This window comes from Saccopteryx bilineata, chromosome 4 (assembly GCF_036850765.1).
Source record: "Saccopteryx bilineata isolate mSacBil1 chromosome 4, mSacBil1_pri_phased_curated, whole genome shotgun sequence".
NCBI classification, from domain to species: Eukaryota; Metazoa; Chordata; class Mammalia; order Chiroptera; family Emballonuridae; genus Saccopteryx; species Saccopteryx bilineata.
In genome coordinates, this window is record NC_089493.1 from 94242568 (window position 1) to 94314656 (window position 72089).

Consider the following 72089-nt stretch of genomic DNA (forward strand, 5'->3'; position numbering starts at 1 on the left):
CATTCTCATGTATTACAATCCATTCATTTCCTACTACTCATGTTCATGGTTGCGGGTGGCTGGAGCCAACCACAGCTGTCCTCTGGGACAACACCAAATTTTTATTGGATAATGCATAATGTACATGAGTTGTTGTATGGCTCTCATGGAATTACATTTTAAAATATGTGGCGTTCATGGCTCTCTCAGCCAAAAAGGTTCCTGACTCTTGCCTTATCATATGTGTTGGCAAATAGTTCTCCCATTGTGTGGGTTGTCTTTTTATTTTGTTAATGGTGTCTTTTGCTGTACAAAAGCTTTTTAGTTTAATATAGTCCCATTTGTTTATTTTGTCCTTTATTTCACTTGCCTGTGGAGATACATCAGCAAAAATTTTGTTATATCAGAGAATTTACTGCCTGTGTTTTCTTCCAAGATATTTATGGTTTCATGACTTACATTTTAGCCTTTTATCTATTTTGAGTTTATTTTTGTGAATGGTGTAAGTTGTTGGTCTAGTTTCATTTTTTTGCATGTACCTGTCCAATTTTCCCAACACCATTTATTAAAGAGACTGTCTTTACTCCACTGTATGCTCTTACCTCCTTTGTCAAATATCAATTGACCATAAAGGCATGGGTTTATTTCTGGGTTCTCTGTTCTGTTCCATTGATCTGTATGCTTGTTCTTATGCCAGTATCAGGCTGTTTTGATTACAATGGCCTTGTAGTATAACTTGATATCAGAAAGTGTGATACGTCCCACTTTGTTCTTCATTTTTAAAATTGCTGAGGATATTCATGTTATTTTTGGTTTTATATAAATTTTTGGAATATTTGTTCTATATCTTTGAAGTATGCCATTGGTATTTTAATAGGAATTGCATTAAATTTATAGATTGCTTTGGGTAGTATAGACATTTTAATGATGTTTATTATTCTTATTCATAAACATGGTATATGCTTCCACTTGTTTGTATGTCCCTTGATTTCTTTTTTCAAAATCTTATAATTTTCTGAGTACAAGTCTTTTACCTCCTTGGTTAAATTTATTCCTTGGCACTTTATTTTCTTAATCTCTCTGACAGTTTATTGTAGGTGTATGAAAATGCCACTGGTTTCTCAATATTATTTTTATATTTGGCCACCTTGCCGAATTCATTTATCAGGGCTAGTAGTTTTCTGAGACTTTAGGGTTTTCTATGTACAGTATTATGTTATAAGCAAATAATGACAGTTTTACTTATTTTCTAGTTTAAATGCCTTTTTTCTTCTTGTCTGACTGCTGTAGCTAGGACTTCCAGAACTATGTCGAGTAAGAGTGGTGAAAGGGGGGCACTCATGCCTTGTTACTGATATTAAAGGGATTGCTTTTAATTTTTGCCCATTGAATATGTTGGCTGTGGGTTTGTCATAGATAGTATTTATTATGTTGAGGTATGTTCCCTGTATTCCCACTTTGCTGAGAGTTTTGATCATAAATGGGTGCTGGATTTTATCAAATGCTTTTTTTGCATCTATTGATATAATCATGTGATTTTTTTATCCTTCCTTTTATGTAATGAATCATATTTACTGATTTGTGAATATTGTTCCAGCCTTATCTCACTGGAATAAATCCCACTTGACCATGATGTATGATCATTTTGATGTATCACTAAATTTGGTTTGCTAATATTTTGTTGAGAATTTTAGCATCTATATTTATCAGGGATATGGGTCTATAGTTTTCTTCTTTTGTAGTGTTTTTACCTTATTTTGGAATGAGGACAATGCTTGCCTCATAAAAGGAGCTTGGAATTCTTCCATCCTCTTGAAGTTTTTGAAATAGCTTGAGAAGGATAGGTGTTAGTTCTTTGAATGTTTGGTAAAATTGACCTGTGAAGCCATCCAGTCTAGGCCTTTTGTTTGCTGGAAGTTTTTTGATAACTCTTTCAATTTCATTTGCTGTAATCAGACTGTTTAGGTTCTGATTTTTCCAGATTGAGTTTTGGAAGATTGTATATTTCTAGAAATTTATCCATTTTTCCTAGGTTGTCCAATATTTTTTGGCATATAGATCTTCATAGTATTATCTTATAATCCCTAGTACTTCTATGGTGTCAGCTGTTACTTTTCCACTTTCATTTCTAATTTATTACAGTCCTCTTTTATTTTTATGAATTTGGTTAAAGAATCATCAAACCTTTTCAGAGAACCAGCTTTTGGTTTTATTGATCTTTTGTATTATTATTTTAGTCTCTAGGTCATTTATTTCTGCTCTGATCTTTATTATTTCCTTTCTTCTACTTTCTCTGAGCTTTATTTGTTGTTCTTTTTCTCATTATTTTAGGTGCAGGGTTGTTTATTTGAGCTTTTTCTTGCTTCTTAATGTATAGCTGTAATGGTATGAACTTCCCCCTTAAGACTGCTTTTGCTGTGTCCCTTAGATTTTGAGTTGTTATATGTTCATTTTCATGAACATTTGATTTCTTCCTTGATTGCATTGTTAACCCATTCATTATTTGATAACATGCTGTTTAGCCTGAGACTGTTTGAACATTTTGCTATTGTAGTTGATTTCTAGTTTCATGCCATTGTGATCACAGAAGATGTTTGATATGATTTTAATCTTCTTAAATTCATTGAGACTTTGTGTTATAACAGGTGGTCTATCCTAGAGAATGTATGATGAGCACTTGAAAAGAATGTATATTCTGCTGCTTTGGGGGTAAAAGGTTTTGAACATATCCATTAAATCCAGTTGATCTAGTGCAGGGGTAGCTAAACTTTTTATACCTATCACCCACTTTTGTATCTCTGTTAGTAGTAAAATTTTCTAACTTCCCACCAGTTCCATAGTAATGGTGATTTATAAAGTAGGGAAGTAACTTTATAAAATTTATAAAGCAGAGTTACAGCAAGTTAAAGCATATAATAATAATTACTTACCAAGTACTTTATGTTGGATTTTCCCTGAGTTTGGCAGAATAAATCTTTATAAACAACTTACTATAGTTAAATATATCTTTTTATTTATACTTTGGTTGCCTGCTACTGCCCACCATGAAAGTTGGAACTCCCACTAGTGGGCGGTAGGGACCAGGTTGACTACTACTGATCTAGTGTGTCATTTAAGGCCACTGTTTCTGTTATTATTCTGCCTGGAGAATCTATCAATTGATGTATGTGAGGTATTAAAATCTCTCACTATTATAGTATTGCTGCCGATCTTGCCCTTTATGTCCATCAAAATCTGTTTTATATATTTAGGTGCTCCTATACTAGGTGCATAAATATTTATAATACAGTGCATCCGTAAAGTCATGGTGCACTTTTGACCGGTCACAGGAAAGCAACAAAAATTATAGAAATGTCAAATCTGCACCAAATGAAAGGAAAATTCTCCCAGTTTCATACCTATTCAGTGCAGTTCGATGTGGGCTCACGCACAGATATTTTAGGGCTCCTTAGGTAGCTATCCTGTATAGCCTCCACAGACTCATCACTGACTGATGGCCTACCAGAATAGGTTTCTCCACCAAACTGCCGGTTTCCTTCAACTGCTTATCCCACCGAGTAATGTTATTCCTCTGTGGTGGCACTTCTTTATAAATGTGCCAATATTCACGTTGCACTTTGGTCATGGATTCGAAATTAGCGAGCCACAGAACACACTAAACTTTCCTCTGTACCATCCACATCTTGACTGGCATGGCCGTGGGCTGCTCCGCTGTAAACATGGTGTTATGTCATCATCTGTGCATGCACACATGCTGCCACATCATTCTACAGAAACTGGGAGGGTTTTCCTTTTATTTGGTGCAGATTTCATATTTCTATCGTCTTTTGTTGCTTTCCTGTGACCGGTCAAAAGTGCACCATGACTTTAGGGACACACTGTAGTTATATCCTCCTGTTGGATTGCTCCCGTTATCATTATGTAGTGACTTTCTTGATCCCTTACTATAGCCTTTCTTTTAAAGGCTATTTTGTCAGATATAAGTATTGCTACCCCAGCTTTTTCTCATTTCCATTTGCATGATATACTTTTTTCCATCCCTTCACTTTCAGTCTATGTGTATCTTTTATTCTGAAGTGGGTCTTTTGTAGAGAGCATATGTATGGTCCTGTGTTCTTATCCATGCAGCTACCCTATGTCTTTTGATTGGAGCATTTAATTCATTTACATTTAAGGTTATTACTGATATGTACTTATTCATTGCCATTTCATTCTTTAAATCTACAATCCTCTTTCAATTTTTTTGGGGGGGGACAGAGACAGAGAGAGACAGAGAGAGGGACAGATAGGAACACAGACAGGAAGGGAGAGAGGTGAGAAGCATCAATTCTTTGTTGCAGCACCTTAGTTATTCATTGATTGCTTTCTCAAATGTGCCTGATTGGAGGGCTACAGTCAACCGAGTGACCCCTTGTTCAAGCCAGTGACCTTTGGCTCAAGCTGGTGAGCCTTGCTCAAACCATATGAGCCCATGCTCAAGCTGGCAACCTTGGGGTTTCAAACCTGGGTTCTTTGTGTCTCAGTCCGATGCTTTATCCACTGCACCACCACCTGGTCAGGCTCAATTTTTTTTCTTTTCTTTTTTTTTACAGTGGGCCCCTTAACATTTCTTGCAGTACTTGTTTGGTTGTAATGAATTTCTTGAGTCTTTTTGTCTGGAAATATTTTTAGTTTTCCTTCAAGTTTAAATGATAGTCTTGCTGGATAAAGTAGTCTTGGTTGTTAGGTTCTTGTCTTGCTTCACTTTGAATATTTTTTGCCAATCCCTTCTGGCCTTATTTCTGTTGAGAAGTTAGATATCATTCTTATGGGGGCTCCTCTGTAGGTAATTAACTGCTTTCCTCTTGCAGCTTTTAGTATTCTTTTTTTGTCTCATAACATTGGCACTTTAATTTTGATGTCTTGGTGTAGGCCACCATGGGTTCTTTTTTAATGGGACTCTCTGTGCTTCTTAAACTTGTGTTACTTTTTCCTTCATCAATCTAGGGAAATTTTCAGCTATGATTTTTTTTTCAAACAGGTTCTCTATCCCTTGTTTGCTCTCTTCTCCTTCAGGAACCTCTTTGATATAAATGTTGTTTCTCTTCATGTTGTCAGAGGTCTCTTAGAGTTTCTTCAGTCTTTTTGAGCCTTTTTTTGTTTTGTTGCTTTGCTTCTGTGCTTTTGTTTATCTTGTCCTCAAGTTGCTGCTTTGATCCTCTTCTTCATCCAGCCTGCTTTAAGTGTATTTTTGTCCTTGCAGCTTAGATGTGTTTCTTAAAGGCAGCATACAGTTTGGTTTTGCTTTTTGATCCAATATGCTACTTTGTGCCCCTTTATTGCTTAGTTCAGTCCATTTACATTTAGGGTAATTTTTACATGAGGATTTCCTATAGCCATTTTATGTTTTGTTTTCTGGTAGTTGTCTTGTTTGGTTCTTCTCTTTTATGCTTTTGTCAGTTCTTTTTGTTTGGTGGTGTTCCATACTTCTTTCTTATTTTTTTTTTTAAGCTTTGTGTTTCTCAGTAGTGGCTCTTTCATGGGTGGTTACCATTAGGTTATTAAGAGAAAATTGTTTATATTTGCAAGAGTTCTTTGTCTTATTAGTGCTTATGCACTTCATCTTCCTTTGCTTCTCAGATCTTTATCTTCTCTCCTTTTATGTTCTTGTTGGGACAAATTATCCTTGTTTTCATTGTGACCTTTTACTTGTAGTTTTGATTTGCTTTGTTCTTTGTGTCTGGTCTTATAATCCCCTTGAGTATTTCCTGCAGTAGGGGTTTTGTAGTGATAAATTCCCTCAGCTTCTGTATGTCTGTAAAAGTTTTTATTTCTCCTTCATATTTGAAGGATAAGTTTGATGGATATAGTATTCTTGGCAGATAATTCCTATCTTTCAGTACTTTGAATGTTTGAGTCTACTCTCTTCTGGCTTGTAGAGTTTCTGCTGAGAAGTCTGATGACAATCTAATGGGCTTTCCTTTATAGGTTATGGCCTTCTTTTCACTAGCTGCCTTGAGCATTCTTTCTTTGTCATTGGTTTTTGACAATTTAATTTTGATGTGCCTTGGAGTAGGTCTTTTTGGGTTGCAGTAACTTGCTGTTCTGTTTCTTGGATTCGAGGCTCTTTTTCCATAGGTTTGGAAAATTCTCATCAACTATGTGTTTGAATAGGCTCTTCATTCTTTTCTCCCTCTCTTCTTCTTCTGATATACCTATTATTCTTATATTGCTCTTTCAGATGGAGTCAGACAATTCTTGTATAACTCAGTTTTTTAAATTTATGAGTCGAGGAGTGACGTCACGGAAATGGCGCCGTGAGAAGTGCGTCCGACAGCTCTCCCCTAAATCACAACAAATTTATCAACTAGAAACAGAAAAATTTATCCTCGGAGCATTCCGGAGTTCCACACAAACTGAAAGCAAAAGGACTGTTATCACTTGAATCTGAGAGACAAGGGTGTGGAGGAAGCTACCGCAGCGACGCTCATTCAAGCAGCCAGGGAGTGCGCCTGTGGTGAGTCAGCCCATATACTTGGGAACCGCAAGCCGCCAGCGGCCGACCGCGAGCTGCCACGAGCCCCGGCGAGCTGCCGCGAACCCCCGCGAACGCCCGTGAACCGGCACCGTGAGCGGCCGCTGCACGCGCGCATGCGCGCGCGCGCCCGGTCGGGTTGAGCACCGCTGACGTTCCCAGCGGCCCGCACACTGCAAGTGGGGGTCGCCGGCCACTGGTGCCCGGAGCGCCACATTCGCGCGCGTGCCTTGGGCATTCCACGCGCCCAGGGCGCCCTACTGGCCCGCACACCCAGGGGGCTCCATTATCCTGCGCTTGGTACGGTCCAGCCGCCAGCGGCGGGGCGAGCGGGAGAGGCTTGGGAGATACTCTCCGTGGGCGGGGCACCTCACCCAGCCATTCAAGCTAACAATCAAGCGTTGGGGGAGGGGCGCGCGCAGGCAGCCTAAAACACCTTCAGAAACACAGCTGCGACCCAATCACTGAAATTAGCTTAACCCATAAAATCTGCGCACCCTCGGTTCTAATTGATAAGATCTCTCTCAGTTCAGCGATCCAAGACAAGAGGCGTGATATTTTTTAGTGCCTCTCGCTAAAGGGGCAGGGGCAACTTCTGATTGATAGAGCCTCCATATTCAGGAATAAACGCTAACAAGAAGGACTTGGCAGATAATAAGGTCTATACTACACTAGTCGTAAGCAGAGACTAGTGCCTCTTCTTCCCTGCAAAAACAGGCTACAAAGTGTGGAAAGCCTGGGTTGAGAGGTCCAACTAAATGATAGGCGCTGAACAGTCACCTTGACAACAATTGACTCCCACCCCCGCCTGATTACACTGGAGGCCCTGACTCTCAGAGCCTTTCCCAAAGCCTTGCACTGAGTGGGGATAGAGTGGGGATTTCCCAGCTCTTTGAGCCTCTTACTCCCCAGGCAGAAGCAGTTGCAGCCTTATAGCTGGATCACCAGGCTGCTAATTCAGAAAGGGGGGACTAGGAGAGAGAATCCAGGAAAGCAAACTCTCTCATCGTTGGACCCTGCAAACGCCAACAAGCCTTTACTTCCAGCAAGACTAAAGCCAATTATATGACATTGCCATAGAATCCCATCAACTGCAAATCCCTACCTAAGAGTGACACAGGGGCAGAGCCTGGGGTACAGAGTCACTGACTAGGAAGAGGGAGAGAAAAGAAAAAGGAAGAAGTTAACCTCTCAAAATCAAGAAAAACCCACAGACTTTACAACTTGATCCACTAATTTTTTTTTTGTTGTTGTTGTTGTTTGTTTCTTCTATCTTTTTGCCTTTATTTCCTCCACCTCGGTCCTTCTATTCTCTTCCCATCTTATGCTTCCCCTTTCTTGAACTACACTACCCATGAGTGTTGCATTTTATTTTTCTTCTTCATCCTCACCCTCCTTTAAGGTTATACTCCAAAACACTTAACTCTCACTCTCTCTTCTTTTGTTTTTTTTTTTGTCTTGCTTTATTTTGTTTTTTTCTCCTCCTATTTTATTTCTTCCTTCGTTTTTCTCTTTTTCTTATTTTTTCCTTTCTATTCATTTTATCTTTTCTCATCTTACTTTCCTCCCATATAATCCTCAATCACGAACAAATTAGTTAATTTGGGACTCAAGGCTTTTTTTTTGGCTTTATTTCTCTTTTTTGCTTTTGTTTTTATTTTTTTTTCTCTTGTTTGTTTATTTTTGTGGCATTTTGGGTCCTCCCAACCCAAGGTCTCCATTGTATTTAGTCTTCGCTCCACTTAATACAACAGATTTTTACTTATTATTTTTATTTTTCTTCTTTATTATTCTTTTTTGGTCCTTTTTTCTGATTCCCTCTTATCCCTCTCATTATATCTCATAGATGACCATCACTTACAAGCAAATCATCTTATGCTTGTCTAAGATTTTCTTCCTTTTTTTTTTTTTTTTGCATTTAGTAGGTCCCTACTCCCTTTTTTTGCCCCTTGAACTCTTCACCCCAAATCAGGCCCTCCATCATAGGCACGATATTTCCCTGAGGAGGGGAGAGGAGGGAAAGAGAAGAGAGAAAAAAAAGGGGGGAAATAATAAATTATTACTGTTTTTTTTTGTGGGGTGTTTTACCCTTTTTTTTTTTTCTTTTTACTCTTTATTAATTCTAATTAGTGCTATCAATAAGACTACCCTCAGATGCCGATAAGAAAGAGGAAATCGAATATTATGGATACAAAAGAAAGAGAGGTAACACAAATAGATGTGGAAAAATCTATGGAGAAAAGACTTAACATATTGGAAGCCTTGGAGCTAAATGACAGAGAATTTAAAATAGAAATGTTAAAAATACTCAGAGATATACAAGAAAACACAGAAAGGCAATATAGGGAGATCAGAAAACAACTCAATGAACACAAAGAATATATTACCAAGGAAATTGAAACTATAAAAACAAATCAAACAGAAATGAAAAACTCAATTCACGAGCTGAAAAACGAGGTAACAAGCTTAGCTAACAGAACAGCCCAGATTGAAGATAGGATTAGTGAAATAGAAGACAAACAACTTGAGGCACAACAGAGAGAAGAAGAAAGAGACTCAAAAATAATAAAAAACGAGAAAGCCCTACAGGAATTGTCTGACTCCATCAGAAAGAATAACATAAGAATAATAGGTATATCAGAGGGAGAAGAGAAAGAAAATGGAATGGAGAATATACTCAAACAAATAATAGACGAGAACTTCCCAAGCCTGTGCAAGGAACTAAAGCCTCAAATTCAAGAAGCAAACAGAACACCAAGTTTTCTTAACCCCAACAAACCCACTCCAAGGCACATCATAATAAAGATGACACAAACCAATGACAAAGAAAAAATTCTCAAGGCAGCCAGGGAAAAGAAGAGTACAACATATAAAGGAAGGCCTATTAGATTATCATCAGATTTCTCAGCAGAAACTCTACAAGCTAGAAGAGAGTGGACCCCAATATATAAAGCCCTGAAAGAGAGGAACTTTCAGCCAAGAATACTATACCCATCAAAGCTATCCTTCAAGTATGAAGGAGATATAAAAACATTCACAAATACAGAAAAGATGAGAGAATTTATCAACAGAAAGCCCCCACTCCAGGAAATACTAAGGGGGGTTTTCCAACCAGATTCAAAGAACAAAAGAAAACAACACCACAAGTAACAGCTCCACCAAGAACACAATAAAACCAAACTTAAACTGTGACAACAAAGGAAAAAAAGGGGGGAGAGGATGGAGATTAACAGTAGCAAAGGATGATGAAGTGCAGAAATACTTATAAGATAGGGTACTACAATGAATATGGTAGGTACCCTTTTCATTACTTAATGGTAACCACCCTTAAAAAAAACCACCACAAAAACACTTGACTTAAAAAAGGTAGCAACAGAGGAAAGAAGTATGGAACACAAACAAACAAAAACAAATGATAGAAAAACAAAAGAGAAGAATCAAACTAGATACAAAACTAACAGAAAGCAATTTATAAAATGGCAGTAGGGAACCCACAAGTATCAATAATTACACTAAATGTAAATGGATTAAACTTACCAATAAAAAGACACAGAGTAGCAGAATGGATTAAAAAAGAAAATCCAACTATATGCTGCCTACAAGAAACACATCTAAGCAACAAGGATAAAAACAAATTCAAAGTGAAAGGCTGGAAAACAATACTCCAAGCAAACAACACCCAAAAAAAAGCAGGTGTAGCAATACTCATATCTAATAATGCTGACTACAAGACAGAAAAAGTACTCAGAGACAAAAATGGTCATTTCATAATGATTAAGGGGAAGTTGAATCAAGAAGACATAACAATCCTTAATATATATGCACCAAACCAAGGAACACCAAAATATATAAGACAGCTACTTATTGACCTTAAAACAAAAACTAACAAAAATACAATCATACTTGGAGACCTCAATACACCGCTGACGGCTCTAGATTGGTCATCCAAACAGAGAATCAATAAAGATATAGTGGCCTTAAACGAAATACTAGAACACCTGGATATGATAGACATCTACAGGACACTTCATCCCAAAGCGACAGAGTATACATTTTTCTCTAGTGTACATGGAACATTCTCAAGAATTGACCATATGTTGGGCCACAAAGACAATATCAGCAAATTTAGAAAAATTGAAATTGTACCAAGCATATTTTCTGATCATAAAGCCTTGAAACTAGAATTCAACTGCAAAAAAGAGGGGGGAAAACCCACAAAAATGTGGAAACTAAACAACATACTTCTAAAAAATGATTGGGTCAAAGAAGAAATAAGTGCAGAAATCAAAAGATATATACAGACAAATGAAAATGAAAATACGACATATCAGAATCTCTGGGATGCAGCAAAAGCAGTAATAAGAGGAAAGTTCATATCACTTCAGGCCTATATGAACAAACAAGAGAGAGCCGAAGTAAACCACTTAACTTCACACCTTAAGGAACTAGAAAAAGAAGAACAAAGACAACCCAAAACCAGCCGAAGAAAGGAGATAATAAAAATCAGAGCAGAAATAAATGAAATAGAGAACAGAAAAACTATAGAAAAAATCAATAAAACAAGGAGCTGGTTCTTTGAAAAGATCAACAAAATTGACAAACCCTTGGCAAGACTCACCAAGGAAAAAAGACACAGGACTCAAATAAATAAAATCCAAAATGAAAGAGGAGAGATCACCACAGACATCATAGAAATACAAAGAATTATTGTAGAATACTATGAAAAATTATATGCCACCAAATACAACAATCTAGAAGAAATGGATAAATTCCTAGAACAATACAACCTTCCTAGACTGAGTCATGAAGAAGCAGAAAGCCTAAACAGACCAATCAGCAGGGAGGAAATAGAAAAAACTATTAAAAATCTCCCCAAAAATAAAAGTCCAGGCCCAGACGGTTATACTAGTGAATTCTATCAAACATTCAAAGAAGACTTGGTTCCTATTCTACTCAAAGTCTTCCAAAAAATTGAAGAAGAAGCAATACTTCCAAACACATTTTATGAGGCCAACATAACCCTCATACCAAAACCTGGCAAGGATGGCACAAAGAAAGAAAACTACAGACCAATATCTCTAATGAATACAGATGCTAAAATACTAAACAAAATACTGGCAAACCGAATACAACAACATATTAAAAAAATAATACATCATGATCAAGTGGGATTCATCCCAGAATCTCAAGGATGGTTCAACATACGCAAAACGGTTAATGTAATACACCATATCAACAAAACAAAGAAAAAAACCACATGATCTTATCAATAGATGCAGAAAAGGCTTTTGATAAAATACAACACAATTTTATGTTTAAGACTCTCAACAAAATGGGTATAGAAGGAAAATATCTCAACATGATAAAGGCCATATATGATAAACCATCAGCCAACATCCTATTAAACGGCATAAAACTGAGGACTTTCTACCTTAAATCAGGAACAAGTCAGGGTTGTCCACTCTCTCCACTCTTATTCAACGTGGTGCTAGAAGTTCTGGCCAGAGCAATCAGACAAGACAAAGAAATAAAAGGCATCCATATCGGAAAAGAAGAAGTAAAGCTATCACTTTTTGCTGATGATATGATCCTATACATCGAAAACCCGAAGGACTCCACAAAAAGATTATTAGAAACAATAAACCAATACAGTAAGGTCGCAGGATACAAAATTAACATACAAAAGTCCATAGCCTTTCTATATGCCAACAATGAAATATTAGAAAACGAACTCAAAAAAATAATCCCCTTCACGATTGCAACAAAAAAAATAAAATACCTAGGAATAAACATAACAAAGAACGTAAAGGACCTATATAATGAAAATTACAAAGCATTGTTAAGGGAAATCGAAAAAGATACAATGAGATGGAAAAATATTCCTTGTTCCTGGATAGGAAGAATAAATATAATCAAAATGGCCATATTACCCAAAGCAATATACAAATTTAATGCAATTCCAATCAAAATCCCTATGAGATTTTTTAAAGAAATGGAACAAAAAATCATCAGATTTATATGGAACTATAAAAAACCCCGAATAGCCAAAACAATCCTAAGGAAAAAGAATGAAGCTGGGGGCATTACAATACCTGACTTTAAACTATATTATAGGGCCACGATAATCAAAACAGCATGGTATTGGCAAAAAAATAGACACTCAGACCAATGGAACAGAATAGAAAGCCCAGAAATAAAACCACATATATATGGTCAAATAATCTTTGATAAAGGGGCCAACAACACACAATGGAGAAAAGAAAGCCTCTTCAACAAATGGTGTTGGGAAAACTGGAAAGCCACATGCAAAAGAATGAAACTCGACTACAGCCTGTCCCCGTGTACTAAAATTAATTCAAAATGGATCAAAGACCTAAATATAAGACCTGAAACAATAAAGTACATAGAAGAAGACATAGGTACTAAAATCATGGACCTGGGTTTTAAAGAACATTTTATGAACTTGACTCCAATGGCAAGAGAAGTGAAGGCAAAGATAAATGAATGGGACTACATCAGAATTAAAAGTTTTTGCTCAGCAAGAGAAACTGATATCAAAATAAACAGACAGCCAACTATATGGGAACTGATATTTTCAAACGACAGCTCAGATAAGGGCCTAATATCCAAAATTTACAAAGAACTCATAAAACTCAACAACAAACAAACAAACAATCCAATAAAAAAATGGGAAGAGGACATGAACAGACACTTCTCCCAGGAAGAGATACAAATGGCCAACAGATATATGAAAAGATGCTCAGCTTCATTAGTTATTAGAGAAATGCAAATCAAAACTACAATGAGATACCACCTCACTCCTGTTAGATTAGCTATTATCAACAAGACGGGTAATAGCAAATGTTGGAGAGGCTGTGGAGAAAAAGGAACCCTCATTCACTGTTGGTGGGACTGTAAAGTAGTACAACCATTATGGAGGAAAGTATGGTGGTTCCTCAAAAAACTGCAAATAGAACTACCTTATGACCCAGCAATCCCTCTACTGGGTATATACCCCAAAACCTCAGAAACATTGATACATAAAGACACATGCAGCCCCATGTTCACTGCAGCACTGTTCACAGTGGCCAAGACATGGAAACAACCAAAAAGCCCTTCAATAGAAGACTGGATAAAGAAGATGTGGCACATATACACTATGGAATACTACTCAGCCATAAGAAATGATGACATCAGATCATTTACAGCAAAATGGTGGGATCTTGATAACATTATAAGGAGTGAAATAAGTAAATCAGAAAAAAACAAGAACTACATGATTCCATACATTGGTGGAACATAAAAATGAGACTAAGAGACATGGACAAGAGTGTGGTGGTTACCAAGGGTGGGGGGGGGAGGGAGGACATGGGAGGGAGGGAGGGAGAGAGTTAGGGGGAGGGGGAGGGGCACAGAGAACTAGATGGAGGGTGACGGAGGACAATCTGACTTTGGGCGAGGGGTTTGCAACATAATTTGATGACAAAATAACCTAGACATGTTTTCTTTGAATATATGTACCCTGATTTATTAATGTCATCCCATTACCATTAATAAAAATTTATTAAAAAAAAAATAAATTTATGAGTCTCTCTTCTCTCTATAGAATCTAGTTGCCTGTCTTCAATGTCACGGATTCTTTCCTCTATCTGGCTTGTTCTACAAGCTAAACTTGCTACCTCACTATTTAATTCATGTATTGAGTTCTTCATTTCTGTTTTTAAAGTTTCAATCTCCTTGGTAAGGTATTCATTTTGTTCATTAATTTGTTTTCTGAGCTCATAAATTGCCCATTGGTGCCCTCTTGCATCTTATTATTTTCAAAACTTCAGTTTTGAATTCTCTATAATTTAATTTCAAGGTTCCATGTGATTGAGGTTTTTTTCTGGAGATTTTAAATTTTATTTCTGAACTACATCTCTGTCTTGTATAGCCATGGTATTATATTTCTTCTTCCTTGATGGCATTTGAGAGAGGTATTGTTAAGAACCCTACCAAAAAAACTAAAAATATTAAAAATTAAAAATTTAAAATATACAATTAAAATATAAAAATTAAAAAAAATTATTAAAAGAAGAAAAACCACAGAACTGAAGTTTTTTTTTTGTATTTTTCTGAAGTTGGAAAGGGGAGAGACAGTCAGACAGACTCCTGCATGCGCCCAACCGGGATCCACCCGGCACGCCCACCAGGGGCTACGCTCTGCCCACCAGGGGGCGATGCTCTGCCCCTCCGGGGCATCACTCTGTTGTGACCAGAGCCACTCTAGCGCCTGGGGCAGAGGCCAAGGAGTCATCCCCAGCGCCCGGGCCATCTTTGCTTCAATGGAGCCTCGGCTGCGGGAGGGGAAGAGAGAGACAGAGAGGAAGGAGAGGGGGAGGGGTGGAGAAGCAGATGTGCGCTTCTCCTGTGTGCCCTGGCCGGGAATCAAACCCAGGACTTCTTCACACCAGGCCGACGCTCTATCACTGAGCCAACTGGCCAGGGCCAGAACTGAAGATTGAAAACAAACAAAAACTCAAAAATAAAACACTCAACAGAAAATAAGAATAAAAATATTAAAATAAAAGAAAATGAAATTCAAAATAAAGAGAAAAGAAGGAAAACAGGGACAAAAGTACAAAGGGGAAAAAATTTTGGTTTTGAGAGGTTTCTTCCAGTTGGTGTGGCAGTGTTATAGCTTTTAGCTTTGTGAAGTTCATGAGCTGTCCTCTGCTGAGATGTTGCTGTGGCAATGATGTAGGCAGGGCCAGTCATGTTGGTGGGTGAGGACTGTGTGAGGGCTTTACAGCTTTGGATTTCTGGCTTTACAGCTCTATCAATGGTGATCTCAAGCTTCTGGGTGCTCCTTCCCATGTCTGAACAGACCTGGTTACCTGACGTGGAGCACCTCTGTTCTTTAGGGGAGAGAGTGGCTCTGGAGAGTCAGCTGTGGGGTTTGTCTCTGACACTCTTTGTACTGCAAGGTGATGGAGGTGGGATATGGGAGGCAAGGAGCTGCACTTTAGCTTTTTCTGTCTCTGTCGAGTGCCACCTGCTGTGACCAGCACTCTGGCCTCCTTGGTTTATCTCCCCCTCTACCCCTCTATTTCACTGTTCTTTCCAGCAGAAAGAGACCTAGTCACTCCAAGTTTTCCTCTTGGTACCCCTCAGACAAAATCCAGAGAGCCTGAGCCTCCCTCCTCCTCGTAGTTCAGCAGAATAAAAGAATCCCAGTCATTCCAGGTTTGTCTCCTCTCCTCTCCGAAGCCCACCATGAATGCATTTTATTTTCTACCACCCTTTTCATGCCATCCCACATTTAGTCCTTTTGGTGCATTGATCTTTCAGGCACACCTCAAAGCCCAGCTGAGGTGCCTTCACTACATTATAGTTGTTCAATTTGTTGAAATTTTAAGGGGAGAGATCAGGAGTATCTCTCATGCCACCATTACTCTGACATCTATTATTGTCTTATTTAAGTATTAAATGCATGAAATAATAAACTACCTTTATATATATATATATATATATATATATATATATATCGTTAAAATGGTCATTAGGACAGAGAACTGGTTGGTAAATTATTTGAATCCCACCACTGCCCTCAGACAGTGAGTGGTGCCCTTCAGACCAGGGTTATGGGGTGGATGCTAGGTGTGGGAAAAGTGACTTTTGATCCTGGTGATAATAAAATCCAAGTGCACATGTACAGCTGTCCTGTCTATGTTTAATTCACACTCATTGTCATTATTTCCTTCAGTCCCACAACCCCAGAGCTGCTGTGTGTGGTTGTATAGGTTGGTCCCAGAAGAGGGCACTGAAGGCAGAAACTAGTAGGAGCTGAGTTTAAGTCTATGTTATGCTTGCCAGGCCATGCTCCTGGTGTAGTACAATATTCTCCTGAAGGAAGGATGGGCTTTAACATTTGCATTTACCAAGCCGGGCACCTTGAACAAGATTAGCTAAAGGGAGTTCTTTTCAAAATTCACACCAGAGGGCAGTAGAGGCTGTCAGCATACCTGCATGACTTTCTGTGACTATCACCAAGCAGAGCTTAGAAAATGCATGAGGCAGATGGAGCAGAAACATAGAGATCTTAACTGACTTGCCTAAGGTTGACCAGGTCATGGTAAACCAGAGATCTGGCCTTGGGTCTCTTCAGTTCAGTTTCCTGACCTTGCATCCAAGTTCTTCTCTCTGGGTTGTGGCATTGGCAAACATAGCCTCTGCTTTCCCAAATTTTCTCTAAACACAGGCTCTGTCCTGATCCTGCTCAGATTTGGTTCCTTGGTAATTCCCAGGGGTGGAGTGAGAGAAATGTCAAAATGCTTCAAGGTGAGCATGTTCATCCTCCACAGCCCTGGAGGTCTAGCAAGAGCCCCTCATCTCACCTTTGGTGAACTTTTTCTGTTTCAGTTTCCTTCTTTGATTCTGGGGGTCCACACTACCAGCAAAGCTGCCTTCTTACTTACCAGGTCTTGGCTGTGGAACAGGCACCAAAGGGCATCGAGTAAACTGCCTGTTCCAGGACTCATCAAGACCGACTTCAGCTGTGTGGTGAGGATTCAGTGCTGGCTGCTCCCATGCCAACCACCCTGTGCTTTCCCAGCCCAGCCAAGCCACCCTGAGACCTGCATACTTAACTCCTCACTCTGCAGCCCAGGCCGGCAGCCTCTCACTTCTCTGTAACAGAAGCAAAGTCCCCTCCTCTGTGGGACAGTCAGTAGATCCCGAGCCCCAGCACTGAGCAGTATTGTCTGCCTCAAAGGCACACATTTCTTTTGCTCCTTCACAATCTTATCTAGCAATGACCCTCTGAGTTTTTTTCAGGTAGAAGATAATCTGGTTTTTAAATTCTTTTAAAATCATCTATGAAAGGCAGCAGGAGGAGGTCTCTTTAGAGGCAACAGGACTGACTATTTCCTCATTTGTCTGTCCTTTTGCTCACTCAGTCTGGGTTGCACAGCCCAGGAGATGGGATTTGGAGTGCAGAGAGATCCTATTGTAATCCTGCAGGCACTTGAAAGGTAGGATCTGGGACCTCTGGCTCTGGCCAGGTCAGCAGGGCCAATTGATGGACTTCATTTGTGCATGATCTGAGACATCAGTTCTGTCCTCCTTCCATTCAGGGCATGGAGGCCAGAGGACTGTATGGACTCGTATTCTTCCTGTTCTCTCCAAACCCAGATACCTCACTGGGAGAACACTGTGGTGGCCACTTCTCCCCATGGCTGATGCCCACTGCCAGGACTGGGGGTTGCTCTGGGTGTAGATGCCACATCTTACCATGGGAAGCAGATGGTGATGGGATAAGAGAATAGAAGTTGAGCCCTTGGAAGGTATCACATGCACCAGGTGCTGGTTGACAGAATTCTAAGATGGAGCTAGTATGGGCATGACAGGCATGGCAGAGTTGCTGCTGAGCAGTTATTGAGTTGAAATCTATCTTACCTCTCTCTCTCTCTCTCTCTCTCTGTTTTGGCAATAAACTTATTTTGAAAGTCCTAATTTTGGCTTGTGAAAAAGGCAAAATGAGTAGGCACTTTGCCTACAAAGGCCATCCCCACATCAGTGGTCTATTTTTTCACCACTGTCCAATCCTCAGGAGAGCCTTCCTCCACATTTGTCACTTGAGCATCCTGAGATGCTGGAAAAGAGAAAGCTTTTACCTGGGAGTTAGGGAGGTAGCCATTAAATGTCAAGCCCAATAGCCCAGGAGCAGGGCCCATCTTTCCAAAGGCCTTGGCTCTACAAGGAGATTCATTAATTTGTTCCTCCCCACTGGGAGCCATGGAAATAATCCTGGATTTGGAATGAACGATCTGCAAAGTGCCTCTTCTGCCACTGCCCTTGCCATTCTGGGCCCCAATGTCCTCCGCTATTAAATAGGAGTTAAGATTCATAATCCCTACACCCCCTGCTGTGGCTTCTGTGTGATTCACTCAGTGTTTTCTCACCATCTGGCTTCCAGGTCACAATGGTCTTGGTGGTTCCAGCTCCCTTTAGCATGCACCATTCTGAGACCATCAAAATGTGATGGTCTCTCTCTTAACTAGGCTCCTATTAAGGAGCAAAGAAAGCTAGGGGAATCAAGAGCCCTTTAGGGATGGTGGCTCACACCCAGCTTCACCCCACATGGGGTGAGCCCTTCCAGTCCAGTCATGGTTACATTCTAGTCCTTGTCTACCTGCTCCTCTGAGCACACACCACCAGCTTCTCAGCTTCACGAATGCCACGCCTTGACCCTTTCCTCACACCTCCCACTCCCGGTCTTGGCTGGCCCTGTCCCCCAGGTCCCTCACTGGTTTTCTCCAATGGCTTTTTAACTGCCACTACTCTTTCCCCACAGCTTCGCTGCTGTTCTAAGCAATGACCTTGCTGCATACTTCACAGAGAGAATGATGGCAATAAGATGGTATTCGTCAGCTTTCAACATTCAGATACAGAACTCACTCGTGTTTGCTTCTATTCTTACCTGAAAGCTCACTCATCAGGGAGAGATGTGTACCTTCCCTCCCCAGGGGCACCCTTCCGTGTCTACAAGGGATTTATCTTCTCCTACCCTTCAGGGCACTTCAGTTCCGTGAACCATCTTTTCTCTTATCTGTAACTTCAACCTTTTCAGAGCCCTTTAAGCACAAACACAAAACCATCTAACAAACAGAATTCAAGCTCTTATATAATACCCTTGCACCACCATATTTTTTTGCTCCTTTCTGTAATAATCCCTCTCTCCTGTGTCTTCTTCAGGTTTGTTCATGATCAATGCACTTGCTGAGGTTTCATCTTTTTGTCTTTTGGGAGTTTAGTGATTTAACATGCAGATCCCTGCTATTCTCCACATACTCAGATACTCAGTAAGGTCTTCAAGGATTCTTTCTCACTCACAGAGGTAAGCCTCTAAGCCTATGGCTATATGATTGGATCCTTTTTTTTTCTGACTCAGAAGCCATCCTGGGCTTCACTGCCTGCCCAGTGGCTTAGTCTGTCCTTTTGGTCCTGCACCAAAAAATTTTTTTCTAGGTCTCTGGTGAGTGGGGGAGGGAGCATCTGCCATGAATCTTCTTTCAGGTTCTGCAAACAAGTTAGTGCCCTCTGCCGTCCAGATGAGCTTCCAGGACAGTCATGACCCTTCTCAAAGCAGTTTAAAGTGCACTATCCCCTTGAACAGCTCACAGAGGAGCTGAGGGTCTCACTACCTGACATTTTGGGGCCTTGGTGGTCTATCCCAGGGCTCCAACCAGGCAAAGAAGCCTTTCCCTTTCCCTTTGTTAGTATGTTCAGGCTCCTGAAGGACAATCTGGGAGGGGAAGGGTAGGCATACAAAACTGATGGAGCAAGAGAAGGAAACACACTGCATTACTTGAAGAAGGCAGGGAAATATGGCAGGAATGAAGCCAAATACCTAGGAGTTGGGACAGGTTTGTGGGGGAGGAAAGAGATCAGAGGGAAAGTGGGGAGAGAAAGAAAGTTGACATAGGTTATGTATACAAAAGAAAATATGCTTATGTGGAACTTGAAGAGTGTTTGGGGCCCAGAGGTTGACCAAATTTGAAAATTTGACCAGGAGCATTCTGAGAGTAGAAATGAGACCCATATCCCTTCTAGATGGACTTAAAAATTCAGGTTACTGAGGGAAACTTGACCAAGGCCCAATAAAGTTTCTAGCATATAATATAGCAGTGTATGTCCATGATATTCTGGCAGGGAAAGATTTCTTTAACAGGATGCAAGAGTATCAGCCACAGAGAGAAGATGAACACATTTGACCACATTAAAATTAAAAACTTTCTTAAATCAAAAGACACTATTAATAGGATAGAAAAATCAGCCACAGAATAAGAAAAAATACCACAAATGAACAAAGAAAATTGACAAGAGACTCCAAGTGACAATAACACAGAATTTCCAAACAAACCATAAACATATAAAAACGTTCTCAGTCACATCAGTAATCAGGGAAATTTAATTAAAAAACACAATAGATACAGCAGAAAGTTAGAGAAAGCCTGGCAATATCAGCAGTGAAGATGTGGAGTAACAGGACAGCAAACACATTTCTGAGGAGGTTTAAACCAGTGCTGCCACTATGGAAACAGTGCGGGTGGTCTGCTCTAGTTGACCATTCCTTATGAAACAGCAATTCCACTTCTAGATACATAGACAACAGAAATGTGTGTAATGGTGTCATTTCATCTGTAGTAGACCTATGCTGAAACAACCCAGTGCCCATCACAGCAGAATGTATACATTAATGGTGTTTTAGTCATAAGATGGATCTCTACACATATGGAAAGGGAAAATGAACATGGACTGTTCCTGAGCAAAGAATGAACGCACAGTAACATGGACTGTATATAATCAGACATAATATTGAGTGAAGTTAGTCACAAAATGGTACATATTTTGTGATTCCATTTATGTAAAGCTAATAAAAAGATTCAAAATCAAACAACAGTGTTTAGGGACACTCTGAGTGGTTAGATGGTAGAAATACAAAGAGGAGCAAACAGTGATTGTATCAATAATAATGGTCAGAATATTGAGGGGGTAGAGAAGAGAAGGAATGCATGGTGTTTGGAGGAGAATAAAGATTTGGGGCTGCTGGCAATGTCTATTTCCTTGGCTGAGTAGTGGTTTGTTGAGTATTTATCTTGAGATAATCATTGTGCTTTTGTTTTGGGCTCTCATTTGTATACGTGCTCTACTTCACAATTTAAAAGTTAAAAAATTTAGCCTGACTTGTGGTGGTGCAGTGGATAGAGCACCAAGCTGGAACACTGAGGTCGCTGGTTCAAAACCCTGGGCTTGCCTGGTCAAGGCACATACAACATGCAACCAGTGAACAGCAGAGTAAAGCAACTACTTCTCATCCTCCCACCCTCTGTAAAGTCAATAAAGTCTTAAGAAAAAAGTTAAAAACTTTATCTTCATAGCAAAAAAGATATAGATGTTGGGAGTGGACCTGCTTGCAAAATTCTGGTAGTTGTAGTGTGTGATCGTGTGTGTGCGTGTGTTTACGTGTGTGTGTGTGTGTGGGGGGGATTGGTGGGACAAAGAGATGACATTTTATTCCCTGGTGTTGCAGTTGGAGCCATGTTTCTCTCCATTTTCCTTATGGGGATTTTTAGCATCCAATTTGGCAGCTGAAATCTGTCTCTGAAAGAGAATTCAATGACCTAATTATTTATTTATGGAAAATCATCAAGTCTGATCAAGTTAGGAGTATTCATCCAGGACTCAGGTTCTTTAGATGTGGCATTATAATCAGTAAGTGCTACTCCAAAGAGTCTGTAGAAAAAACAAAAGCTGTTATTCCACAGTCCAGGAAGAGCAGTGTGTGGACATGAATGCTTGTTGTGCTATATGATGGCCACCAATGTGATTCAGTTGGTGCAAATCAGATCTCAGATCCAGTGCACTGAGACAATAGACTTCGGAATCAAAACTCTAAAGTGAAGACAGTGAACCACTCTTAAAAGTTGCACGGTCTAGCATTCTTGGAAGTAGGAACTATCTTTCATGTTTGTCCTTCATGATGAATTATAAAAACTAGATATGGCAAGAGAATGAATTGAATGAGTATAATACTTAACATACATCATTAGGAACCATTGAAAAAAAGAAATTCCTTTGTGTCTCTATTTCAGTCATAGCATGTTTACTGTGTTTAGGGGAGACTTCGTAAGAGAAGACTGTGATCAATTGTTTCTACATTTTAACTAATGGCTCAGAATACTTCTTATATTTCAGTTTGGGAGACAGTGATAAATAATAATTGTGAGTCCATGGGGGACAGATTAGCTCAAGCAAGTTTATAGGCTATCACATTTATGAGCTATTTTATAAATCCTTAAGATGTACTTATGAATTATTTTAATAAGAAATATACTAATTGTATCTAAGCAGTATATACAATTTTGTATGTTCAATGTCTAACAGTCTGTTTTATAAATGTTGAAGTCTGTTACTGTAAATGTTGAAGAACAGGTTAGAAATAGGGTGTGGCATGGGGTGGCTGCACCAGAGCTGATGTTGCTCCCCGGACTTCTGCTCATCTTGTCCCTTTGTCCTCAATCTCCCTCAGACCATCCTTTCCTACCAGAAAGAGGCATGCATATGCCTCAAAAGCTGACATATTGTTAAAATATTGTAATTGATCGGTAGATACTAAGTTACCACCTCTGTCACTGTACGTTTTTATTCCTACTGAGCTGTTGTTTCTATTCACCAGTCATATATACGCTTCTGCTTATATATCTCCAGATAACTGGTAACTTCATACCGTCCAATAAATATCTATCCCTTCATTCACCCTGCTATCTGTTTAGATAAGGACCTATCCCTCCTAAACCCATCTGCCTCAAACAGTCACCTCCTCCCCACGTAAAAGGGGTTGTGGAGAGTGGATGGTGAGAGCCCACCTGAGTGTGAGCGCTAGAGCTGTCCTACCTACCTGGTTTACACCTCCCCTGCCAGCACGTGTTTGACACTGAGGATGACAAGTGCCCATCAGAAGAGCCCAGAACAAGGATCCCCTGGCTGGATGGCTAGGGGAAAGAAGTGAGGGTGTATGTGAAAGGAAAAGGAGTAAGGAGAACTGTCTTCAAACTTCAATTCTCTTCCTCAATAGCTTTCCCTCTGGGTTCCAGGTTCTTATCAGAAGCTCCCTCTGCTTCCTTCTCTTCCGTTGTTGACTATTTCTGGTGGCAAATAGTCACATCCCCAACAGCAGCCAAGCAACCAACAGGAGTCACCATCCTTCCCTCCCATAATAGCCCTGGTCTTCCTCTCCTGACCTGAGGCTCCCACCAGATGAGCACTAAAGACGTTGTGGTTTGGGGGTGGGGGTATCTGGGTTTTAAGGCTTCCTCTTATCCATCTTGCTAAGAGTGAGGCCATAGTTTTCATTATGACTTTGGGTCAGAGGCAAAAGGCTAGCTCAATTTTTGCCAAATCAGCCAAAATGCATAGCTAGTTTGAAAGCCTCAAATTTTAAGAAGGCATTTTTGTCATCTTTACTAGTATGACTTTAACAATTGCAGTTGAATCTTATATGTAATTAAATTAATGTAGATAAAGACTTAAAAATGTTTTAGGTGGTGTAACATTTTTAAATTCTTTTATTAGGAATACATTAAGAAAATGTTTTTATGTCAGATGCTTGGTTAAATATAAGGCTGCTTATCACAAACTTAATACACCATTCAAGGCTGAAATTGGATATTTAAAAACAATCGCATTTTCTTTTTTAAATTTCTTTTATTTTTTTTTATTTTTTTTTTACAGAGAGAGAGTCAGAGAGAGGGATAGATAGGAACAGACAGACAGGAATGGAGAGAAATGAGAAGCATCAATCATCAGTTTTTCATTGCAACACTTTAGTTTTTCATTGATTGCTTTCTCATATGTGCCTTGACTGTGGGGCTACAGCAGACCGAGTAGCCTCTTGCTCAAGCCAGCGACCTTGAGTCCAAGATGGTGAGCTTTGCTCAAACCAGATGAGCCCACGCTCAAGCTGGCAACCTTGAGATCTCGAACCTGGGTCCTTGGCATCCCAGTCCAATGGTCAATCCACTGCGCCACTGCCTGGTCAGGCAACAATCACATTTTCTTAAACAAAATAGAAACATGTGATTAAAAACTATTTTTCCATTGATTTGAGAGAAGGGTAGATGGAGAAAGAATGAAAGAGAGAGAGAGAAGCATTAACCTGTTGTTTCATCTAACTGTGCACTCATTGCTTCTCAAATGTGCCCTGACTGGGGATCAAACCTCCACTGTCTGGTTGATGTTTTATCTACTGAGCCATTTGTCAAGGGAAGAAACATAGGATTTGAAAATTGTGCTTATCTGTGGGGAAAATGGAACAACAACTGAAAGTGGAGCTTTTCTGGAAAGTCTGGGTCATATAGTTGTGTATTCCTTAGAGGGTCCATGAGCCACTGTCAGAAACCCAAACTGTTTAAGAATTGAGCTTTTCTACTTTGCTCTGTGCTTGGCAACCCTGAGTACCTCTGCTGCTCTGGGCTAAGGTGCAACTGAGGATGGTTTGGCTTCAGAGGCAAAAGGAAGTGTTCCCTACCAGCAACTAGAAATGCAAATCTGAGTTATTATGTTATATATTGTTTATCATTTTTAATTGGTAGTGTTTTTTAATCAAACATTTTTAAATGCCAAGAGTAAAACAATTCTTCAACATATGTAGTTGTTGCTGTACTCATTAGGCTTGGATTATTATTAATTCACTGATTCATTCACCAGTTTCTATTTTGAAACAAATAAGTGCCAAGACTGCCATAGGGTTTTGGGAAGTGTGACACAGACTGGTCCCTGATGTCAGGCTGCCCACAACCTAGTAGGTAAAGAGACATATTGACATGTCATAGTGTGAGAAATGCTATAACAGGAATGAGCTGGGTCTGTGGCCATATGGATGATAAGCACACAGGAGGAGTATTGCCTCCTAATCCAGGTGGAACAAGAGCTGGAAGCAAAAATGTGTAGGAGTTAAGCCAACAAAACATGGAAAAAATGGCTTTCTGGACAAAGGAGGCAGCATGTGTGAAATAACTGCATTTAGGAAAGTTGGTTTGGTGCTTTTAGGACTTAGAGACTGAGAAGGAAGAATAGGAGGAAATGAGGATAGAGACATGAGCAGGAGCCAGGGCAAGAAATTCCTCAGTGTCAAGCCAAAGATGTTAAACCCAGTCTTAAGGACAATGGAGAGCCAATGGAAGGAGTTTTTCTTAATCTGTGGCTCCAAGCTTAATGTAAGCTGAGATTGAGTTCATAGCCACACTCAGGTCTGAGGCATGATCTACTCTCCCTTACAGTTAAAAGTCCAGCCTCTACATTTCAAGGCTCTTCATTCATTCAACATTCAATATCTGCTCTGTGCTTAGTGTCACAGTGTGTAATTTTGATATAAGACTGAATAAGAAAAGTTAATTGATTAATGTAGTATTCTGCTATGACAGATAAACTCCAAAATTGTAGTCACTCAATGGGAGAACAAATTTGCCAATATGTCTGGTAAGTGGTTAATAACAGAAATTTATAAAGAACTTCTCAAACTCAATACCAGGAAGGTAAACAATCAAATCAAAAAATGGGGAAAGGAGCTAAATAGACACTTCTCCAAACAGGACATACAGATGACTATTAGGCATCTGAAAAAAATGTTCAATGTCACTAATCATTAGAAAAATGCAAGTTAAAACCACAATGAGATATTACCTCACACCAGTCAGAATGGCGTTCATTAACAAATCAACACACAATAAGTGCTGGAGAGGGTGTGGAGAAAAGGGAACCCTCCTGCACTGCTGGTGGGGATGCAGACTTGTGCAGCCACCGTGGAAAACAGTATGGTGTGTCCTCAAAAAATTAAAACTGGAACTGCCTTTTGACCCAGCTATCTCACTTTTAGGAATGTAGGCTAAGAATCCCAAAACACCAATTTAAAAGAAGATATGCACCCCCATGTTTATTGCAGCATTGTTTACAATAGCCAAGATCTGGAAACAGCCCAAGTGTCCATCAGTGGGTGAGTGAATAAAAAAGCTGTGGTACTGCCTGACCTGTGGTGGCGCAGTGGATAAAGCGTCGACCTGGAAATGCTGAGGTCACCGGTTCAAAACCCTGGGCTGGCCTGACCTGTGGTGGCGCAGTGGATAAAGCATCGACCTGGAAATGCTGAGGTCGCTGGTTCAAAACCCTGGGCTTGCCTGGTCAAGGCACATATGGGAGTTGATGCTTCCAGCTCCTCCCCCCTTCTCTCTACCTCTCTCTCTCCTCTCTAAAAAATGAATAAATAATAAAAAATTTAAAAAAAAAAGAAAAAAAAAAGCTGTGGTACATATACAAAATGAAATACTATGTGGCCACAAAAAACAAAATCTTACCTTTTGCAATGGCATGGATGGACCTGGAGATTATTATGCTAAGTGAAATAAGCCAGGCAGAGAAAGACAAATACCATATGATCTCCCTTATAAGTGGAATCTAATGAACATGGTGAACTGAGGAACAGAATAGAGACAGAAGCAGAATCACAGGGAGTAGGACAGAGGTCTGAGGGAAGGGGGATGAGAAGATGGGATCAGAGAAGGTGAAGGGATTAGTGTAATTATATATACATAACACACAGAAACAGATAACATGACAGCAAATAGCAGAGGGAGAGGGGAGAGAATCAGGGCAAGGGGGACAAAAGGGGTGTAATAAGGGGCATGTTAGGGGGTTAGGGTGTTGTATTGGGTGGGACATTTAAATCCATGTTAACACAATTTAAAAATTAAAACAATAAATAAACTAAACTAAAACAAAACAAGAGTGATCCCAAGTAAACAATCTAACATCACACCTTAAAGACTTAGAAAAAGAACAAAGGCAACCCAAAGTCAGAAGAAAGAAAATAGTAAAAATTAGAGCAGAACCAAATGAAATAAAAAACAAATTTATAGAAAAAATTAATACAACAAAGAGCTAGTTCTTTAAAAAGATAAATAAAATCGACAAACCCTTGGCCAAAGTCATTAAGGAAAAAAAGAGAAATGACCCATAAAAAACAAAATCAGAATAAAAGAGGAGAAATTACCACAGACATCATGATATACAAAGGATCACACTAGAATACTATGAAAGATTATATGCCACCAAATTCAACAATTGAGAAGAAATGGCTAAGTTCCTAGAACTATACAATCTTTTTGGACTGAGTCTCAAAGTGGAAAACCTAAATAGACCTATAAGCAGGGAGGAAATAGTTCTATCAAAAACCTCCCCCAAAATAAAAGGCCAGGACCAAATGGCTCCAGTAGTGAATTCTACCAAACAGTCAAAGATAATTTGGTATCTGTCCTTCTCAAAGTCTTCCAAAAAATAGAAGCAACAGTACTTTTTCTTTTTTTTATAATTTTATTTTTTTAATGGGGTGACATCAATAAATCAGGATACACATATTCAAAGATAACAAGTCCAGGTTATCTTGTCGTTCAATTATGTTGCATACCCAACACCCAAAGTCAGATTGTCCTCCGTCACCCTCTATCTTGTTCTCTCTGTGCCCCTCCCCCTCCCCCTTTCCCTCCCTCATTCCCCCCTCCCCCTCGTAACCACCACACTCTTATCAATGTCTCTTAGTTTCACTATTATGTCCCACCTACGTATGGAATAATACAGTTCCTGGTTTTTTCTGATTTACTTATTTCGCTTTGTATCATGTTATCAAGATCCCACCATTTTGCTGTAAATGTTCCGATGTCATCATTTCTTATGGCTGAGTAGTATTCCATAGTGTATATGTGCCACATCTTCTTTATCCAGTCATCTATTGATGGGCTTTTTGGTTGTTTCCATGTCCTGGCCACTGTGAACAATGCTGCAATAAACATGGGGCTGCATGTGTCTTTACGTATCAATGTTTCTGAGTTTTGGGGATATATACCCAGTAGAGGAATTGCTTGGTCATAAGGTAGTTCTATTTTCAGTTTTTTGAGGAACCACCATACTTTCTTCCATAATGGTTGTACTACTTTACATTCCCACCAACAGTGTATGAGGGTTCCTTTTTCTCCACAGCCTCTCCAACATTTGCTATTACCTGACTTGCTAATAACAGCTAATTGAACAGGTGTGAGGTGGTATCTCATTGCCGTTTTCATTTGCATTTCTCTAATAGCTAAAGAAGATGAGCATCTTTTCATATATCTGTTGGCCATTTGTATTTCTTCCTGGGAGAAGTGTCTATTCATATCCTCTTCCCATTTTTTTATTGGATTGTTTGTTTGTTTGTTGTTGAGTTTTATGAGTTCTTTGTATATTTTGGATATTAAGCCCTTATCTGAGCTGTTGTTTGAAAATATCATTTCCCATTTAGTTGGCTTTCTGTTTATTTTGTTATCAGTTTCTCTTGCTGAGCAAAAACTTCTTAGTCTGATGTAGTCCCATTCATTAATTTTTGCCTTCACTTCTCTTGCCATTGGAGTCAAATTCATAAAATGCTCTTTAAAATCCAGGTCCATGAGTTGAGTACCTATGTCTTCTTCTATGTACTTAATTGTTTCAGGTCTTATGTTTAGATCTTTGATCCATTTTGAGATAATTTTTGTACAGGGGGAGAGACTGTAGTCCAGTTTCATTCTTTTGCATGTGGCTTTCCAGTTTTCCCAGCACCATTTATTGAAGAGGCTTTCTTTTCTCCATTGTGTGTTGTTGGCCCCTTTATCAAAAATTATTTGACTATATATATGTGGTTTTATTTCTGGACTTTCTATTCTGTTCCATTGGTCTGAGTGTCTATTTTTCTGCCAATACCATGCTGTTTTGATTGTCGTGGCCCTATAATAGAGTTTGAAGTCAGGTATTGTTATGCCCCCAGCTTCATTCTTTTTCTTTAGGATTGCTTTGGCTATTCGGGGTTTTTTATAGTTCCATATAAATCTGATGATTTTTTGCTCTATTTCTTTAAAAAACGTCATTGGAAGTTTGATGGGAATTGCATTAAATTTGTATATTGCTTTGGGTAATATAGCCATCTTGATTATATTTATTCTTCCTAGCCAAGAACAAGGTATATTCTTCCATCTCATTATATCTTTTTCAATTTCCCTTAACAATGGTTTATAGTTTTCATTATATAAGTCCTTTACATTCTTTGTTATGTTTATTCCTAAGTATTTTATTTTTTTTGTTGCAATCGTGAAGGGGATTATTCTTTTGAGTTCCTTCTCAGTTGTTTCATTGTTGGCATATAGAAAGGCTATTGACTTCTGTATGTTAATTTTGTATCCTGCGACCTTACTGTATTGGCTTATTGTTTCTAGTAGTCTTTTTGTGGATTCTTTGGGGTTTTCGATGTATAGGATCATATCATCTGCAAAAAGTGATACCTTTACTTCTTCTTTTCCGATATGGATGCCTTTTATTTCTTTGTCTTGTCTGATTGCTCTGGCTAGAACCTCTAGTACCACATTAAATAAGAGTGGAGAGAGTGGACAACCCTGTCTTGTTCCTGATTTAAGGGGGAAAGCCTTCAGTTTAGTGCCATTTAATATGATGTTAGCTGATGGTTTATCATATATGGCCTTTATCATGTTGAGATATTTTCCTTCTATACCCATTTTGTTGAGAGTCTTAAACATAAAATTGTGTTGTATTTTATCGAAAGCCTTTTCTGCGTCTATTGATAAGATCATGTGGTTTTTGTTCTTTGTTTTGTTGATATGGTGTATTACATTAACCGTTTTACGTATGTTGAACCATCCTTGAGATTCTGGGATGAATCCCACTTGATCATGATGTATTATTTTTTTAATATGTTGTTGTATTCGATTTGCTAGTATTTTGTTTAGTATTTTAGCATCTGTATTCATTAGAGATATTGGTCTGTAGTTTTCTTTTTTTGTGCCATCCTTGCCTGGTTTTGGTATGAGGGTTATGTTGGCCTCATAAAATGTGTTTGGAAGTATTGCTTCTTCTTCAATTTTTTGGAAGACTTTGAGTAGAATAGGAACGAAGTCTTCTTTGAATGTTTGATAAAATTCGCTGGTATAGCCGTCAGGGCCTGGACTTTTATTTTTGGGGAGGTTTTTAATGGTTTTTTCTATTTCTTCTCTACTGATATGTCTGTTTAGGCTTTCTGCTTCTTCTTGACTCAGTCTAGGAAGATTGTATTTTTCTAGGAATTTATCCATTTCTTCTAGGTTGTTGAATTTAGTGGCATAAAGTTTTTCATAGTATTCTACAATAATTCTTTGTATATCTACGGTGTCCGTGGTGATTTCTCCTCTTTCATTTTGGATTTTGTTTATGTGAGTTCTTTCTCTTTTTTCCTTTGTAAGTCTTGCCAAGGGTTTGTCAATTTTGTTGATCTTTTCAAAGAACCAGCTCCTTGTTCTATTAATTTTTTCTATAGTTTTTCTGTTCTCTAATTCATTTATTTCTGCTCTGATTTTTATTATCTCCTTTCTTCGGCTGGTTTTGGGTTGTCTTTGTTCTTCTTTTTCTAGTTCCTTAAGGTGAGAAGTTAAGTGGTTCACTTGGGCTCTCTCTTGTTTGTTCATATATGCCTGAAGCGATATGAACTTCCCTCTTATCACTGCTTTTGCTGCATCCCATAGATTCTGATATGTCGTATTGTCATTTTCATTAGTCTGTATATATCTTTTGATCTCTGCACTTATTTCTTCTTTGACACATTCATTTTTTAAAAGTATGTTGTTTAGTTTCCACATTTTTGTGGGATTTTTTTCCTCTTTTTTGCAGTTGAATTCTAGTTTCAAGGCTTTATGATCAGAAAATATGCTTGGTACAACTTCAATTTTTCTGAATTTGCTGATGTTGTTTTTGTGGCCCAACATATGGTCAATTCTTGAGAATGATCCATGTACACTGGAGAAAAATGTATACTCAGTCACTTTGGGATGAAATGTCCTGTAGATGTCTATCATATCCAGGTGCTCTAGTGTTTTGTTTAAGGCCACTATGTCTTTGTTGATTCTCTGTTTGGATGACCAATCTAGAGCCATCAGCGGTGTATTGAGGTCTCCAAGTATGATTGTATTTTTGTCAGTTTTTGTTTTAAGATCAATAAGTAGCTGTCTTATATATTTTGGTGCTCCTTGGTTTGGTGCATATATATTAAGAATTGTTATGTCTTCTTGATTCAGTGTCCCCTTAGCCATTATGAAATGGCCATTTTTGTCTCTGAGTACTTTTCCTGTCTTGTAGTCAGCATTATCCAATATGAGTATTGCTACACCTGCTTTTTTTTTGGATGTTATTTGCTTGGAGTATTGTTTTCTAGCCTTTCACTTTGAATTTGTTTTTATCCTTGTTACTTAGATGAGTTTCCTGTAGGCAGCATACAGTTGGATTTTCTTTTTTAATCCATTCTGCTACTCTGTGCCTTTTTATTGGTGAGTTTAATCCATTTACATTTAGTGTAATTATTGATACTTGTGAGTTCCCTATTGCCATTTTATATCTTGCTTTCTGTTAGTTTTGTGTCTTGTTTGATCCTTCTCTTTCGTTTTTCTATCTTTTGTTTTTATTTGGTTGTATTCCATACATCTTTCCTCTGTTGCTATCTTTTTTATCTCATGTGCTTCTGTGGTGGTTTTTTCAATGGTGGTTACCTTTGAGTAATGAAAAGGGTCCCTACCCTGTTCATTGTAGCGAACGATTTTGTGAGTACTTTTGCACTCCATTGTCCTTTGCTACTGTTAATCTCCATCTTCTCCCCCTCTTTCTTTTTGTTGTTGTCACAGTTTAAATTTGGTTTTATTGTGTTCTTCTTGGAGCTTTTACTTGTGGCTCTGTTTTTTTTTTGTTCTTTGTATCTGATTGGAGAACCCCCTTTAGTAATTCCTGGAGTGGGGGTTTTCTGATGATAAATTCCCTCATCTTTTCTGTATCTGTGAATGTTTTTATTTCTCCTTCATATTTGAAGGATAGCTTGGATGGGTATAGTATTCGTGGCTGAAAGTTCCTCTCTTTCAGGGCTTTAAATATTGGGGTCCACTCTCTTCTAGCTTGTAGAGTTTCTGCTGAGAAATCTGATGATAATCTAATGGGCCTTCCTTTATATGTTGTATTCTTCTTTTCCCTGGCTGCCTTGAGAATTTTTTCTTTGCTGTTTGTTTGTGTCAATTTCATTATGATATGCCTTGGAGTAGGTTTGTTGGGGTTAAGAAAACTTGGAGTTCTGTTTGCTTCTTGAACTTGAGGCTTTAGTTCTTTCCACAGGCTTGGGAAGTTCTCATCTATTATTTGTTTGAGTATGTTCTCCATTCCATTTTCTCTCTCTTCTCCCTCTGATATACCTATTATTCTTATGTTATTCTTTTTGATGGAGTCAGATAATTCTTGTAGGGCTATCTCATTTTTTTTAATTTTTGAGTCTCTTTCTTCTTCTCTCTGTTGTGCCTCAAGTTGCTTGTCTTCTATTTCACTAATCCTCTCTTCTATCTGACCTGTTCTATTAGCTAAGCTTATTATTTCGTTTTTCAGCTCGTGAATTGAGTTTTTCATCTCTGTTTGATTTGTTTTTATAGTTTAAATTTCCTTGGACATATATTCTTTGTGTTCATTGAGTTGTTTTCTGAGCTCCCTAAATTGCCTTTCTGTGTTTTCTTGTATATCTCGGAGGATTTTTAGTATTTCTATCTTGAATTCTCTGTCATTTAGCTCCAAGGTTTCCAATATATTAAATTTTTTCTCCATAGATTTTTCCTCATCTAGCTGTGTTACCTCTCTTTCTTTTGTATCCATGATATTTGATTTTCTCTTCCTTAATGGCATCTGAGGGTGGTTTTGTTGATAGTATTAATGAGATTTAATAAAGAATAAAAAGTTAAAAAAAAGAACAATAAAAAAAATCGAAAAGAGTTGTTTTTTTTTTTTTAAAAAAATTAATAATGAAATAAAGAAAAATAAAATAAAAATTAAAAAAAAGGAAATTATTCCCCCCCCTCCTTTTTTCCTCTCCTCTCCTCTCCCCTCTTTTTTGAGAAAATCTTGTGGTGGACTGTGAATTATAACAAACAATGTCTGTGATGGAGGGCCTGAATTGGGGAAAAGTAATAAAGGGGCAAAAAAGAAAAAAAAAAGAAAAAAAAAAAAAGGAAAGAAAAAAGAAAAAAAAAGAGCGTATGGACCCACAAAAAGCAAATAAGGAAAAAATTTGGGTCAAGAATGAAATGATTTGCTTTTAGGTGTTGGTTGTCTAAGAGTTATGATGAGAGGAATAAGAGGAAAACGGAAAAATGGGGGAACAAATTAAAAAATTACTATTGTATTTAGTGGAACAAGAACTAGATAATATGGAGAGCCAGGGATGAGAGCACTGCTAGTGAGTTAAAAAGGTGAAGTAAAAACCCCCCAAAATGCCACAAACATAGGTTTGAGTCCCAGATAAGATAATTTGTTTGTTATTGAGGTTTGAATGAGAGGAGATGTAAAGGAGAAAGGAAGAAACTAATATAGAGGGAGAAAAGAAAGAGAGAGAAAAAAAGAGGTAACCACTAAAAGAAGAAAAAAGAAAGGAGAGAGAGAGAGAGAGTTAAGGGTTTTGGAGTGCAACCCTCATAGAGAGAAAGGAAGAGAAGAGAAAAGATAATGGGAGATGTAACACTTATGGGTAGTGTAGTTCAAGGAGAGGAGAGAGTAAGACCGGTAGAGAGTTAATCGGCCAAATTGGAGGAGGAAAAAAAAGTATCAAGAATGAAGATAAGAGAAACAAACGAACAAATATAATAAAATGGGATAGGTTATAAAGTCTGCAGATTATTCTTGATTTTGAGAGGTTATCTTCTTGCTTTTTCTTTATCTCCCTCTTCCTGGTCGGTGACTCTGTACCCCAGGTTCTGCCCCTTTGGCACGCTCAGGTAGAGGTTTGCAGTTGATAAGTCTCTATGGCAATGTCATGTATTGTGCTTTAGTCTCGTTGGCAGTCGAAGCTCAATAGCATTTATAGGCTCCGACAGTGAGAGAGTCCGTGTTCTTGGAGCCTTTCTCCTAGTCTTTCCTTCCTTAATTAGTAGCCTGATAATCCAGCTATGGGGTTGCTGCTGCCTCTGCCTGGATAGTAAGAGGCTCAAAGAGCTGGAAACTCCCCACTCTATTTCCACTCAGCACAGGGCTCTGGGTAAGGCTCAGTCAGTCAGAGCTGCTAGCATAATCAGGCGGGCTTTCTGCCCACTCAAAGACCTCTGGCTCTGCCACTCTGTCCGGTAACACAAGTGGGCGCCCACTTCCGGGGCGCTTGGAGGAAACTCTCACTCACTGTCTGCGACCAGGATATCCGGCCAGCAGTCTCACGCTCTGAGTGAAAGCCACAACCGCAGGGAAAAGTTGTAGCGTTGGAATTGAGTCTCACTCCGTCCCCGTGCGTGGCTTTTGCAAGGCGCTGGGGCGGCTCGAGATTCCGCTTTGGCCCACACAAAGGCCCCTGACTCTGCCCCTCTGTGCGATAACACGGGCGCGCACTGCCGAGGCACTCGGAGGAATCACTCACTCCTATCTGCGCGCGCAAACCAGGATATGAGGCCGGCCGCGGTTCCCTCTGAGTGAAACACCCTCCAGCACGGAAAATCTCCACCGTTGGAATTGAGTCTCGCTCCGTCCCCGTGCGCGGCTTTTGCAAGGCGCTGGGGCGGCTCGAGATTCCGCTTTGGCCCACACAAAGGCCCCTGACTCTGCCCCTCTGTGCGATAACACGGGCGCGCACTGCCGAGGCACTCGGAGGAATTGCTCACTCCTTATCTGCGTGCACAAACCAGGATATGAGGCCGGCCGCGGTTCCCTCTGAGTGAAACACCCTCCAGCACGGAAAATCTCCACCGTTGGAATTAGTTCTCACTCCCTCTTGTGCGTAGCTTTCCCAGGAAGAAATTCTCGCCCACTAACTGCGCACCGACCAGGAGTCCGGGTAAAATGGCCGCTCTGCTTTTCTTTCTTTGTTTGGGTTTGGCGCAAGTGTTAGCTTGTATTGCCCGGGTTGCCACAGGATCAGATTTTCCTCGGCTTGGATCTCTGTGCCACAGCCTGGTTCGGCCATTTGTGCTGCAGCGGCCTGGATCTATTCACCCCCTTTGCCCGCCTCAGTTTCTATATTCACAGTTACCAGAGAAAGCCGCCCTGTTTAGGTTAGTGAGGAAGGAGGAGCATTTCTTACTCCCTATTTCCTTCGGGGTTTGGTTATATATTTAGCCAATTTTTCACTCAATCATACCTTTGGGTGTATTGCGAAGCATCTGGAAGCTCCAAGTATAGGTTTTTCTGTTTCTGGTTGAAGATCTTGTTGAGTTTTGGGGGAGATTTATCGGTATTGCTTCCTACCCCGCCATTACTCTCGCAACAGTACTTTTTAACACATTTTTATAAGCCAACATAATTCTGATATCAAAACTTGGCAAGGCCAATACAAAAAAAGGAAACTACCGACCAATATCTTTAGTAAATACAGATGCAAAAATCCTAAACAAAAGACTAGCAAATCGAATACAATATATTAAAGAATTAATACACCACAATCAAGTGGAATTCATTCTAGGAGCACAGGGATGGATCAACATACACAAATCAATCAATGTAATACCACATCAACAAAACAAAGGGCAAAAATCATGATCCTATCAATAGAGGCAGAAAAGGCATTCAATGAGATACAACATTCATTTATGTTTTAAACACTCAATAAAGTAGGTATAGAAGGAAAGTATCACAACTAAGTAGTAAAGGTATCACTTTCAACAGATGACATAATCCTGTACCTAGAAAACCCCAGAGTCCACTAAAAAACTATTAGAAACAATAAACAAGTGGCAGGATACAAAATCAATATGCAAAAGTCTACAGCTTTCTTATATGCCAACAATGAAACTTCAGAAAATTCAAAAAACAATTCCTTTTACAATTATAACAACAAAAAATAAAACATATAAGAATAAATGTAAAATATGTGAAGGACCTATACACTGAAAACTACAAAGCATTTATGAGAAATACTAAAAAAGACACAATGAAATGAAAAAATCTTCCATGCTCATGGATTGGAAGAATCAACCTAATTAGAATGGCTATATTCCCCAAAGCAATATATAAACTTAATGCAATTCCCATCAAAATTTCCATTGTTATTTTTTAAAGAAATAGAACAAAAAATCACCAGATTTATATTGAGTTATAAAAGACCCCAAATAGCCAAAACAATCTTGAGGAGAAAAAAACCCCAAAACACCTGAGGTATCACAGTCCCTGACTTCAAATTAGACAACAGAGCCATGGAAATCAAAACAGCATGGTATTAATAGAAAAACAGATACACAGACCAATGGAACAGGATTCAGAATCCAGAAATAAAACCACATATATATAGACAAATAATCTTTGACAAAGGTGCCAAAAACACACAATGGAGAAAAGAAAACCTCTTCAATAAATGGTGCTGGGAAAATTGGAAAGCCACATACAAAATAATGATATGACTACAATTTGTTCCCTTACATAAATATTCAAAATGAACCTAAGACCTAAATATGAGATCTGACCCAATAAATTACATAGAAGAAAACATAGTCACTAAACTTATGGACCTTGGCTGCAAGGAAAATTTTATGAATTGGACCCCAAAGGCAAGATAAGCAAAGGCAACAATAAATGAATGGGACTATATCAAACTAAAAAGCATCTACATAGCAAAAGAACTGATGACACAAAGGCAGCCAACCAAATGGGAGATATTTATAAACAACAGCTTTGATAAGACATTAATATCCAAAACATAGAACAAACTCACAAAGCTCAAAATAAACAAACAAACAATCCAATTAAAAAATGGGGAGACAACCTCAACAGACACTTCTCCCAATTAGATACACAGATGGACAACAGATATATGAAAAGATGCTCATCTTTGCTAGCTATTAGAGAAATGCAAATCAAAACTACGAGATACCACCTCACACCTGTTATCAACAAGACAGGTAATAAGTGTTGGAGAGGCTGTGGAGAAGAAGGAATTCTCGTTCACTGCTGGTGGGAATGTAAACCGGTACAGCCATTATGGAAGGAAGTATGGTGGTTCCTTAGGAAATTAAGAATAGAACTACCATATGACCCAGCAATCTTTCTACTGGGTATCCACTCAAAGAACTCAAAAACACTGGAACACAAAGATACGTACATTCCCATGTTCATCATAGCATTATTTACAATGGCCAAGACATGGAAACAGCCAAAGTGTCTATTGATAGAGGACTGGATAAAGAAGATGTGGAACATATATACAATGGAGTACTACTCAGTCATAAGAAGTGGTGATATAGCACCATTTACAACATGGATGGACCTTGAGAACATTATACTAAGTGAAATAAGTTAATCAGAAATAGATAAGAACTATATGATTTTACACATAAGTGGGACATAAAACAGACCCATGGACATAGATATTAGTGAAGTGGTTACCAGGGGTGGGGGACTGGGTGGAGGGAGGTAAAGAGGGACAAATATATACTCCAAATAGATGGGATAAAACTGAGACTCATGTACACAGATAAAAGTGGTTACTAGGGGGAGGGGAGTGTAAGGAGGAGAGTAAAGAGTGACAAATACATGGTGACAGAAAATGCTTTATCGGTGATAACCACAGAACACAATCAACAATTCCAATGCTACAGAGATGTTCAACCTGAAACCTATGTACTTATTGATCAATGTCACCCCATTAAATTTCTGAATAAAAAAACTATAATGCTATAATTTAGAGCTATCCTGTTTTATTAAATAGAAGCCTAAAATGTTATGTATTTGCAAAGAAAAGATAACTTCCCTAATATTTTAGTAACTATTTATAATTACATGTGGCACTGACCCCAGTGTATCATTACCTTCTTCAAGATTTAGAGATACAGGCAGACTTCTGAGAGCCAGATAAAGCGGAAAGCACAGAGGGATGGGCTGGATAACAACCACCAGGTAGCAAGGTCAGGCTATGCTCAGGGTCGTGGCAAAAATCACGTGATGGCAAGAGTTTATATATGGAAAAAGCTAAAGATAAAACTGGGAAGACAGGTTGGATTCAAATTGTGGAAGTCTTCAAATGAGAAGTCTGGAGAAATTGCATTTTATTCAGTAAGTGATGAGGAGATATGAGTGTTAGAGCAGGGTGGTGATATAATGGAGACAGATCTCAAATCCTGGAAATAAAATTTGAGACATCAGGAAGACAAGAGCAACTAATAGTAGGAAAATCATGTTATAAAGTAATTGCCTATCATTAAATGTGTTATAAACAGGGTGCTTTAAAAATATATGCCTATTTTCCACATCCTCGCCAACACTTATTCTGTGTTGTTTTGTTGATGAGCGCCATTCTGACAGGTGTGAGGTGATATCTCATTGTGGTTTTAATTTGCATTTCTCTAATAATTAGTGATGTTGAGCATTTTTTCATCTGCCTATTGGCCATCTGTATGTCCTCTTTGGAGAAGTGTCTATTCATTTCTTTTGCCCATGAAAAAGAAGGAAAGCTTACCTTTTGTGACAACCTGGATGGACATGGAAACTATTATGTTAAGTGAAATAAACCAGGCAGAAAAAAATTATATGACCTCACTCATTTGAGGAATTCAATGAACAATGTGAACTGAGGAATAGAACTGAGACAGAGGAAAGATCAAAGGGACCAGAGGAAAAGAGAACAGATGGAAAGGGGATGATAGAATGGGATAAACCTGAAGGGAAGGGGGGGAGGGCACTAGGGGGAGGGGGCAAGGGAGATGTTGAGGGGAATACCGGGGGGGGGAGATGCATTTGGGGCAACACTAGAATCTATGTAAACACAATAAATTAAAATCAATAAAAAAAATATATATATGCCTACTGTCCTAAAGACCCTGGTTGATCATACGTGATGATGTGGCAGTGTCTGCTAAATCTCCATGTAAAATACTTGGGGGAACTGTATTAATCAGTCCCAGTTCTTTCTAATCCCACTACCTCACAAATAGTCTTAATGTACATTTATTAAAAAATATTTAACAAAAAACCCTGAAGTTTTCTAACTGACAAAGATACATTAATTTCATTGATGTTATTGTCTATAGCTGCTTTTATACTATCACGATAAAGTTGAATAGTTGCAACAGAGACTATGTGGCCAATAAAACCTAAAATTTTTACTATCTAACCCTTTAAAAAATTGGTTGCTGCCCTGGCCGGGTGGTTCAGTAGGTAGAACATTATCCCTGTGCACCAAGGTCATGTGTTTGATCTCTGGTTGAGGTATGTATGAGAAACAATCAAGGAGTGTAAAACTAAACAGAGCAACTAAGTGGAACAATGAATTGATCCTTTCCCCACCCCACTTTTCAAATCAATGAAAAATTAAAGAGTTGCAGACCCCTGTGCTAGACTGACTACTTGGTGCTCCTGGTAGGGGCCTTTATTATTACTCTCTGAACAATCACTCCAGAAATGTCTCATAGTTTCTTGCTAGTTTCCTCCTGTCCCCCTAGGTCACCACTGCCTTTTTCATTTCTCTATTTCCAGGGCAGCAGCTGAAATTGCACTGTTCCAGAGAAGACCTGCCATTGTGTCAGCTAGCATTGGCCAATGGACACTGCAGCTTCCAGGATTATTTTGGTTATTTGTGAACATAAATCAAAATGTGCAAGGTGTGTCTCAGTGGAGTAGTGAAACTTAGGGTATTTTGACAGAATTAGAAAATAGGTTGTCTATGCTTATTTCCAGGTAACTTCTTCCACTGCCCATTTTGCACTGCTCCAGAAGAACCTTATTACATAAAAATATAATAGCAAAGTCTTTGATGAAAGTTTTAAAGATAAATTGGATGGGAAATGGTAATAATTATGTCCCCACCCTTCTCATCTAATTTTAAAAAAGACAAAGAAATACGTAGTTGACTTGTGATTTGTCATTTATAGCTAATAAATGTCCCAATAAAATCAGTGTTTTATTATGCTGCCCTGGAAGCTACAGCTGTTTTCTCCCTCTGAAAATTGAAGAAGCCAAGAGCTCTAATCAAGCCTGAGCTGGCAGTGCACAATCATTGATAAACTCTTAATCTGTCAGAACTTTGTGCTAAAAATGTCATCTTTATTTTTTATTTATTTATTTATTTTCATTTTTCCAAAGCTGGAAATGGGGAGGCAGTCAGACAGACTACCACATGCGCCCAACCGGGATCCACCCGGCATGCCCACCAGGGGGCGATGCTTTGCCCCTCTGGGGCGTTGCTCTGTTGCATCCAGAGCCATTCTAGTGCCTGAGGCAGAGGCCACAGAGCCATCCCCAGTGCCCGGGCCATCTTTGCTCCAATGGAGCCTCGCTGCGGGAGGGGAAGAGAGAGACAGAGAGGAAGGAGAGGGGGAGGGGTGGAGAAGCAAATGGGCGCCTCTCCTGTGTGCCCTGGCCGGAAATGGAATCCGGGAATCCTGCACGCCAGGCCGACGCTCTACCACTGAGCCAACCGGCCAGGGACTTTATTTTTTTTTTGTATGGTCATAAAAGACATATATGGAATGAGAATTTTTTCAATAATGTCAGAAAACTAGTAAAAAAAAATTTTTTTTGACAGAGAGTCAGAGAGAGGGGCAGATAGGGACAGATAGACAGGAAAGGACAGATGAGAAGCATCAACTCTTCATTGTAGCATCTTAGTTGTTTGTTGACTGCTTGTTCATTGATTGCTTTCTCATATGTGCCTTGACGGGGGGGGGCTACAGCCAGGCAAGTGACCCCTTGTTCAAGCCAGCGACCTTGGGGGCTCAAGCTAGTGACAGAGGGTCATGTCTATAATCTCACTCTCAAGCCAGTGACCCCACGCTCAAGCTGGTGAGTTGCACTCAAGCTGGTGACCTTGAGGTCTTGAACCTGGGTCCTCTGCATCCCAGTCTGATGCTCTATCCACTGTGCCACTGCCTGGGCAGGCAAGAAAAATATATTTTTAAAAAATATTCTTTTTTAATGTCTACACATTATCAGTGTTGTGCACTTCAGTTTGAATGTACAGCATGAATGAACAGCAATAAACTTATGTGAAGCAAGCAGTCTGACAGTCAAAATATGGTAAAAGGCAACATAATCCATTTTCAGAATATATTTATATCAGAATGCAGTAAACATATAAAAAAAGATTTGAGTGAATGTTTTAGTGTATCGCTGAAAGTTCTTAGTGTCTTTTTTGGGATACAACAAAAGGAAACTTAAGCCAATGCATCTGACTGAACTCTTAAAGCAAATAGCCAACAGCCAGATCACCTGCTATGTAGAGAATGGCCATCTCACACACTTTACTGCATGTTTCACTCTTTGCTTACAGCACTGTGGGTCTGTGTGCAGGCTCACAAGATCAAATGGACTCCTGCACCCACCAGGGTCTATAGCTAGAGACCGAAGAAGAAAGACCATATAGATGGTGAAGGCAAAGATGGTGAGGTGAACATAGATTAAAAGCTAAAGTATTTTTACTCAGAAAGGAAATAATTCAAAAAGTTAAGTATGTCAGTTGTTTAGAGAGAACGATTAATCTGTTGGTTATTTTCTGTGGTAGGTGACAGTTTCAATTCAAAGAAATATGATACTATCTACTGCAGAGCTCCAGAATTTGTCTAGCCCATACCACATTTTTTCCCCTATACCATTTTGATTAATAATCTTTTCACATCCAAAGGTACACAGGTAGAGTGGAAAGAACATGGGCATTGAAGGTGAATAAACAGACTTGTATTCCCAGATGTTCCATATCCACTTATTCCATATATGACCTTGGAGAAGTAACTTGGCCTTTGTCCATGTCAGTTTTCTCACCTGAAATACAACCACCTCACAGAATCATTGTAAGAATAACTGGATAGAGTATTTATGTCAAGCAGCTGTTTCTTACTACTATATTATTAAATGATTTTTTCACCTTCTAAACACTTTAGTGAGGTGGGAAAGCAGTTATCATTTCTTTTACTGTGAGTGTCATGTGTCAGAGACAGAGCCAGGAAAACTACTCATATCTCCACACCTTGTTCCAGGTTCTTTCTCCTTTAACATTTTGGTAAAGTCATTAGATTGTCTGTAAAAGAGATGATAGCCATTCCAATGGAGCTCTAGTAGGCAGGTCTTCACTAGGTCACTCATGAGATCACAAACTGGTCCTGTTATTGTGTCAAAACTTTTGATCTGCAGAGAGGCAGAAAAATTTTCAGACATTGATACTACCACTGAGAATATCAAAGGTGAAAGAGGACAATAGTGATGGTCAGGACCAGGAAAGGTGAAAGCATATCACCAAACCCAGCTGGCTCTAATAAATACCGGACCTCTGTCAGCAGGGGATGCAATCAGGAAGCTGTACTTCAGAGAGAGTAAAATCAAAAGTCTAAGTGCACTCTGAGGACAGGGAAGCAGGGATTGATAAAGATGACTAGGAAAATAAAATTGCTTAAAATGCTCTGCTAGAGGCAGAGTCTCTTTAGAAGGTTCATTCTCTCAGACCTAGAATATTGTCTTGTACTCATTGGAAAGGCACAGTGCTTTGAACACAACATGGTATTTTATCAGTCACTACCTTAAATATTTTGACAGAGGAAATTTAATATAGGAATTGATCACTCAGCAGTAAGAGTTAGGAAGCCAAATAGGATGAAGAGGCAACCCAAAGACTAGCAACTGCAAAAAGACTATCACCTCTACAGCTGGAGATCCTGTTGTGGACCGTAAATGGCAAAAAGCCATTATAGATTCGAGGCTTAGTAAAAGGCTAAGTTCTCCCCCCTCCATCTCCATATTGGCTATGATGCTGAGTATTTGCACCCACTCTACTTGCTTCCTTGGGTTGCTGGAAGCAATATATAATACATGCTCTTCCTCTGACTCTTTTGTTTGTTTTCAGATGTTGGTAGATTTCACTAATGTATCCTGTTTTTGCCTTGGGAGAGTTCCTGTCTTAGCCTTGAATGTGCAACTTTGTATCAAGGTCCTTGATTTGCATATGGCTATATAATAAAGCAAACTGGGGCTATGGGGCACTCGGATACTGCCAGGCATTTTGAAGAGTCCTCCCAGTCCCATCATTTTTGTTTTGATAAGTGTGTTTCCTTAATTCTGCACCATTATTTGGAGCTGCACTGGTCCGTGGCAAAACACAACAGGAGAGATGGCATCAGCAGAATGCAGAAGTGAAAGCCATCCAGCCAGAGCCTGAGCCACAATGCACTTGACCCTGTAGAAGTGAGACCATGAAGGAACTGCCTTGTAGGAGGTGGAGCCTCTGAAGAGATGCAGCTGCTACTAAAGATACTACCTAACATAGCGTTTGAAGGAAAAACCATTGAGTTCTTCTCTCTCCCATCCTATCTCCTTCCAGTGTTTCCCTGTGGTCAAAGCCAGCTTGAAACCAGAAGACCCAGAAAACAAGAAAACAACTGGTGCAGGTCCTCCCACTGCAATGCAAAGCCTACAAGGAGAAACAGGGATGCATTTGATCACGGACCAGCAAGGATAGCATGCTAAAATTTTATGTGCCCAGTGTCCCAGTGTTCTCTCTTCTCTCTCTCAGCTCTTTGGCTATAAGATCCAAAATGTTTGTATTTCTTGGTCCATATCTGTCAGAAAACATTAAATATTACATATTTCATGCTATTGTAAGAAGTCTCATGAGATGTAAGGTAACATCTCATTACCTTAATTAACTTGTTTTTCTCAATGAACTCAGCATAAAGGAATTGGTGAAAGTCATATTTTTGTCTTACATTTGTATACTGAGGGTCTAGCACAGTGCCACAACTTAAGATGGCTTAATGAATGAGTGAACTTAAAGGTAAGTTACTGTAGTTTTTGTGAGAGTTATTCTAAGTAAATTCAGAAAGTTTTCTTATAGTATCTCTAAGGAGAGTTAGAATGGACATTATGAATAAGGTTATGTCATCTAAAGATAAAAGAGCTAAGAAAAGTATTAAAAGCTAAATTAAAATTCACAGTATATTTCATACTAAAAACAGAAAAAGAAAAACAAAACCAAACTTATCTTTGGTTACAGTAGCCTTTTTAATACTTTCTCAGAAGTACCAAGCATCTGAGACTTTGGCTTTGTTCTTAACTGTTTTTTTCCACCCATTTTTGCTTCTTCAAGTATATTGGTATTGATATGAGAGTGGGGGTGGGGAGTGAAAAATAAAAAGTAATTAGCTCTGTTGGAAAGACTGACTATTCCCTTACTACACAGGTTAACACTGGAAAAATAAGCACTCCTTCTACTAATCCCTATTCCTCCTGGGCAGCATGGCCACCAGCCATCCTTAATTAACACAAGCCACTCAGGAGACAAGCAAAGGGAGAACAGAGCATGGCAAACATTTCATACCCTACAATCTTCCTCAAGATGAGACCTGTTGCTTTACCTTTCTTGAGGTGTATGTGGAGAGGAGGAGGCAGAGCTAGTGTATTCCTGTTCTTCTCAGGCTTGGCCCCGGTTCATCTTTCCTTCTCCTTAGCCTCTCACCCAATGTGACCTCATCCATTCTCATGGCACTATATTTCATCTTTATGTCACTAATACCCAGATTCCCATTTCTGGATCATAAATACAGGAGTCTAGATGCTGCAAAATTGTTCTCTTAAAATAGATCCCTTAAGTTTTACCTCTCTCAAGATAAAAGTTACCCATCAAAACACATTTAGACCAAGTTGTTTCCCTTCTCAAAACCACTCAATGATCTCCCACTGAACAGAGAATAAAACCCAAACCTGTACTATGACCCAGCACCTGCCTCCCCAAGCACAGTAGACCCCTTTCAGCTCTTGGGAACATCGAGATGTTTTCCAGTTCCAAACTTTGTACAGGTACAGGGCCAAGTGGAGAAGCCCTCTCTGACCACATATAATATTGTTTCATAAGAAAATGAGTTCCAAACACTTTATTGCTTTTGCTTTGGTGTATAGCCTCTTTGAGGAGTTAGAGCCTATTTCTTACTAGGCACAGCTTCAAAAACTAACAATATGCTCTTTGCACCTTAGCCTTTTCTTTCTTCTCTTCCTTAATCTTTCCCTAGCCCTGTCTACCCGAGTCTTTCTTGCTACCAGAATCTGATCTTGAAGCAAACATTTACACTCGGTATTACAGCTTATTTCTTCCCTTTAAAAAACAAAAAGCTTTTTCTCCAATTGTGGGATCAAAAATGCCCTCCCCAGGTAAGAAGGGAAAAGCAGAGCCCCGTTTTGGTTCCAGGGTTCTTGCCAACATCAGAAAAGCACACCGTTGGGATTTCATTTACTTCACTACCCATGATGTCACATAAAATGTCCAGAGAAGCTCTTAAAAGTCAGTCGTATTCTTTCCACCATGTTACCAGTTTCTCTGAGCTGCTTAACGGAAATATTGTCTCAGACATTGTAAATTCATCTGTGAGGCTTGAAATAGGCTGAAGTATGTTCCAAAAACCAAATTCGCTTACACACATAAAAACCAAATGCTCTGCCCTGCCCATATCCAAGGCTGGAATATGGTCTAACCATTGAGCAGCACCTTATAGCAGAAGCAGCCAAACAATTTGCTTAGACCAGAACCGGCACTAAGGTAAGAGTAATACATGAAAAATCACTGGTGAAGGGATTTCACTATCTGACATTTGTATTTTTTGTCATGAAAAGAGCCATCAAAAGGATATTGCCAACAGTATGTTTTGCTTAATTCTGAAACAAATAGAATTACTTTAAAACTGAGGACCCAAGCAACAACGCAAGATCACAAAACATATCTAGGTGAAAAAAAATTTATATAAATTAAAGCAAAAGGCAACTTTTCAGACAAATACCCAATGTCAAGCTGTAGTGTGATCTGAATGATTCCCCACTGCCTTTAGAACTGTGGGTTTTATATTTAGCCAAAAACAAAACATTTGCATCCAAATCAATAAAAAGCTGCTGTTATATGAATTTTTTTATCACATGTTATTCCTGTACCCTCATAAGCAACTTGCACTGACAGAACAAAGCAACAATTCTACTGAGGTTGACAATGCATTAGAATTGCATGTTACATTAGCTTTAATCAAGTCATAAGAATTTACTGCAGGGCTATTTGTATGCCATTTTTTGAGACCAGCTTTGCAGAAAAAATCCCAGTTACTAGTAAATTTTTTCTTTTGCTAAAAGAATGAGAAATCTGGACAGTACAAGTCAGGGAATGAGCTCAGCCATTTGTCTGCCCAGCTGTTGTGAAGCAGTTTCTTCCCTGTGCTCCCACTGCCTGGCAGAGGAATGGACTCTGGCCAGCTTCCCACCAACGTGCAGCCACATGGCCATGATGGCGGCAGCCTGCCCCAGGGGACTGCACACAGTAGGCACTAAATCATGTGGTTTCTGCCACCAAATTATAGAAAACACTAGTAGTCACACAGCAGCCGAGACGCAATTTTAAAGATGTTATTTCAACCAGAGCCATGTTAAGCTGTTGGATTCTGGGATGCTTGCAGTGAAATTGGTTGTCTTCTAAATAGTTTTTTCTAAAAACGTAATTGCTTTGTTCTGGGTTCGCAAAGGCATGGGAGGGAGAACATGATTTCCCACCTCTCCTGTGCCGCAGAGTCCAACTGCAAGCACAAGGGCTGGGAAAACAAAGTCATCCTCTTATCTCAACGCCAGATAGGTCTTCTTTCCTTGGCTTCTAGACAAAATTCACTTATTCTAATTGCCTTCCAAGCTGGCAGTGGCCGCTACCTAAAATTTTATAAATGTTCCATTGAAGTCCTGTTGAGCTGCCACTTGTGTCAAGCTGGGCAGGTGACTTTCCCGTTCAGGGCTGCGGCGCCATTTCACCCACACAGAGGCAAGTGCACACTGGATGCGCAAGCACAGTGGGAAAGAAATTGCAGAGGAGATTAGCATATTGCCAAGCACACATGGAACTCCCCCTTGGCATACTTCATAAGATCACAGTTGTTATTTTAAACTCAAAGAAAGAGTTTTGTACTAAAGGCTGTAAAAAGGAACTCTGGGTAGTTACCCACAAAAATGCTATTTGCAACATAAAATTTTAATTATTCTAGATTATTATTAGCCATGTGAAATTCATGTAAGCTTAAGTATTTATAATGAGAACCCCATTCAACATCTAGATTGCCATATGTAACAATTTTATTCGGTGTTTTTGATAATATTTGTTCTCTCATTCTGCCTGAATTTATCCATACCTCCTTCTTTGTTCTCTTTTTTAAAATCTTAAAGAATTTAATTATATACCCAGATGTGATGAAAAGTATGTTTTCAACATAATTTTATGACAATTATAGATGGAGAATAATACAGGAAAGCCATATTCCTACACAAGTTTTTGTATTCAGGCCATTAAAACTGAGCAAATTTTACAGTATTCTTTCAAACCACATATTTTTTCTGTATAAAATGCCTTGAGGAACTATGAAAACCCAGTCTTTAAAAGCTTTTGTATTAACAGGTTTTACACACCATAGCTTTTAATTAAAAAGGAAAAAGATCATATCCTACATTTACACTTCACAGTTTGATACCATGTACATCTTTTAATTGTTTAAGCTCACACAACTAGTAACTTGAGGATCCTGGACTTGTCAGTCTCTTAGCTACACTCAGTAACGTGTCCACTAATTCACCACTTTTCAAATACATTAAAGGCAAACCAGTTTAACATGCTCTCCCCGCCCACCCCACACACAATCTTCTGGACTTTGTAACTGATAAGCCAGGAGCTGAATGCACAAATGTTGCAGTGTAAATGTCTAGTAACGCTATACAGGGACGGGCACAGGTAAAGAGAGAGATGGAGAAAGAAAAAGTACCATGAACACCTGTATTCCTGAGGGCAGACCTCCCCAATCCACAGGTGGAGCTTGTAAAGGCAGGACCCAAATGCCTGTCAGCTGCAACAAATATAACACACACACACACACACACACACACACACACACACACACACACACACACACACACACACACACACCCCTGCAGGCTGAGAAATACTGCCAGACTAGCCCCTTCAGTGAGCCGTGGTCAGGCAGAGTACACGGGACCAGAACAGTAACCAGAGGTCTCCCAGGAGCATGGGAGAGCATGGAAGTTAACTGAGCAAGAGAGGTTTATAAAAAACCCTGGGACTTGTGCTTGTAAAGAATGAGTGCCATGGTAGGAGGAAGATACAGAAAAAGAGCAAGAACCACATTTCCACGGATGCCAGCATGGAGGACTGACCTTGCCCCAGGCCCAAATACATCAACATCCAAGTTAGAGATTCAATATACACAAATTCCAGGAACCAGGTGCCCTCCCCTGATGCAGCTTTTATACCCCAGAATTAATTCTACAAAGAAGGGAACAGAGAATTCTGAACTGATAGACTATACGAGTAATAGACATATTTTTCCCCCCTTTTTTGGCCATCAGGCAAAATAGAGGTACAAAATAGAGAATTATTGCAGATAAAGTAGCAAGAAGTACACCTAAGTACATGAAATTTGAAACACCTACACAAGGAATAAATTTATTTCATTAAAAAAAAGTATATTTCTCTGAATTTTAAATCAAAAGCATTCCATCTCAAAGGTAAAAGGTTCTTACTGGAACAATAATTTTTGAGAGCATTTACAAAACATACTACTTCCACATTCCTTGACCTAAATCATAATTTTTTAATGTTGAGAAAACCTCCAGATTTCTGACTTTTCTTCTTTATACCAAGTTTTAGGCAGAATCTCATTTTAGATTTCTAAGATACATAAAACTTTTTCTGGTTTTCAAAATTTTCATAAAGACAATGTTCTAGTGTTGAGGTGTGAGGCCAGAAAGTGGATATTTGCCATCCCACCATTACAACATGCCTCCCTCAAACTCTTAAAATAATGCTATTTTAAAAAAACCTGTAAGTAGAGATGGAGGTTTGGGGAAATGTAACTCATTCACAGGTAATATAATACAATATATGACAGTGAAACATAAGCCATGGTTCTTTATTTTTTCCTGCCAAAGTATAAATTTCATAGATATTTTTATCAAGAAAAAATAAAAATTGGAGTCAACCCATAATTGCCATCTTGTGGGGAGGTCAGGAATATCTGTCCCTCACGTGTTTGAATAAAACTGCTTCCTGAGACTCCACGGGCACTTCTTCCATTATTTAATAACCTTTGCTACAAATAAGCTCTTTCACAGCTGACTTAAATCCCCATGTTATCTCCTACAGACACTGCGAAAAACTGCCACCATTTATTGAGCTGTAATGTTTTACATAGTTATTAAATTGTGCCTGTGACTACCTTTCCAAGTTAATAAATTTGACACTATTTTATATTTCCACCAAATTCCCTTTTCCCAGCTCTTAAATGTTCAAACTTCTTAAAACTTGATCTGTGCTCTCTGGGTTTATGGTAACTTCTACATTTGTGTACTCACTCTGTACGCAGGTTTCTTGTCTTCTTTCAGGAACAGCCCGGAGACTCAGGCAGAGCAACACTGGGTAGGAGGGTCCACAGCCTCACCACTCCTGAAGGAGCAGGATGATCTAGTAGAGCCCAGAACTTCTGCAATTGCAACCAGCTGCCAATGGAAAACATTTACCATGTGAACGTTCCAGAAGCACACGTGCCTGGGAGAAGGGAGGGATGTGCATGCACACACTCACATGTACACACGCAGAGATATAGCCACCGAATTAGTCCACCATAACTGTATAAAATGATTTTGAAACATTCAAAATATTACAAGACTCCAAATTTTGATCGCCACATTCCATAATCTTGACTTTGTTTTATGATAGTAGTTGTGAAACATACCCCTGTTTCTCACCCACATCCTGCACAAGTGGTCAGCCAGAAAACCCTGCCAGCTGTACTTTCAAAATAAATCAAACATGACCATTTCTCACCATTTCTACTACCCAGAACTATGCCCAAGTCAGCATCATCTCTTTCTCAGATTTTTGCAATTCCACTTACACCTCCCTGCAGTTCTCAACACAGGTCAAAATGGACCAGGTCAGACCATGCACTCTCTCCCTGGCTCAAAGCTTCTCATGGCTCCTGGCGCTCAGAATAAATGCCAAAGTCTTTGACCTCCAGGATTTTCAGAGAATGGCTCCCTTCCTTTCTACTTTATCTGCTACACTTTTTCCTGAGTTCACTCTGCCCCAGCAGTACTGGCCTCCCTGCTACTCCTCATAACCAACTACCTCCTGCCTCAAAGCCTTTGTTCTCACTGGTCCCTCTGCAAGAAGGCTCTCAACCTCTTTGCCTGCATATCTTTATGACTCACTGCCTGTAATGCTGGTGGCCGAGGCCAGGCAGGTTCACATTGGATTCAGGCAGATGGTAGAGAAACTGCAGAGCAAGAAAGTGTCAGGCCATACCCGCTTATTGGAGGCTTGCAAAGACAGGTGAGCAAATAAACAACAAAAGTGAAAGAGCTGATAAAGAAAAATCTACTATTCTCAGTAAGGGCAAGGGAGCAATAAAAACCACACTTCACAGTGGCGGGAAGAGCGATCTGGGAGCTGAGAGAATCGCCATCCAGGAGAAGCACCCATAGCCTTATGTAGGTTATACACATGTGCCACTGCCATGTGTTCACACACTAATCAAGTAAAGTGCTTGCAGCTGGTAAACCCGTGGTCAAGCCTAACATAACTGCGCCACACTGCCTCATAACTTTCATGTCTTTTTAAAAAATTCACCTGAGGCCCCTCCTAGAATTCCTACATAAAATGCCATGCCTTCTCCAGTTTAATTATCTTCTTTTCTTGTTTCATTTTTTACTTCTTAGGATTCATAACCTACTAGCAAATATTTTGCTTGTTTATATTCTGTACTAGTTGTCTCATTATCATAGCAAATCACCATAAACAGCTTAAAACAATAAAATGTATTATCTCATAGTTCTGTAGTATAGATCAGAAGTCCAGTTAGCTTGGCCAACTTCTTTGCTCCGGGTCTCACATGGCTGAAATCAAGGTGTTGTCTGGCTGGGCTCTTAGCAGGAGACTATAGGAACACTTCAGTTCTCAATTCATTTTTTTTGGGGGGGGTGGGGGAGTAGAATTTAGTTCTGTGTGGTTACAGAAATAAAATCTCAATGAGGTGGGGGGTGTTAGTGGACAGTCTTTCTCAGTTTCTAAGGCTACCTATGTTCCTTGGCTCATAGCCCCCTTGGTTCACACTCAGAGCCACCAGCGGAAGGGTTACAGCCCTCCTCCTGCGTCAGCTCTCTTCCATAACCTTTTGGCCTTCTCATTCCTGCTGTCTTCTTCGCTACATCTCTTGGACTCCAGCTGAAGAAAAGCTTTGCTTCTGAAGCCTTAAGTGATTGGATTAGACCCACCTGGGTAGCCCAGGCTGTTCTTCCTATTTTAAGGCCCTTACTGTTACCTGACCAGGCGGTGGCGCAGTGGATAGAGTATTGGACTGGGATACGGAGGACCCAGGTTCAAAACCCTGAGGTTGCCAGCTTGAGTGTGGGCTCATCTGGTTTGAGCAAGGTTCATCAGCTTGAGCCCAAGGTCACTGGATTGAGCAAGGGGTCACTTGGTGTGCTGTAGCCCCCCCGATCAAGGCACATATGAGAAAACAGTCAATGAACAATGAAGGTGCTGCAATGAAGAATTGACGCTTCTCATCTCTCTTCCTTCCTGTCTATCTGTCCCTATCTGTTTCTCTCTCTGTCTCTATCTGCCTCTGTCACACACACACAAAAAGAGGCTCTTACTGTTAATTACATTGACAAAGTCCTACCACAGTAATATTTAGGTTAGGGTTTGATTGAATAACCAGGTGATGGGAATCCTGGGAACCATCTTTAGAATTCTCCGTATCATGTTGTCATTCTGCCCCAGCAGACTATCACTCCCAGGAGGGTGGGAATGTTTAGTGTTGTGCAGTGCTGTGCCTGGGACAAAGTAGACCAACAAGAAATAAATGTTGAATGAGTGCATCTGGTCCCAGGGTTCTTAAAATAAGATGTGAACTGCAGAGTGGTACATGGGAAATGTGCATTGTGCATGCATAAGCACTTTTATTTTTCTGAGAAGTGGGTACATGCTTTTCATCAAATTTTCAAAATGGCTATTCCTCCCACTTTGCCATTTCTCTCAGAATAATTACTCATTCAACTCCATGTATGCTCTCAAACTGTTTAGATTTGGATGATATATTTTATAATAATCCTAGATTCTGAAAGGTGTTCCTGGTCCAACACAAGTGTAAATTCTTCTGATCTTTTTAAGCTATTATGTAGGACTGTATTTAAACTTACACAGACAAAAATATATTTATTTTGTCTTATAAATGATAGATACACTCCCTTGAAAACACATGTGAAGGATTTTTACAATTAAGATGAATACCAAGAAGTAGATCTGGAGCCTCAGAATCAGCCAATTAACTACCTCACCAAAATCCCATGCCACCTCGAATATGAGAAATGGCTGCGCACATGAAAACAAACGTGTGGCACAGAATTTGGCCACAACTGTCCTGCATGTGATACTGTGTCCTGTTTGTGAGGTAACAGAGCACTTTGTGCACCCTAACATTTCTTAGAAATACCGGTACTATAAGAACTCATGGTAAAACATATTTATAATAAGACCTCGATCATTTTAACTGTGTTCATGCCTTTGCATATAATAAGACTGAAAAGAAAAATACAGAGTATTTAATAACTGTAATTTAAAACTGAATACATGAGAAATATTTCAGTTGTCCCAAAGCCTTTCCTTTATTTGTGTATTGGGGAAGATTAACTTGATTAGGAAATCTAACAGGTGTTTCCTTTTCTTTTTTTTTTTTTTAATAAATTTTTATTAATGGTAATGGGATGACATTAATAAATCAGGGTACATATATTCAAAGAAAACATGTCTAGGTTATTTTGTCATCAAATTATGTTGCAAACCCCTCGCCCAAAGTCAGATTGTCCTCTGTTACCCTCCATCTAGTTCTCTGTGCCCCTCCCCCTCCCCCTAACTCTCTCCCTCCCTCCCTCCCATGTCCTCCCTCCCCCCCCCACCCTTGGTAACCACCACACTCTTGTCCATGTCTCTTAGTCTCATTTTTATGTTCCACCAATGTATGGAATCATGTAGTTCTTGTTTTTTTCTGATTTGCTTATTTCACTCCTTATAATGTTATCAAGATCCCACCATTTTGCTGTAAATGATCTGATGTCATCATTTCTTTTGGCTGAGTAGTATTCCATAGTGTATATGTGCCACATCTTCTTTATCCAGTCTTCTATTGAAGGGCTTTTTGGTTGTTTCCATGTCTTGGCCACTGTGAACAGTGCTGCAATGAACATGGGGCTACATGTGTCTTCACGTATCAATGTTTCTGAGGTTTTGGGGTATATACCCAGTAGAGGGATTGCTGGGTCATAAGGTAGTTCTATTTGCAGTTTTTTGAGGAACCACCATACTTTCTTCCATAATGGTTGTACTACTTTACAGTCCCACCAACAGTGAATGAGGGTTCCTTTTTCTCCACAGCCTCTCCAACATTTGCTATTACCCGTCTTGTTGATAATAGCTAATCTAACAGGGGTGAGGTGGTATCTCATTGTAGTTTTGATTTGCATTTCTCTAATAACTAATGAAGCTGAGCATCTTTTCATATATCTGTTGGCCGTTTGTATCTCTTCCTGGGAGAAGTGTCTGTTCATGTCCTCTTCCCATTTTTTTATTGGATTGTTTGTTTGTTTGTTGTTGAGTTTTATGAGTTCTTTGTAAATTTTGGATATTAGGCCCTTATCTGAGCTGTCGTTTGAAAATATCAGTTCCCATATAGTTGGCTGTCTGTTTATTTTGATATCAGTTTCTCTTGCTGAGCAAAAACTTTTAATTCTGATGTAGTCCCATTCATTTATCTTTGCCTTCACTTCTCTTGCCATTGGAGTCAAGTTCATAAAATGTTCTTTAAAACCCAGGTCCATGATTTTAGTACCTATGTCTTCTTCTATGTACTTTATTGTTTCAGGTCTTATATTTAGGTCTTTGATCCATTTTGAATTAATTTTAGTACACGGGGACAGGCTGTAGTCGAGTTTCATTCTTTTGCATGTGGCTTTCCAGTTTTCCCAACACCATTTGTTGAAGAGGCTTTCTTTTCTCCATTGTGTGTTGTTGGCCCCTTTATCAAAGATTATTTGACCATATATATGTGGTTTTATTTCTGGGCTTTCTATTCTGTTCCATTGGTCTGAGTGTCTATTTTTTTGCCAATACCATGCTGTTTTGATTATCGTGGCCCTATAATATAGTTTAAAGTCAGGTATTGTAATGCCCCCAGCTTCATTCTTTTTCCTTAGGATTGTTTTGGCTATTCGGGGTTTTTTATAGTTCCATATAAATCTGATGATTTTTTGTTCCATTTCTTTAAAAAATCTCATAGGGATTTTGATGGGAATTGCATTAAATTTGTATATTGCTTTGGGTAATATGGCCATTTTGATTATATTTATTCCTATCCAAGAACAAGGAATATTTTTCCATCTCATTGTATCTTTTTCGATTTCCCTTAACAATGCTTTGTAATTTTCATTATATAGGTCCTTTACGTTCTTTGTTATGTTTATTCCTAGGTATTTTATTTTTTTTGTTGCAATCGTGAAGGGGATTATTTTTTTGAGTTCGTTTTCTAATATTTCATTGTTGGCATATAGAAAGGCTATGGACTTTTGTATGTTAATTTTGTATCCTGCGACCTTACTGTATTGGTTTATTGTTTCTAATAATCTTTTTGTGGAGTCCTTCGGGTTTTCGATGTATAGGATCATATCATCAGCAAAAAGTGATAGCTTTACTTCTTCTTTTCCGATATGGATGCCTTTTATTTCTTTGTCTTGTCTGATTGCTCTGGCCAGAACTTCTAGCACCACGTTGAATAAGAGTGGAGAGAGTGGACAACCCTGTCTTGTTCCTGATTTAAGGTAGAAAGTCCTCAGTTTTATGCCGTTTAATAGGATGTTGGCTGATGGTTTATCATATATGGTGTTTCCTTTTTTCTTTCTTTTTTTTTCTTTTTCTTGTCTTCATTTTCTGTTTTTATAAAAATTTTGAGTTTTATTCACTTTCTGTTGGGGAAATCACATTATGGCCTCACTGCCTGATCACCAACTCCACCTGGAAATTTAGGGGCAAAATATGGCCTCTGTTGAAAAAAATGACTGTCTAAATGATTAAGGACTTAAGGGACTTTGCATAGCTTAATAAATCTGCCTTCCCCACCCCCACCCCCATGCCCACCCCAACTAGCTTCTAGACTTTTTAAAACTTCTGTTAAATGCAGATAGTTTCTAATCAGCCATTCAAAGCAAGAAATCTGTGTGTATTATATTTTAACTGAAAATAATACATCTGCTGAGATTATATATTCTATTTCAAATAACATGAACAGGGCAAGATACCTCAGCAAGAATTCAGAATGAAATAAACATGCCCTCCCTCATGCATATAATTTCTCCAAGATCCTCTTTTCCTCTTGGTCCTATTGTCTCTCTGACATGGGCATCTTTACCAGTCAGTGCTTATAGACACTGTTTCCCCCCTCATGGTCAGAAAAAGTCCACATTCTATATATTAGGGACCCCAGATGAGCAATTACCTATTTTCAGTGTTTTAAGGACACAGCCCTAAATGCTTCTAGCTATAACTGATCAATCTCTGGGATTAAGAAAACAAGCCATTTTTGAGAAAAAAGAAAAGAAAAACTCTTTACAGTGTGAATACCAAGAGAATAGGGTTCTGAATGGGTTAAACCCACTTGTGACCAAGACAGCTTTGCGATCCTCTGGTAGGCAGTAGTTAGTACCAGGTCTAGAGGTTTTTGTAGGTGACCTGAAGCAGCTTTAAAACACAATGAGCCTGACGTATGATGGCACAGTGGATCAAGCATCGACCTGGAATGCTGAGGTTGCTGGTTCAAAACCCTGGGCTTTCCCGGTCAAGATACATATGGGAGTTGATACTTCCTGCTCCTCCCCTCTTCTCTCTCTCTCTCTCTCTCTGTCTCTATTCACTAAAATGAATAAATAAAAATAATTTTAAAAAACCACAATGAAATTGGCAGAGAATAAATCAAAAAGTTTTCATCTGTGCCTCAATACATCTTCAAAAGCAACTGCGGAAGGAATAATCACATCACATGCAGAGGCAAAATGCTATCAGGTTTGTAAACTGTAGTTGGTGTCACTGCTCCAAGATGAATTGCTAACCAATAGGCTCATTAGGAATGCACAAGCCAAACCTGGCCCAACCCAATATTTTTCTTCTCTCCTTTTATCTTCCCCACACCTGCCTTTTAAAAAAACTGGAGGTAAAATACACATAAATTTTACCATTTTATTCATTTTTAAGTGTACAGTTTTATAGCATTAAGTAGGTTCACATTGTTGTGCAACCATTGCCACCATCCATCCACAGAACTATTTTCATCTTGCAAAACTCAAACTCTCTGTTACCCGTTCACCCACTCACCCACAGCTACCTTCTTAACTTGTTTATTAAAACCCTCTGTTTCTTTCTTTTTTTTAAAAAATTTAAACCTGTTTCTAAAAGTGCAGAGAGGGTTGATAGATAAAAGCATATCTCTAGTATGTATATCACTTGCTATTGAAAATGGCCAAAAGTTTAATCTACCACAATCTAGTACCATATCAGTCGGGACTGTTTTATTTGTCAACGGCAGAACCACATCCCGAAGGTAAATACAAAGGGAATAAAAACTATGCCAACTACTTCATGTAACTATGAAAAGAACAGAAATATACCTGAGACTTAAGAACAAATAAGAATTTAAATATTTTAAAGACAAAGTCTGCAAGAAACCCCTCCATTTCTAGTTTCTACTTCTCTCCATGTGTCGCCTATATCTCCTCTACTCTAACAGGTGTCAGCTGAGAGGTGGGGTAGTATTGCTCCCCAGAGGACATTTGGCATGTCTGGAAGCACTATTTGGTTGTCACAACTGGGAAGTCCTACTGGAATCTAAGTGGTAGGTTCCAAGGAAGCTATTAAACATTCTGCAATGCACAGGGAAGTCCCCACAACAAAAAAATTTCTGGCTCCAACTATCAGTAGCACCAAAGTTGAGAAATTCTGGTCTACTCTATACCTAATTCCTCCATATATTCAGTATCATAAAAATTTCAAGCCACTCATCTGGTGGTCTCACCATCAACAAAGGACCAAAATGTCTTCCAAGTATCAATTTTAAAAACTCTCCAAGGACTCTAATTAGACTTATTTAAGTCAATTGACAATGAATTACAGCCAGGATGGGAAGGGGTCACAGAGAGTTAGGGCCCAGGATGGTCTCTCAAAGCCCCTTTATTTGCATGGGTGCCATTCTCAGAGGAGGAAAATTGCAAAAAGCTGGGTAGACATTCCAAATAGTGTGTACCGCAAACTAGAATGTCTTTGATGTGGCTATATTTTTCTTAAAGGTCTTAGAGTTTGCTCTTTTTTATAGCAAGTTTTCTAAGATGGAAAATCCATACCTAGATTAGTTACTGTACTTACATGCTCTTTTGTAACCAGCTAAAGTATTTAATATCTAGTTTTAAGCAGAAATCATTTGCTTAAAACATAAACTAATTCAAATAAAAAGATATGCAGAACAGATGGGGAAGCATATATATATATATATATATATATATATATATATAGTCCACTTAGAAATTGGCAAAATAATAAATCTTTATGTCTCCAGTGATAGGTTTGGATATCTCTCCTCTTAGTAGCTCCATCTTCTGTTAGATTGCTTACAGATCCACTGAAACTAAATGTCAATGTAAATCATGATGCAGGTTGACTTACTAGCCAAGGCTATAAAGGGTAGTCACATAAAAACAAGGTGTAATTGCCTCTGATCTTAAAATTCTTAAGTGACGAAATTGATGCTGATGTGGCATTTGCATCAAGTAGTTCTTTTAATTGACACTGACTCACTTGGGGACATTTAAAATAAAACCACTCAGAAAAAGAAATGAGTGGTTTTATTTTTTTTTCTTCCTACTTCTTAAGTTCTAGAACAGGAGAGTCAGCAACTTATAACTTGAATAGATCAGAGGGGCAAATGACACTATGTGATTGTATATGGAGAAAGTGGAGATCTCCAAACTTGTTCTGCAGCCTGGCTCATGGCCCTGTAAAGACTGGAGAAAATGAACCTGCATAAAGAGAATGTTGAGACAATACTTGACTTGGGAAGAAGTTAGCATTTTCTTGAACCTTGATAAATTAGGAAGAAAGCTCCATTTGCAAACATTTTCATTCTCATCTATCCCAATAAGGAGAAAGATGAAAAAGCATGACCCACAGGGTCTGGAGGAACAAGATGCATGGTTCTGTCTGCACATTTAAGTACTTAACAAGCCAATGATAAAAAAAGACATCCCATTTCACTGCCCTTAACATAAGTCAGCAAGTCATACAAATAAATCATACCGTGGATGGTTTGTGAACACTGCTCAGACACCTGTGAGACATTGGCACTTGTTCTTGAGCCAAAAATACTAATAGTTCAATGGTCTGTCTAATATTCATTTATCCCCTGCCATGAGAAAGAGTTTTCAGAAAACAAAGAGGATAATCAGATAATTCTTACCATGCCTTTACAGCAAAGTTGTAATATTCTCTCTAAGTAATAATTTTGTTAACTTATAAAACTTCTTCAACTTAAAAGAGAATATTTCAGGAATACTTTTTAAGTTTAGCAAAACTAATTTCTGAAAAAAAAAAGATTAAAAGCTGCCCTTATACTTTATGTGGATCAAATGAATAAATATTGCCTGTAAATGAAGGTCTCTGGGAATCTAATATTGAGTATCAATTAGGGCATTCACTGGATGAAAAAATAATAAATGAGTTTTTCTTTTTTTCTGCTCTATTATACTTAAATTCGACTAAAACTGCAAAGCAATGTGCTTTCAAATATTTCCAAAAATCTATCTAACTGCCTATTTGCGGGACTATTTGTTTAGATTGGATTATAGAATCAAAGGTAGAAAATGAGTCCTATGTAAGAAATTGGAAACTTCAAAGCAGTTGTTTTGTTCCCAATACTGTAGTTCAAATGCAAGGAATTTGTGCCTGTTCCTACTCAAAGTAAAAGTAGTGCCCAGTGATCAATGCTGCACATGACACATTTCACTTGGTCGCACATTTCACCAGTTTGATGAGAGGTATATGTGACAGGGGCAAAACTGAGGCAAGCAGGAGCAAAATCAAAAGATCTCTGATTTTGCATTAAAGAAACACAATATCATTTGGCTCTAGGAGTCATCCATTCATGCCTGACATGTAGCTCTCTAACCACCACCCCACTCTGCCTCACCCCCAATTACTCCTGGCAGTCCCCAGGAACAATTTCAAATGTTTAGAAATAAGCCTTCCTGACCACCAAGGCAGCATCTGATTTTCCTCCTTCCCTGCTCCCACTGTCTTGGGAATACATTTCTAAGGTCCATATAGCCCAGTCTGGTGACTGACATTTCTGACTCGGTGTGGGGCAGCTGTGTTAAGCTTGCTTGCTGGTGTACCAGCTGCAAGCATTTTGCTTGATTAGTGTGTGAGCACGTGGCAGAGGCACGTGTGTATGGCTTATATAAGGCTATGGGTGCTAGCGCTGGAGAAAGATGGGCAATTGCAGATGGCGGATTGCCTGCCCGCCTCTGTGAGGGGCCATTTTGCTGTTTGTTTGCCTGAGAGGCGGTTTCCCCTGCCTGTGTGCTTGTCCACCATTGTGAGATTCTATTAAATGGAATGGCCCAACGCTTTCCAGCTCTGCTGTTTCTCTACCATCTTCCTGAATCCAATGTGAACCTGCCTGGCCTGAGCCACTGGCATTACACATAGCAGACATTCCACAGTATCCGAGCCCCATGAGGTACTCAGCCAACATTGAATAGAATCTCTGAGGCACTGCTTTGCCCCAAGACTTGTCTCAGCTGCTGCTGTATCATGTCACCCCTGTTGGAAACGAGGTCTGTGACATCTATGCAAGGGTGATGCTGTGCAACTTCCACAGGTAACAGCAGCATCTCTCACAGGCAGTAGCACCTCCAGTGCTTGTCTGCTGGGCCTGGACACCAACTGCTGCTTTGGCCTGGTCTTGCCTATATGGGGACTCATCTGGGAGGGTGTATCAGTGATGTTCTGCAGCTGCGTGTGTTCCCTAACATCTGCATATGCAGTGCCGTGCCAGGTGCTGCCCATGTGTGCAATCATGTCCTCTGCCCCAGGTGCGGTGGTATGTTATATCTGCGCTGAGACAGAGTTGTTTCCTGATTCCAATATGTTACTTGCCAAGAAGTGGTAAGGAAAGACATGTAGCTGATGGGGAGCCCTGAGCATTATTTTTAAAGCAAACCTTAAGGCCCTGACTCTTTTGAGAAATGTTTTTCCCATGAAGGTCCAATGTCCCCAGTGCCAGTGGATTCCCAGTGGCTCCCAGGCCAGACATCATGTCTGTAACCATGTGAGCAATGTAGCTTAGGCTTTATCCATGAGATCCGGAAGCAAATGCTCCTTGCTCCACTTTAAATTCAGTATTTAAAATTAAAAAATAAAAACATTCTTATTACTGTACATGTGCAAAAAAATGCTGACAAATAGTAATGAATTCATAAGAAACCAACAACAACAACAAAAAAATGAAAAAGAAAGAAAAGAAACCAACTAAACAGAAGGGAAATCTGAAGAACAAAGTCTTAATGGGTTCCTTAAATGGGCTCCTTAAACTCAAGTGTGTTTAAACAAATAAGATGATAATTTCTCTCTCTCTCTCTCTCTCTCTCTCTCTCTCTCTCTCTCTGTCACACACACACACATTGGATACATTCACCCAACACCATTTCTAAGAATGCCTGCTATTTATTTTCTTAGTGTTCTTTTTCATTCAAGCCCTTCTATTTCACACCTCCAATGATAAGAATATCCAGCTATTATTTTCCCTTTCTTCATTTAAATAACATATTTAACTTCACTGGGCTCCTTGTAAGGTACAGATAGATACCTTATCAAACTTTCAGGAAATAAGATAAAAAATGCTTCAAAGAAATTTTCAAAACCACAAAATAATCACAACAAAGAAATTAAAAATTTAAGCATCAAAGAATTCCACTGCAGTGGTTACCAGGAGGAGGGGAAGAGAGGAGAGCGAGGGGAGTGGGGGGGGGGGGGAAGGGGAGGATTTTAAAGAGAAACAAAATATAAGGTGACAGAAGATGATTTGACTTTGAGTGATGGGTATACAGCATAATCAACTGTCTAAAAGATGTGAAGTTGTTTTCTCTAAATCTATGTACTCTGATTGATCAATGTCACCCTGTTAAATTTAATTGTCTAAATAAATAAATTAATTAATTAAAAAAATTTCATGTACTGAATCACTAAAACTTCGGGCAGAGGTTAATTACTGTATTTCCCCATATATAAGATGCTCCCATGTATAAGATGCACCTTTATTTTGGGGCCCAAAACTTGAAAAGAAATGTATTACATAAAGTTATTGAACTCAAGTCTTATTCATCATAAAATTCATACAACTTCTCATCACTGTCAAAACTCCCATCCATTAGCTTGTCCTCACCTGTGTCTTGTGTCTGATGATGAACCACTGTCTTCAACAATGAGCTCAAAAACAAGCACAAAAAAGTGGAAAATGCAAATAAAAAAATCTACAATCACTGTATAAGATGCACCCAGTTTTTAGACCCCAAATTTTTCAAAAAAGGGTACATCTTATACCTGGGGAAATATGGTGTATTTGACATCTTTTGAGGAGGAGGAGGCTTGGAAATGTGAAAATTCTCCTGGTTCAAGAGTTGCTAAAGATGCCTGACCAGGTGGTGGTGCAGTGGATAGAGCATCAAACTGGGGCATGGAAGACCTATGTTCAAATCCCCGAGGTTGCTGGCTTGATCAGGGACTCACCAGCTTGAGCGTGAGGTCGCTGGCTTGAGTGTGGAATCATAAACATGACCCCATGGTCACTGGCTTGAGCCCAAGGTTGCTGTCTTGAAGCCCAAGGTCGCTGGCTTGAGCAAGGAGTCACTCACTCTGTGTAGCCTCCCCTCCCCCATCAAGGCATATGTAAGAAAAGCAATCAATGAACAACTAAGGAGCCTAAGGAGCCTCAAGGAGGGATTGATGCTTCTCATCTCTCTCTCTGCCTGCCTGTCTGTCTGTCCCTCTCTCTGTCTCTGTCACACCCTCAAAAAAGAGTCATTAAAGATAAAATAATTATGTTTTAAAGCAGTGATTTTCAACCTTTTTTGAGCTGCAGCACATTTTTTACATTTACAAAATCCTGGGGCACACCACCTACCAAAATGACACTCTAACACAGCACATATTATACATATAGTTAATAATATAGTTTCTAAATGTATTTATACTCACTTAGTGTGAAACCTGGGCCTGTTTCGATGAACACAAAAGGGATATCCTGGCAGGAATGGTAGAAAGACACACATGAAGCTCTTCCTCAACAGTTCTCAGTCTCTCTCTGTTTTTAGTTTTTATCGCAGTAAGCTTGAGAAGTTCAGCTCACATAGATATGTGGTTGAAAACGGGAGCAATGTGAAAATAGCTTTGTTGACCAGAATGGGGAACTCCTTGGCAACAGATAACCAAAAACTGTCCAAAGGAAGATCAGCAAACTTTAGCTTTAAAGTTAGATAACATTGTGATGCATTGTGATGCAATGTACATCACCCTCTGTGGGGGCCTCTTTTAAAAAGAAAAAGGTCAAATATCTATATACACCATCAGGATAGACATAACCAGCTGAGGCTGAGGCTTCATCTAGTGGTGGCAACATTTACCTCCAGTCCTGACCAGGATTAGAAATCAGGACCATGGGGAGGAGTAGCAGCTTCAACTACTTGCCTTGGCCACACAATGACAAGGGCGCGGCAGCCCGAGCAGGGACCTTCCTGGGTGTGGATGAGAGGCGGCCTACTATTGGTTCATCGCTAGTGGTCGGGATGAATCCTAGAAGGTGATTGGTCAGTGAGCGTTCCCTGTGCCTCCACTCTTCCTGTCGCTGATAGCTGGAGGGATTGTGAGGGGAATGTTTATGTTTGGATGGAGGCGGCTGGCGGCGGGCCGGATAAATAGCCTCCGTGGGCTGTAGTTTGGGGACCCATGTTTAATTTCCCCATGGCACACTAGTGTGCCGTGGCACACTGGTTGAAAAACACTGTTTTAAAGGATACAGATGTTAACGGGATGCATTGATTGTACTTGCTTCTCTGGACTAACTTTTCCCCCAATGATATATATGCAGAATTAAAGTCTTAAGGGCTTGTGCACACTTCCACTCTCTTTCTCTAAAAATGCCAGCCTCTGTCACAGTCATTTAAGTCAGGCATGAATTTTGCTACACAGGATGGCTCAGGCATGAGTAAAGACTGAGCATCCAGTGACCTGGGATGGGTACCCTCTTTCTGCAAGGTATAATCTAGTTTCTTCAAACTGATAATTGTCACCAGAAGGAATTCATATTAAAACCTTAATCTTGCTGCAAAATTCTCAGTAAAAGCCTATATTTTATGCTACCTGATGTATCTGACTGTCAGGAACAGATTGTATTAGTCTTGCCTGCTACGGACACAGAGGACAGTCACCTGTTCTGCTGTTTTTCTCTCTTGCTTTAATGATTAGAACTATTTTCATCATCTCCTTCTGCTCTGCTTCTGACATCCTACTGCTGTCATTTATCTAAAAGCCGAACACTAACAAGGAAATGCAGTTCATGCTGAATTTGAGTTTCCTTTGAGATTTTCAGCACCAAAACAGAATCGTTCTCTTTTCTCTCTCCCCTCCCTGTTTTTTAATCTTGCCACCTTAATTATATTACATTTTTGAAAATGTAATCTGATATAAACTGATACCAAAAGATAAATAAGCAGATCAAGCAATTCCAGGAGGTTCTGATGGCATAGGACCCAAACTCAAGGCCTATTTAATAACAATGGAAACAGTGGCTCCACTATGGAAATTTGAAACAAGTCCATGGGGTTAAATCCACTCCCAATTACCAACCAACTAAACTAACATTTTTTATATAGCAATTTAGTGTCTACCATGGACATCTGCCAAATGCCAGAGTAAAAACAACAAAAACCTGAAAGCATTCCCAGTCTTTTTTTTTTTTTGTATTTTTCTGAAGCTGGAAATGGGGAGAGACAGTCAGACAGACTCCCACATGCGCCCGACTGGGATCCACCTGGCATGCCCACCAGGGGCGATGCTCTGCCCACCAGGGGGCGATGCTCTGCCCCTCCGGGGCATCGCTCTGCCGCAACCAGAGCCACTCTAGAGCCTGGGGCAGAGGCCAAGGAGCCATCCCCAGCGCCCGGGCCATCTTTGCTCCAATGGAGCCTTGGCTGTGGGAGGGGAAGAGAGAGACAGAGAGGAAGGGTGGGGGTGGAGAAGCAAATGGGCGCTTCTCCTATGTGCCCTGGTCGGGAATCGAACCTGGGTTCCCCGAACCCGAGTCCCCTGCACGCCAGGCCGACGTTCTACCGCTGAGCCAACTGACCAGGGTCAGCATTCCCAGTCTTATTTACACTTGGATCTGTTTAGCCAACACTAGTGGATTTATTTTTGCAGAGGAACCAAGAAATAAAGCTTTAAGAAGGGGAAGAGGGATGAGGAGAACGGCAGGTAAAGGTAGACAAATTATCCATTTAGGCCATGCATATACCACTGCCTAAAGCAAGAAGAAAGTCAGAAAATGAAAGAAAAAAAAATTCTCTGAGACAGAACTGAAAATAAAATTAAAGCATGAAAATCAAAACAGTATTTTTAAAAAATCAACTTTAGTTACTTCTTTTAAAAAATAATTAGATGTAAAAGCTACAGTTCCATATTGATAAATATAGTCTACTGTATTTTGTTTATAACTGCAAAGATGTTGAATCACTTCTCACTCAATATTACATTCAATTCTTTCATAATCTTAGGAAGCAAGTAAGATTAATTTCTAACAAAAATTGACAATCAAAATAAAAACATATATTTGTTAATAACCTGTTTATAAAATATAACACAAAGGTGGCTCTACAAGTTATTTCATTGAAACTTAATAAAAACTTTTCTGTTTTTAAGGTTTAAGACGTTGTTAAAGGCTGTGCTTTCCCAGGCAGCAAATGTAACTGTGTAGTCAGCGATGGAACCAGCAGTAGAGAACAGGACTGCATCCCCTCCTTGAAGAGATTAATTCTCCTCACATGGAAATAGCTACAATATATAAATGTCATTCAATGGTATGTAAGCTTCACTGGCCCATAAATATAGCACTTTCCAATAAATGAAAAACAGGATTAAGATCAAAGATAAATAAACAAAGGCCATATTTTTAGAAGTTGTGTAGGAATATGCTATGAAAATATGCAGTTAGGGTAAAATTTAGAGGCAGAGAGGTGCCTTAGGATGAAAGCCTTGAATGAATGAGAATCCAGGGTCTCTCTGATGTTGTGCTGTGAACAGCAGAACAGCAGGATAAGATTCAGCAACAAAAAATGTTTAGACTCTCATCAGAACAGAGAGATGAGAAGTCAGCTTGTTCTTTGTCCTTTACTTCACCCCTGAAAATTTCTGCTGTCTGCTTCCTTAAGTTATTTGTACTGGCTAATAAATATCTGAATAAGGTTTAGAACAGGGCTTTAGTCCTTTGGTCTGCTGACCAGGGTTGTTGCCTCTCTCAGCCCCTCGAAGCATCTACCTCTGGGTAGTTCATTGTGGCCCGAACAAGTGGTGCCCTGTGTGAGGAACCAGATGAAATGACCTCCCAAAGTCTGACAAAAGCAAAGGACATCTGCTCATCTCATCCTATTTGGTAAGGGACACAGGCAGTAGGGGACTAACCCTTAAATGCTTGCCACAAGGTCACTTTTAGGAATCAGAAGAATCAGGCCAGGAGATTTCCCTTTCCATTCATATCTCCTCCCCCCCATTTTCCTTCATCATAGAGAATTTCCATTCCCCTGAGTAGCAGAGTCTCAAATTACAGCTATAGGGACTCCTTCGAGCTACAGGGTGTCGGATTGGAATTTAACTGCCTTCTTGCTCATGATCCAACAACAATGCCCTTGGTATCCAAAGGAGGAAAGTTTAGACTTAGAAGATTGGGAAAGCACTTTTACCAAGAGGGCAGTTGAAGCAATCAGGATGAGATATAAAATGACCTGTTGGGATTGGAAAGCTCTTATAAAACCTGTTCTTACCACCTAGCCAGAACCTCAGACCAATCCCTCCTAGATATTTCATTGCCCCTAACCAGCAGGAAGTAGTTACAGAAGACAAACCTTTTCCCTGAAACAACAAAAGGCTGGAATGTTAGGCTTAGGTCCAGAGTGCCATTAAACTCAAGGCAGGCTATAAAAATGGGTGTGTGTGTGTGTTGTACCAGGACCTCAATGTAAAGGGAAAAGAAAAAAACAGGATACTTTTAAAATTCAAGTGCTTTAATAGCCCAACCCCTCCATTCTTTTCAGTCATCCTGGAAGGATGCCAAAAACAAATAAAGACTCGTGGCTTCTCTACAATTAATAATAATACTGTAAAATATAAAGTTATGCCAAATATTTTTTAAACAGGTGGTCTAGAAAAGCATTTGATATTGCTACTATTTTAAATTTGATTAATGTCTTTTGAAGTTTTTAACAAAAAATGTTTGTTTTCCCTAAGTTTACAAAAGGTTCCTGTTATCTCTATTATGTCTTCTAAAATATCTTTGTTTACCAATGAAAGAAACTGTTCCTAAAGTCATGAAATATGTTCATAAATACATCAATCTAAAATTGGTTATTACTAGGAGAAATAAAAAGCTTCCCAGACAGAAAAAGACTCAAGGAATTCATTACAACCAAACCAGTACTGCAAGAAATGTTAAGGGGCCTGATATAAAAAGAGCAAAGGAAAAAAGAAATAGAAAAAAAGAAGATTGTAATTAAAAAAAATAAAATGGCCATAAATAAGTATATATCAATATTAACCTTGAATGTATTGGGTTGGGGAATAAGTTCGTAGCGTTTTTACCAAATACTTTTATTTAAACAAAAAACAATAATTATATCAATAAGTTAATCAATTATATATTTGCCATTGCTGTTTACAACCTCTTCCCACCTCTCGACCAATTTGTTGATGCCGTTCTGCCAAAAATCGCCTGGTTTGGTGTCAAAGAAGTTGTTGAGCCAGTTTTTAAGGACCTCTTTGTTATCGAAGGTAACGCCCTTCATATGGTTTGACAGGGAGCGGAAAAGATGGTAATCGGTCGGTGCAAGGTCCGGAGAATACGGCGGATGCTGAAGGACCTCCCATTCGAGCTCTTAGAGTGCGGCTTTGATGACTTGTGCAACTTGGGGCCTGGCGTTGTCATGAAGGAGTATGGTTTGACCATGTCAATCAGGTCTTTTCAGTCGAATAGCCTCATTCACGCAGTGTAGCTGGGCAATGTAGAGCTCCTTGTTGACCGTGGCATTCTTTTCGAGCATTTCCCAGTTCTTCATTGAATTCAGAAGGCCTTCAGCTGCGGCACGTGTCATCAACATCAAAGTCGCCATTTTTGAACTTTGCAAACCATTTCCGTGCTGTAGACTCGCCTATGACACCTTCTCCATACATGTCGCAAATGTCCAGGGCTGCTTTGGCAGCTTTTTGACCTCTATGAAAAGCAAAGAAGAGCAGGTGTTGAAAATGTTAATTTTTGCCTCCTGGGTATTCCATTTCTAAGCCTCAAAACTAATAAAAAATTAAATAACTCAAAAATAAAATTAACATAGTTTTGTAGAGCAGAGTTTTATTGAATGAATACTTACCCTTAGCCAAACAGCAAACAAATCGTTGTAAAATAAAAGAAAATATAAAAATGCTACGAACTTATTCCCCAACCCAATAAATGGATTGAACGCCCCAATCAAAAGACATAAGGTAGCTGCATGGATAAAAAATCAGAACCCGTACATATGCTGTCTACAAGAGACCGACCTCAGAACAAAAGATACACATAGACTGAAAGTGAAGAAATGGAAAAAGTATTTCATGCAAATAGAAACAAACAATAGAAAAGCTGAAATAGCAATACTGATATCTGACAAAATAGCTGTTAAAACAAGGCTATAGTAAGGGATTAAAAAGGTCACTACATAAAAATAAAGAGAGCAATCCAACAGAAAAATATAACCATTGTAAATATTTATGTGCCTAATATAAGAGAACCTAAATATATAAAGCAGATTTTGATGGACATAAAGGGTGAGATTGACAGCAATAATTCAATATAATAGTAGGGGATTATCATGCCCCACTAACATCAGTGGATAGATCCTCCAGAAAGAAAATTAACAAAGAAACAGTGGCCTTAAATGACACACTAGATCAACTGGATTTAATTGATATCTTCAGAACTCTTCACCCCAAAGCAGCAGACTATACATTCTTTACAAGTGCTCATGGTACATTCTCTAAAATAGACTACATGTTAGGACATAAAACAAGTCTCAATAAATTTAAGAATACTGAAATCATATCAAGCATCTTCTCTGACTGCAATAGCATGAAACAAGAAACCAACTACAACAGAAAAACTGAAAAACATTCAAATGCTTGGAGGCTAAATAGTATGTTATTAAATAATTAATGAGTTAACAATGAGATCAAGGAAGAAATAAAAAATTTTCTTGAAACAAATGAAAATGAACATATAACAAGTCAAAATCTATGGAACACAGCAAAAGCAGTTCTGAGAGGAAAGTTCATAGCATTACAGCCATACCTTAAAAAGCAAGAAAAAGCTCAAATAAACAACTTAATCCTGCATATAAAAGAACAACAAAATAATCCCAGAGAAAGTAGAAGAAAGGAAATAATAAAGATCAGAGCAGAAATAAATGACATAGAGGCTTAAAAAAATACAAAAAATAAATGAAACCAAGAGCTGGTTTAACCAGACACATCAAGAAAATAAGAGAGAGGACTCAAATAAATAAAATTATAAATAAAAATGGAGAAGTAACAACTGACACTGCAGAAACACAAAGGATTTTAAGAAAAAAAACCATGAAGATCGGTATACCAAAATATTGAACTACCTACGCAAAATGGATAAGTTCCTAGAAACATACAATCTTCCAAAATCAATTTGGAAGAATCAGAACACCTAAACAGACAGATTAAAACAAATAAAATTAAAACAGTTATAAAAAAAACTCCCAGCAAACTAAAGTCCTAGAACAGATGGCTTCACGGGCAAATTTTACCGAACATAAAAAGAACTAACACCTATCCTTCTCAAACTATTTCAAAAAATTCAAGAGGAGGGAAGACTTCCAAACTCATTTTATGAAGCAATCATTATCCTCATTCCAAAACCAGGTAAAGACCCTACAAAGAAAGAATAGGCCAATATCTCTGATGAACATGGATGCTAAAATTCTCAACAAAATATTAGCAAACCAGATCCAACAAAACATCCAAAAGATCACACATCATGATTAAGTGGAATTCATTCTGGGGAGGCAAGGCTGGTACAATATCCAAAAATCAATAAATGTGATTCATCAAATAAATGAAAGGAAGGATTAAAATCACATGATTATGTCAATAGATGCAGAAAAAGCATTTGATAAAATCCAGCACCCATTTATGATAAAAACTCTCAGCAAAGTGGGAATACAGAGAACATACCTCAACATAATAAATGCCATCTATGACAAACCCACAGCCAACATCATTCTCAATGGGTAAAAATTAAAAGCAATCCTGTTAAAATCAGAAACAAGGCAAGGGTGCCCTCTTTCACCACTCTTATTCAACATAGTTCTGGAAGTCTAGCCACAGCAATCAGAAAAGAAGAAATAACAGGCATCCAAATTGGAATAAAAGAAGTAAAACTATCATTATTTGTTGATGACATGATACTGTGCATAGAAAATTCTAAAGTCTCAGTAAAAAACTACTACACCTGATACATGAATTCAGCAAGGTGGCAGGATGTAAAATTAATATTCAGAAGTCAGTGGCATTTTTATACACCAACAATAAACTGTCTGAAAAATAAATTAAAGAATCAATCTCCTTCACTGCTGCAACAAAAAGAATAAAGGACCTAGAAATAAATTAAACCATGGAGGTAAAAGACTTGTACTCAGAAAATTATGAGACATTTAAAAAAAAGAATTAAGGAAGATACAAGCAAGTAGAAGAATATATCGTGTTCATGGATAGAAAGAATAATCATCATTAAAATGTCTATATTACCCAAAGCAATTTATAGATTCAATGCAATTCCTATTAAAATACTCATACTTCAAAGATATAGAACAAATATTCCAAAAATTTATATGGAACCAAAAGAGAACAGGAATAGTCTCAGCAATCTTCTTCTTCTTTTTTACAGAGACAGATAGAGTCAGAGAGAGGGATAGATAGGAATAGACAGACAGGAACGAAGAGAGATGAGAAGCATTAATCATCAGTTTTTTGTTGCAGTTCCTTAGTTGTTTACTGATTGCTTTCTCATATGTGCCTTGATGGGGGTGGGGGGGTACAGCAGACCGAGTAACCCCTTGCTCAAGCCAGCAACCTTGGGTCAAAGCTGGTGAGCTTTGCTCAAACCAGATGAGCCCGCACTCAAGCTGGCGACCTCGAGGTCTCAAACCTGGGTCCTCTGCATCCCAGTCAGACACTCTATCCACTGCGCCACCGCCTGGTCAGGCACAAGTTTATATATTTTTAAAATAATGTTATATTTTACAACTGGGTCGCAAAATTTCTGAAAATTTGGCAATTGGCTTTGAAAGGTATTGGGCTCTTACTCCCATATATTACTGTCCCTAAGACAGAACCACAAGGTAGAAGATTTGAAATCTTCTAAAATATTTAAATCATAACACAATTAAAAAAACCAAAATGCTAATAAAAGAAAATTGGTTGATTGCCTTTCTGGAAGGTAATGTAACAATACATATCAAAAGATAAAATTTAGCAATTCTTAGATCAAGCCATTTCACTTTCATTCATTCATTCATTGCAAATTTACTGAGAACTTATCATGTGCCAGGAACTTCTAAGAATTGATCTTACAAGTATATAAAGTTGTATAAAATAGGAGATTTACTTCAATGTTTTTATGGAAACAATAAAATTAAAAAAAATATTTGTCAACAATGGATTGGTTAAATTGGTACTTCAATGATATTATGGAATACAATGCAAACATTAAGAATGAAGCTGTAGATCAGGGGTTGGAAACCTATAGCTTGCAAGCCAGATGTAGCTCTTTTGATGGCTGCATCTGGCTCGCAGACATATCTTAAATAAAAATAATAATGTTAAAAATATAAAACTTTCTCATATATTACAATCCATTCATTTCCTACTGCTCATGGTTGCAGGTGGCTGGAGTCAATCACAGCTGTCCTCTGGGACAACACCAAATTTTGATTGGATAATGCATAATGTACACGGGTCGTTGTGAGGTAAGGAAGTAAATTTCCCTCCTTTTAATCAAGTAGTCAGCTAGCTAACTGCAGAAACCCTTTTGACAAAGAAGATGGCTAAAAGAAAAAAAGATGAGGAGTATCATACTTTTCAGCTGCAATGGACAGAGGAATTCGCCTTTGTGGAGAGAGCAGGTTCTGCAGTGTGTCTAATATGCAATGATAAAATTGCATCGATGAAACAGTCAAATATAAAGCGGCACTTTGACACATGCCATACTACATTTGCATTGAAATATCCAGCAGGGGACAGCAGGAAGAAAGCATGTCAAGAGCTACTGTGCAGAGTGCAAGCTAGTCAGCAGTAAAACTCTATGTTTGGAACCAACAAGGTGACTAGAATTTGGCTAGCTTTGCTGGTGCTTTAGCAATTGTGAGAAACGGAAAGCCATTCACAGATGGAGAGTATGCCAAAACATTCATGCTTGATGTTGCCAATGAACTTTTTGACGACTTTTCGGATAAGACAAGATAATCAAATGAATAAAAGACATGCCTTTGTTGGCAAGAACTGTTCACATTTGTACTGTCATGATGGCAAATCAAATTGAGGCAACACAAGTGA

General features: G+C 39.0%; 1 long non-coding RNA gene across 1 annotated transcript; it reads right to left on the reverse strand.

Annotated features, from left to right (window-relative positions):
- Positions 1-23793: 23793 nt before the first annotated feature.
- On the reverse strand, positions 23794-50170 carry LOC136336027 (uncharacterized). The gene is made up of 3 exons (XR_010731358.1): positions 49963-50170; positions 49421-49564; positions 23794-24091 (listed from the first exon to the last, which is right to left on the reverse strand). It is a non-coding gene; the product is annotated as an uncharacterized lncRNA (long non-coding RNA).
- Between the last annotated feature and the right edge of the window lie 21919 nt (positions 50171-72089).